General features: G+C 36.5%; 4 protein-coding genes across 5 annotated transcripts; 2 read left to right on the forward strand and 2 right to left on the reverse strand.

The window, feature by feature from the left end:
• Nucleotides 1-5,497: 5,497 nt before the first annotated feature.
• LOC132552307 (adhesion G protein-coupled receptor L4-like) lies at nucleotides 5,498-6,916 on the forward strand. The gene has a single exon (XM_060216469.1). The coding sequence runs from the start codon at nucleotides 5,498-5,500 to the stop codon at nucleotides 6,914-6,916; it is 1,419 nt and encodes a 472-aa protein (XP_060072452.1).
• A 5,416-nt stretch (nucleotides 6,917-12,332) lies between these two features.
• Nucleotides 12,333-18,129, reverse strand: LOC132552325 (neuronal acetylcholine receptor subunit alpha-10-like). The gene is made up of 4 exons (XM_060216486.1): nucleotides 17,925-18,129; nucleotides 15,541-15,677; nucleotides 14,437-14,585; nucleotides 12,333-14,026 (listed from the first exon to the last, which is right to left on the reverse strand). The coding sequence occupies exons 1-4, from the start codon at nucleotides 17,971-17,973 to the stop codon at nucleotides 13,303-13,305; spliced, it is 1,059 nt and encodes a 352-aa protein (XP_060072469.1). The 5' UTR covers nucleotides 17,974-18,129; the 3' UTR covers nucleotides 12,333-13,302.
• Nucleotides 18,130-28,447: 10,318 nt separating this feature from the next.
• On the reverse strand, nucleotides 28,448-47,105 carry LOC132552246 (CWF19-like protein 1). Its single transcript, XM_060216398.1, has 15 exons — nucleotides 47,021-47,105; nucleotides 44,908-44,992; nucleotides 44,358-44,433; nucleotides 43,756-43,857; nucleotides 43,098-43,312; nucleotides 42,203-42,321; nucleotides 40,399-40,483; nucleotides 39,954-40,079; nucleotides 39,634-39,742; nucleotides 37,326-37,405; nucleotides 35,876-35,991; nucleotides 34,990-35,083; nucleotides 33,700-33,813; nucleotides 32,979-33,076; nucleotides 28,448-29,386 (listed from the first exon to the last, which is right to left on the reverse strand). Exons 1-15 carry the CDS (start codon nucleotides 47,044-47,046, stop codon nucleotides 29,242-29,244), a joined length of 1,590 nt encoding a protein of 529 aa, XP_060072381.1. The 5' UTR covers nucleotides 47,047-47,105; the 3' UTR covers nucleotides 28,448-29,241.
• Nucleotides 47,106-47,384: 279 nt separating this feature from the next.
• LOC132552247 (dynein axonemal assembly factor 3-like) lies at nucleotides 47,385-56,445 on the forward strand. Of its 2 annotated transcripts, none has more exons than XM_060216401.1 (16): nucleotides 47,385-47,466; nucleotides 47,701-47,751; nucleotides 48,346-48,440; nucleotides 48,770-48,863; nucleotides 49,504-49,597; nucleotides 50,439-50,502; nucleotides 50,717-50,799; nucleotides 51,054-51,147; nucleotides 52,162-52,284; nucleotides 52,530-52,652; nucleotides 53,609-53,747; nucleotides 54,263-54,427; nucleotides 54,893-55,007; nucleotides 55,137-55,211; nucleotides 55,670-55,751; nucleotides 56,050-56,445. In XM_060216401.1, the coding sequence occupies exons 1-16, from the start codon at nucleotides 47,400-47,402 to the stop codon at nucleotides 56,116-56,118; spliced, it is 1,533 nt and encodes a 510-aa protein (XP_060072384.1). In that variant the 5' UTR covers nucleotides 47,385-47,399; the 3' UTR covers nucleotides 56,119-56,445. The 2 variants fall into 2 exon arrangements, with proteins under 2 accessions (XP_060072384.1, XP_060072383.1); XM_060216400.1 differs by having other exon boundaries at nucleotides 47,400-47,466; nucleotides 48,349-48,440.
• The last annotated feature ends 4,107 nt before the right edge of the window (nucleotides 56,446-60,552 follow it).

Genomic DNA, 60,552 nt, shown 5'->3' on the forward strand with positions numbered 1-60,552 from the left:
AGCACTCCACCGACTGTATAGGTTCATACAAGCTAGCGATCGATATTGAATCATCTGCCAATCCTTTTTTTTAATTATCAACCGACCATCCTGTAATCATGTTATTTGAATCAAGATAACCAACTAGCGACCACATTCGTTTCTTACTTTAAAAGTATCAAATGCCAGTTATATTTATTTCTCAATCATTGTATAGACTTTAAACAATTTTGATGACAACCGCGTTTTATTTCACAAATAAAAATGATAGTCTTGTGAGATATTTGAACAGTGCTGAAATAGGGCTAAATAGATCTTTTAGAGAAAAGTTCCATCCATCTTGACTTTAAAATGCTAATTAAATGACAGAAGCAAGATCGGTTGGTTTACTGTAAAATCATTCTTTTTCATAATGGATTTATTTTCTAGGATCTTTGGTCCTCTTAATCTTTGGATTGATATGTCTACGCATTTTGGTTCTCGTAATCTATGAATTGATATACAAATGTATCTACGAACTGTTGAAACGGATTTTTTTTCGCTATTTATATTCATGGCTCTTCCTAAAATAAATAAAGCAACGCCGAGAAAAGGGCTAAAAGAGATAAAAATATTAAAATCTACTTGTTCATAGGACAAAGCCAAAGCTAAAACGAAACAATCGCATCATACATGACCAAACCTGACTGGAGAATACATCATTTCTCCGGACATGTTCTAAGATACGCCAAATTCATAAGGGAGTTGAGTTAGTAGACAAATAGAGCTCGACAACCTTTTCGTTAAACCAAACCTTGAAATTAACAGTCAATGTAGCATGGTAAGCCGGGTATAAAACTTCGGTATGTAATGAACGCATCAACCAGTTTATTACTGGACTAAAGATCGTGTAGTTAATAGTCTATGCAATCAAGTCTAAGTAGAAACCATATATAAGTTCTAACAGCTAGGGGTTTTCAACAATTATATAATTATAAGGGTCAATACTGCCTAAACAATGGACGGTCGGCATTTAGAACAGTTCAATATGAGCTATAAAGAGATAATTCCGTCGCTAGTGCTATTTGTAACGCAACATATTATGTGCTCAAGGGACATAATATTCTAACATTAAAGCTTTACCAATGATATAAATTTGTAACACATATAAGTGGCATTAATGATATAAGCGAGATTCATGACTTTACGATTTGTCGATGGCTACTTATACACCCAAGAGTATAATTCATCTATTGGTTGTTAATTGTCCTGTCATTACTGCCCTTTCTACATTGCACTTGTTTAATTATAACGCATAATGGGGTAATTTTTAAAAATGAAAGAGATGATTTTTCTCGTTCAAAAATGGTAACGAGTTGCCAATTGGGGGTACATTTTAAAAACGAAAGAGATGATTTTTCTCGTTCAAAAATGGTAACGTGTCGCCAATTAGGGTAATCTTTAAAAATGAAAGAGATGATTTTTCTCGTTCAAAAATGGTAACGAGTTGCCAATTGGGGGGAAATTTTAAAAACGAAAGAGATGATTTTTCTCGTTCAAATGTCTTTTCAAGGAAGGTAAGATGCTCAATAATCGTAGAATTTACATTTTCAAATAGATACTATGTTGTCGATATCAGTAATATCACCATATCCGACCGACAGTGATACGGGAAACATTCATTGATGAAAGGGTTTCAGTAAATGTGATGATAATATCACAAAATCAAACTGGGGGATGTGAAGTATGTCAGTCTGTGATGGTAATATCACACAATCAAACTGGGCGATGTGAAGTATGTCAGTCTGTGATGGTAATATCACAAAATCAAACTGGGAGATGTGAAGTATGTCAGTCTGTGATGGTAATATCACAAAATCAAACTGGGAGATGTGAAGTGAAGTATGCCAGTCTGTGATGATAATATTACAAAATCAAACTGGGAGATGTGATGTGAAGTATGCCGGTCTGTGATGGTAATATCACAAAATCAAACTGGGAGATGTGATGTGAAGTATGCCGGTCTGTGATGGTAATATCACAAAATCAAACTGGGTGAATCGATGTGAAGTATGTCAGTCTGTGTTGGTAATATCACAAAATCAAACTGGGAGATTCGGTGTGAAGTATGTCAGTCTGTGATGGTAATATCACAAAATCAAACTGGGAGATTCGGTGTGAAGTATGTCAGTCTGTGATGGTAATATCACAAAATCAAACTGGAAGATCAAACTGCCAGTCTGTGATGGTAATATCATAAAATCAAACTGGGAGATGTGATGTGAAGTATGCCAGTCTGTGATGGTAATATCACAAAATCAAAGTGGGAGATTTGGTGTGAAGTATGTCAGTCTGTGATGGTAATATCACAAAATCAAACTGGGAGATTCGGTGTGAAGTATGCCAGTCTGTAATTGTTATATCACAAAATCAAACTGGGAGATGTGAAAAGTATGCCAGTCTGTGATGATAAAATCCCAAATTCAAACTGGGAGATGTGAAGTATGCCAGTCTGTGATGGTAATATCACAAAATCAAACTGGGAGATGTGATGTGAAGTACCATAATATCACAAAATCAAACTGGGAGATGTGAAGTATGCCAGTCTGTGATGGTAATATCACACAATCAAACTGGGAGATGTGAAGTATGCCAGTCTGTGATGGTAATATCACAAAATCAAACTGGGAGATGTGAAGTATGCCAGTCTGTGATGATAATATCACAAAATTAAACTAGGAGATATGATGTGAAGTATCATAATATCACAAAATCAAACTGGGAGATGTGAAGTATGCCAGTCTGTGATGGTAATATCCCAAACTCAAACTGGGAGATGTGATGTGAAGTATGCCAGTCTGTGATGATAATATCACAAAATCAAACTGGGAGATGTGATGAGAAGTATGTCAGTTTGTGATGGTAATATCACAAAATCAAACTGGGAGATTCGGTGTGAAGTATGCCAGTCTGTGATGGTAATATCACAAAATCAAACTGGGAGATTCGGTGTGAAGTATGCCAGTCTGTAATTGTTATATCACAAAATCAAACTGGGAGATGTGAAGTATGCCAGTCTGTGATGATAATATCACAAATTCAAACTGGGAGATGTGAAGTATGCCAGTCTGTGATGGTAATATCACAAAATCAAACTGGGAGATGTGATGTGAAGTACCATAATATCACAAAATCAAACTGGGAGATGTGAAGTATGCCAGTCTGTGATGATAATATCACAAAATCAAACTGGGAGATGTGAAGTATGCCAGTCTGTGATGGTAATATCACACAATCAAACTGGGAGATGTGAAGTATGCCAGTCTGTGATGGTAATATTACAAAATCAAACTGGGAGATGTGAAGTATGCCAGTCTGTGATGATAATATCACAAAATTAAACTAGGAGATATGATGTGAAGTATCATAATATCACAAAATCAAACTGGGAGATGTGAAGTATGCCAGTCTGTGATGGTAATATCACAAAATCAAACTGGGAGATGTGATGTGAAGTATGCCAGTCTGTGATGATAATATCACAAAATCAAACTGGGAGATGTGAAGTATGCCAGTCTGTGATGGTAATATCACACAATCAAACTGGGAGATTCGGTGTGAAGTATGCCAGTCTGTAATTGTTATATCACAAAATCAATCTGGGAGATGTGAAGTATGCCAGTCTGTGATGATAATATCACAAAATCAAACTGGAAGATGTGAAGTATGCCAGTCTGTGATGGTAATATCACACAATCAAACTGGGAGATGTGAAGTATGCCAGTCTGTGATGGTAATATTACAAAATCAAACTGGGAGATGTGAAGTATGCCAGTCTGTGATGATAATATCACAAAATTAAACTAGGAGATGTGATGTGCCAGTCTGTGATGGTAATATCACAAAATCAAACTGGAGATGTGATGTGAAGTATGCCAGTCTGTGATGATAATATCACAAAATCAAACTGGGAGATGTGATGAGAAGTATGTCAGTTTGTGATGGTAATATCACAAAATCAAACTGGGAGATTCGGTGTGAAGTATGCCAGTCTGTGATGGTAATATCACAAAATCAAACTGGGAGATTCGGTGTGAAGTATGCCAGTCTGTAATTGTTATATCACAAAATCAAAGTGGGAGATGTGAAGTATGCCAGTCTGTGATGATAATATCCCAAATGCAAACTGGGAGATGTGAAGTATGCCAGTCTGTGATGGTAATATCACAAAATCAAACTGGGAGATGTGATGTGAAGTACCATAATATCACAAAATCAAACTGGGAGATGTGAAGTATGCCAGTCTGTGATGATAATATCACAAAATCAAACTGGGAGATGTGAAGTATGCCAGTCTGTGATGGTAATATCACACAATCAAACTGGGAGATTCGGTGTGAAGTATGCCAGTTTGTAATTGTTATATCACAAAATCAAACTGGGAGATGTGAAGTATGCCAGTCTGTGATGGTAATATCACACAATCAAACTGGGAGATTCGGTGTGAAGTATGCCAGTCTGTAATTGTTATATCACAAAATCAATCTGGGAGATGTGAAGTATGCCAGTCTGTGATGATAATATCACAAAATCAAACTGGAAGATGTGAAGTATGCCAGTCTGTGATGGTAATATCACACAATCAAACTGGGAGATTCGGTGTGAAGTATACCAGTCTGTAATTGTTATATCACAAAATCAATCTGGGAGATGTGAAGTATGCCAGTCTGTGATGGTAATATCACACAATCAAACTGGGAGATTCGGTGTGAAGTATGCCAGTCTGTAATTGTTATATCACAAAATCAATCTGGGAGATGTGAAGTATGCCAGTCTGTGATGATAATATCACAAATTCAAACTGGGAGATGTGAAGTATGCCAGTCTGTGATGGTAATATCACAAAATCAAACTGGGAGATGTGATGTGAAGTATCATAATATCACAAAATCAAACTGGGAGATGTGAAGTATGCCAGTCTGTGATGATAATATCACAAAATCAAACTAGGAGATGTGATGTGAGGAATGTCAGTCTGTGATGGTAATATCACAAAATTAAACTGGGAGATGTGATGTGAAGTATGTCAGTCTGTGATGATAATATCACAAAATCAAACTGGGAGGTGTGATGTGATGTATATCAGTCTGTGATCGTAGTATTGTAGTTCTCCGTTACGGGTTAGAAGTTTTTGCTGTACGAAATATTTCTTAAAAATAATCTGACAGTCAATGTTATAGCAGAAGTGTTTAGACCAATAGCCATTTATCTATTTATTTATTTTGTTTTCCTGGTTTTGTTGTAGAACTCTTGCATTTTACAAGAATGCGCAGACGGGAAATTGTTGAGAGAAGAGAAGTGTGTACCGCTTCTGCAGTTCACAACATCTCTGGGATACACCTTGATGCTAAGGATCACGGGACACGTTACGACATTTGATGAAGTTGTAGTGGAAAACATGTTATCAGATATAGAAAGCCTGGTATATAACGTCATAGAAGCTGTGTTAACTACCCTGCCAGAAATAATAACATCGTACATGTCGACACCGCTCCAGTGTAGAAACCGGATAGAGGCAGGTGAAAGAATCAACATCACGATTACGCATTATACATCTTTCTATATAAAGAAGGTAGTCAACCGATTTGACCTTGAGAGTAAGCTGATTAAGTTAACCAACAGTACTATTACACGCCCTTCAAACACATCAGAAATTGAAATAGCCATCGAGACACACTCTTCAGCTTTAGAGCTTCCAGGGAAGATCGTTATGCTGGATTTCGAGTCCAATTGTTTTCGTGTTAAACAAAGAGAGTTTGAATATAATAGAAATGCTTACCGGTTGAAACTAGTATCGAAATTATTATTGTGTCCAAGAGTTAAACTTTCAAACGACCGGTTTGAAATTGACGAAAGTTCACGAAGAATGACGTTACTTCCGCACGGACCGGTGCTTCCCTTTGGTAATTACGAAATCTTAGCAAACAGCACAGTATCTGTTTGTGTTGAAGACTTTGTCGCAATGATGGACGGTAGAACTTTTGAGAAAGAGGACCAGAATTTATTGTCGACAATTCTTAGTATAGTCTCGTTTGTGTTCACATGTCTATCACTGCTCTGTCTCGTCATTACTTTCTTGACGTACTGTTTCTTTCCTGAACTTCGAACCTTACCTGGTAAAAACAACATGTGTCTTATATTTTCTCTCTTTGTCTCTCAATGTCTGACACAGTTTGGTATGATGCGCACTGAACATACCGTCCCGTGTATGATCATAGCCGTATTTCTTCATTTCTTCTGGTTGTCGGCTTTCTTCAGTATGAATATCTGCTCCTTCCACATGTTCAGGGTGTTTGTTTTTCCGTTGAAGGAGGCGAGGCGAAATCACAGATGGACTTGCTTTTGGTATATATGTTACGTGTTTGGAATGTCGGCTTTGATTGTGATCGTTTACATATCATTGTCTGTGGTTGTGTTTGAAAGTGATAACCTTGGGTACACAGGCAATGGTAAATGTTTCCTCTCGTCTTTTGAATCAGTAATTGTTACATTCATATCGCCTGTAGTGGTGGTTTGTGTTTCAAATGTTATCTTTTTTGCTGTTGTTGCTTTCAAAATTTCGACAGCACCAAAGGTTCCGTCGAACAAAAGCATTCGACAGGAGTTTCCCCTTTACGTAAAATTGTTTGTCCTTACTGGTGCGACGTGGATTTTGCAGATCTTGGACGCTTTTATGCCTTTATCAGTGTTCTCCATTATCTCCGGTATTTTGAATTCATCTCAAGGTATTTTTATCTTTTTATCCTACTCGACCAATGGACGTGTTCGCAAATTCTACAAAGAAAGATTATCTAGTACCAGATCAACTAGTATCTCAAATAAAAGAGAATTTTCTGCAATACCAAAAACTACTAGTTGTCAGAATGATGAAAAAACGGTCACGGACTCAAGTTTATGAACATTAAAATCCGGTGATTTTATGAACAGTGGTTACATGTGTGAAGGGCAGTATTTGTACAAGAATTGTCATAACAAGCATGCTCTGAATAGTTCACCAATGTCTGCATCACGCAACAACTTATTATTCAATCATTTTTAAGACAGTTTTGGTATTCTTGGATTTGAAATATTACAGCTGAAGCATCTGTTAATATATAAACGTTATTCACGTTCAACCGAATTTTGATTATATCCTTGAGCAGAAATAATACTTAAAAGACAAGCTATCCACCAGCTGACATTGTCATGTTTTAATTCATTCCAAAAGTGGCAGTGTTCAGAGTATATACATGTTCTTGACATTCTTTGGAAATCATGCAATACTGAAATTATGAGACTAATTCAATTTTGAAGTAACTGTCTTTTTTCTCATTTGGTTTAAACAAAATTTTAATTTTTCTCAGTCGCCTCTTTGGTTTCACGAGTTATGTCCTACTGTATCTCATTTTAAATTTGCTTCCAAAAGTTCTTATCACTTGTGTGTCTTTTATATAAAGATGGTGATGGTGATGGTGTGATCATAGTGTTGATGTACATGTAGATAAAAATGTGCTTGTTGTCAGTAGGATTAAAATTGGAGCAGAATGCATCATATCAGTCCGTCTGAATGAGATGGCGTGGTTTATCCGGGGCTCAGAATCAACAATGGTGTTTTTAAACATTAGATATCGGTATTGTTTGAGAACACCGCCACGTGCTCCTATTCTGATTTATCAGAAGACAGCTTTTACATTGTTAGAATAATAACATATTCATTTATATATATTGTATCATATAGTATATTTGTACTTGTGTGCTAATTACTTGGGTGACTTTGATACTGTAATTTCCCTATTTTTCCCAAACATTTGTTACCGTTGATGGAGCAACATTGAGGTAGATATTTAGAGATTTATTGCCATCGATTGTCTTGTTAATGGCGGATTTGTATATACTTCAGCTTATTGATGTAATATGCTCCTTTATATATCAAATGATATTTCTCTGTAACCTTTATCCTAGTTGTGACAAATTCCAAAATGTTCCCCACTGGATGAAATATTTGTAAATAACTTCTTTAGATTCGTTACAGCATTCGTCATTGTTTTGATAGTAATAAGATAGTGGTTGATATGTTTGAAATTTATGTATTTTATTTCACATAATATATAGAGATTACACAACGAGTGGTTGTTGGATACGGCGTATTCAACAAGCACTCGTTGTGTAATCTGTTTCTACCATTCTTATTTCGAGATCACAGGCGGTAGGCGAAGACCGATACATGTATACGTGTGTAAACAATTTGCTGACATATGCAAATATGGCGTAGAGATATCACTCCGAGTGAAAAGGCTTCAATTAATATTCAAAAATATATATGGTGATAAATAATTCATTTCTTTATTATTTTCACAATTTTAAAGTTTACACATAATCACACAATGACGATTAGTTGTCTTATAAACTTGAACTGTCTATATAATCGTAGAAAATCTCGGACTCTATTATGCGCGCTTTTATACAGACACATATAGTGGAGTCATCTGGTTCCCGCCGGAAACTTCAAACTCAATCACTGTCAGAATCAGAGTACAGCACCCTTGGTCTGGGATGTTTATAGACGTTTGTATTGTTAATGTTTATTGTGAATGAACCACCGTGAATAGGACCTGCGGGATTTGCAGACACAGTTGATTCAGGATTTGGAGGTCTGATGATGACTTCGCTTGCACTAGATGTGCTATTTGCTCTAGTGAAAGGTCTGCCACCAACATGATCCAAGCATGACGATATCGCTCTTGAAATCGTCCGGTGCTGGTTTGTGTTTAAAGTTGAGTAACTGTTGATACTCTGAATATTCTTGTGCCCGGAAATCTGGAGGATGCAGAGAATTACATAATTAGGCATCGTTTTATAGGACCAATGGAAGTAGAGATCTAGTTATCGTCTACTCTAAGCCGGACAGTGATGCATTACCCTGCATTATGAAAGCAGGAGATTTTTATAAATTTATATTAGCGTTAAACTGTTTGGGATTTAATTTCTTTAAACAAGGTAAGTGTTCATTTACGCGTAACGATTATAGGCCCTAATGATCAAGTTGAGATATTTCAATGTGAAAATAGTTTGTATCTGCATAATCTGATTTGGGGGTAATCCTTTGTCATCGAGTTTTTGTACAAGGTACTTTCTGGCACTATGGTTTGTCAGTCTTTTCCCGTCATTGTTACTCCCAGACTTGTTCATCAGACCTGGTTACATAAAAAAACAGGCATAAATCTAAACTCTGAATATGAACTGAATAAATAACAAGCAATTGCATCTAGGCCTATATAAGCACCATTCCGACATCCGAAATAATTAAAGAAATTTATTACTTTGGGCTGGAAATATGCTCAAAAGATCAATTTTGACTTCAGTCGACTAAAATTGTGAAAAGGCTACAATGTTAGGCCTAGGTGTAAGCAAGTGCAACATTACAAATACATTGTACTACAATGTATCAATGACGTAAGCTGACGTAAAAGGGGTGGAGTAAAAGCATTTGTAAACATACAGGCTACCACTGACAAGCCGGTATCACGTCGAAACGATACTTGGCTTCTGTGACAGTGTTTCCCGAATTAAGCTCTATTTGGAAACGATCAAACCCAACATTATTATCTGCTTTTGAAATTGCCCGGATTACACCCTTTTCCCCATCACATACCCTTACTTTATCACTTACATTCACCTCAAGCGTATCCAGTTCAGCCATGTTGACAGCAAACGATATTAAACAAATCGCACGTGGAACAAATCACGCGAGTGAAAAAAGTAGTTCGGGTCAAAGTTCACCAATCATGTATCCGGAAGGCCATATACCACTAGTGGAATATCACTTAAATTTATCCAACACCCGTCATATTTACACAATGGCCTGAGAGTGGAATAAATCAAAGTAGAATGGTAGAAACATATATACATAACATTTTCCCAAAGTTACATGTATATGATATATAAATATTACGAAATTTACTTAATTAAGGGGCTAGGCTAGCCCCTATCTAGATTTTGACATGTATTTGTGATCGCTTTGAATTTTTCTCGGTCACCTCCTAGGTAGAGCATTTAGGTCCTTAGCACCTCTGACGAGTCCTACATGGACGAAACAGATGTATGATGAAGTTTTGAATTCATTGTTTGACTCTACTGTATCTTATCTTATTTTGTATTAAACAGTGCTAATCACTTGTGTCTTTTGTCCAATATTCAATGACCGGAAAGTAGGCATAGCATCCATAATAGGTATTAGCAAAATATGTATTTACGTACTAAGAAAAACAAAATCATTATTTATTATTTGCTAGCTAATAGAGACTAGCTCATCAATGTTTATTTTCTTTCAAGTGTATACCGAAATCTGTATCAAAGCAGATTTACCATACTCTCACATGAAACAGACCAGTCCATTGTGGTTACATGGCAGAGAGTCATTCATAATATTTAGATATCTTTCTTCTTGTACAGATTTTTAAGATTCAGCCAAATGTTACATAATCCAACATATGAAACTTTAGAAGATCAATGAATTGTCCATTGAAAAAGCTGCAACATGTCTGATCCAACATCATATGCTAATTAAATGTTGTATTTATTGCTAGGCAGAAACTCATGAATATAACAATTTGATATGTTTGATAAATATTCACATTGGTATGGTTAAATATTAAAACACACAGGAACAAGTAAAAAAAGACAATTTTTCATTTTAATAATAAAAAGCTCGCTTAACATATCAAAAGCTTTTTCACGACGAGAGTTAATTCCACGTGTCGTTGACATGTAGGTAGCTATTCACCGGGAGCAGAAACAATTATTAAAGCTCAACATTCTACTAATAAAAACATTATTAATACAAATGCAGCGCACAGAACTAATCAATCATTTCACACCGGTGGACAAATAACATAAATGACTAGCTGAAAAGTTTTGTCTCCAGCCATCCTTTCAACGGGAAATGAAAGGAAAAATAACTTAATTATAGAATAGGATTAAAATTAATCACAGTAACAAAAGAAAGTGCACCACTTCACAATCAAGCAATCAGCTACTCGCTGAAGTCATTACTCATATATTAATACATAATTTTGCTGTGTATTGGTACAAACAATTATATGGTTTATTATTCATGCTTTCGGTTATATATTTGAAATAAAGTCGTATGTAATAAAGTGGAGTGTTGTGAATCAATCATTGATTAAGTATCATTTCATTCATATATTCGAACAGTCAAACTCGAACAATGATATGAATATACTAGAACGGTAATATCAAATAAGGTAATACTAATATAGTTATAACAGAGTGGTAATACTAGTAGGGTAATGTTAGAACAGTAATAATAGAACGGTAATACTAGTAGGGTAATAGTAGTACAGTGATACTAGAACCGTTATACAGGTACGGTGATACTAGAACCGTTATACAGGTACGGTGATACTAGAACCGTTATACAGGTACAGTGATACTAGAACCATAATACAGGTACAGTAATGCTAGAACCGTACTACAGGTACAGTGATACTAGAACCGTACTACAGGTACAGTGATACTAGAACCGTACTACAGGTACAGTGATACTAGAACCGTTATACAGGTACAGTGATACTAGAACCATAATACAGGTACAGTAATGCTAGAACCGTACTACAGGTACAGTGATACTAGAACCGTTATACAGGTACAGTGATACTAGAACCGTTATACAGGTACAGTGATACTAGAACCGTTATACAGGTACAGTGATACTAGAACCGTTATACAGGTACAGTGATACTAGAACCGTTATACAGGTACAGTGATACTAGAACCATAATACAGGTATAGTGATGCTAGAACTGTTATACAGGTACAGTGATACTAGAACCGTTATACAGGTACAGTAATGCTAGAACCGCACTACAGGTACGGTGATACTAGAACCGTTATACAGGTACAGTGATACTAGAACCGTTATACAGGTACAGTGATACTAGAACCGTTATACAGGTACAGTGATACTAGAACCGTTATACAGGTACAGTGATACTAGAACCGTTATACAGGTACAGTGATACTAGAACCATAATACAGAACCGTTATACAGGTACAGTGATACTAGAACCGTTATACAGGTACAGTGATACTAGAACCGTTATACAGGTACAGTGATACTAGAACCGTTATACAGGTACAGTGATACTAAAACCATTATACAGGTACAGTAATACTAGAACCGTTATAAAGGTACAGTGATACTAGAACCGTTATACAGGTACAGTGATACTAGAACCGTTATACAGGTACAGTGATACTAGAACCGTTATACAGGTACAGTAATACTAGAACCCGATACTAGAACCGTTATACAGGTACAGTGATACTAGAACCGTTATACAGGTACAGTGATACTAGAACCATAACACAGGTATAGTAATGCTAGAACTGTTATACAGGTACAGTGATACTAGAACCGTTATACAGGTACAGTGATGCTAGAACCGTTATACAGGTACAGTGATACTAGAACCGTTATACAGGTACAGTGATACTAAAACCATAATACAGGTACATTGATGCTAGAACCGTTATACATGTACAGTGATACTAGAACCGTTATACAGGTACAGTGATGCTAGAACCGTTATACAGGTACAGTGATACTAGAACCGTTATACAGGTACAGTGATACTAGAACCGTTATACAGGTACAGTGATACTAGAACCGTTATACATGTACAGTAATACTAGAACCGTTATACAGGTACAGTGATACTAGAACCGTTATACAGGTACAGTGATACTAGGACCATAATACATGAACAGTGATACATGCACAGTGATACTTGGTAAAGTAATTCTAAAAATGGTATCACTGGTAAAACATTTACAGTACAAAATATTAACAAAGTATCAACTCAATCAAGCTGTATATACAGCGGAATATACCATAAATATCACACCAACATACGTTTCAATATATACCAGATCCAGGGAATCAGATGTTACAATGACTTCATAGAAAGGAGCATTTCAGGACAAAATTTTTTTGATGTTCTGAAGTATTTAAAGCATATTTTCTCGTACATTCTCAGATACTGAAATATGAGGTTCGTTCAATATATCCTCGGCTCTAGTACACACAAAGAAAGTGACAAGTCGTTAGAGTTAATATTTCAATTGTAGTTACAGAGGGTAGGAAAATGCTTTATCAAACTGTTCATCTATTACACACTTATTCCAACTGAATAAAATGTACCGAAAAAGAAAGTAGTAATGATCAGAAAAATATCATGTGAACAAGAATTGTCTTTCTTGTGCCAAATTCATAAAAAAAAATACCTATGATTGCACAACAGGTTGGACTTTGTGTTCCACAGCGGTCCCATGAGCCATTTGACTTATAATGTCGGAATCGTTGTCGTCTCCATTTTGAGTGTCGTCATCAGTGTCCTCCTCATCGTCATCTCCTGTATCATCATGATCATCATTGTCTTCCGTGTCTGCGTTGTCATCGCCATCATTGATAGAATCGTCAGTGTTGCCATTGCCTTCCGTATCGTTACCATCGTTACTGCCAGCAGACGTATCTTTATTGGACTCATCTGTTTCAGCCTCACTTGGAGCACCATCCTCAGGAACAGTGTCGGACTGTGCATTACTGCCGTTTCCACAAACCTTTGTTGATGTCACGGTTTGATGACACTTTCGCCTTAGCCATATGGTGTATGTAATAGATATAAATGGTTCTTTTGGACAACAGGCATAATAAAGGTTCTCTCGTTTTACTTCCTGGTCGACGATCTGGTAATCAGGATTTTCGCTGTAGTCTGCCATCAGCAAACCATCCCCATCAATAGTCATGTTCAAATCCGCTTCGTGATATGTCCATGATCCAAACTTTAGTGGACATTTGAAATCCCCCGCCATTACGTTACTGCGGTCTGAACCTTTGACCTTTTCGCAGTAAGCAGTTACTCGTGTACCCGGAATCCATTGGGCGTTACCGTCTTTGTCGACGATCACTCGGATGCTGGCGTACGTCTTTCCAGATGTAGCGGCGGCACTGACAATAAAATCATTATATTATATATGTGATTAGTATCAGTTCATTAGGGTGTTGTTTTTTCCATCTAATGTAATATTGAAATTGTAGGCTAGTTTAAGTTGACGCTAACACACACCCCTCCCCCCTTCACCCCTAACAACCCCATTTGTTTATCATTTTACGGTTAGAATTCGATTATCAGCCATACATAAGGTATTCTTCTTTCAGGGTGTGGAATTTCATGTGACTATACACGTCGTTCAACATTCAGAATTTGAATGTAGCGAGACTTGACCGATGATATTTTCAACATTTAGAAATTAACGGTCACACAGATCAACAGATGAAAATCAGAACTACACACCATTATTCCCTAGTATTGAGTGAAAACAACATATTATACATCTACAATGCTAATACATTCTTACTTGTTATATAATATAATGTCGGGAATCCACACAAGATCGTCGGGAATGTTGATGTGATCCACCTGCGCGTAATCGTCTGGATTCCAGTTTAGCCGGCTATCCTGCCATTTCATCATTTGCCACGTGTCTGCTGTCAACACGCGCTGATCCTGTGTACGGAATAGGACGTCAATAATTTATACAGCGACGTTAAAACATAAAACAACGACCTTGTACAAATATTAATATCAATAATTTACACAGCGACGTTAAAACATAAAACAGCGACCTTGTACAAATATCAATATTAATAATTTATACAGCGACGTTAAAACATAAAACAGCGACCTTGTACAAATATTAATATTTATAATTTACACAGCGACGTTAAAACATAAAACAGCGACCTGGTACAAATATTAATATCTATAATTTACACAGCGACGTTAAAACATAAAACAGCGACCTTGTACAAATATTACACAGCGACGTTAAAACATAAAACAGCGACCTGGTACAAATAATATGAATAATTTACACAGCGACGTTAAAACATAAAACAGCGACCTTGTACAAATATTATTTTTATTATTATCATTGCATTCTTAACGGCCCGTCAACACATAAAAGGTCATTAGGGCCATCAACCGGTAAGGCCTTATACAAATATTAAACATCGAACAATAAACACTGTTATACAATGTAATTTCCTTTTTAATCAGCAGAAAAATAGATAAAAGGGTTATAATTGGTGTTTTCTATGGAGTGTAATGTCTGATACTGGTGTTTTCTATGGAGTGTAATGTCTGATACGATAGTGGAACAAGAAATGAAGATCATTAACTATGAAAAGAAAATTGAAACAGAAAATAATAAATGTACGGAGCCCGTTAACTGACATGCTCCATACTTATTTTATTTCGTTTTTTCGAAATAATAATGCGTTTTTTCGAAATAATATTCCGGTTTTTTTTAAATAAGTATGGAGCATGTCAGCTAACGGGCTCCGTATAAATGCATTCCGTTTCGGTTTTTTTTTCTTTATGAAAAACACATCGTTTTTGCTTCACATGATTTTTAAACAATCGCAAAACTTTGAACGATTTACTACATGTAGGAACCTACCATGGTAACAATGTTGGTGAGAGTGAGACTATGTGATACTTTCACAGTATGGTCAGGACCAGTAGACGGACGAGCATGTCTGTTGTAGCTATAGAACAGGTCCTCCATAATGTCTTCCTCTGGTATATCAGAGCGACCTACAAAAAATTAGCAAAGTCGAAATCCACAGAAGGTATCATCAATACAAATGAAATAGAATAAAATTTGAAAAAGAGAAAACGACTTCTCCATTCATTCGTTCTATCCTGTTGCCAATACGGATCAATAGGAACCTATATTATGATACATCCTGAGTTCTTCATTTCAACATCCAGTCCTATACCTACAGATAAAGATGATCGCATCCATAAGATAATGGATAATTCAGACATGACCTATAAATTTAAAACATTATAGCATCTAGAAATAACCCGTCTCAACAATTAATATCATGATACCGAAATTAAATAAAGAATTCAGAAAAAAATATAGCTACATCACTCATGTAGGTAAGTATACCATTTAGTAGGGAACTATCACTAATATAACTTTATTCATTAAAGAAAGCCCTTTTCTAACATACATTTTCATTTAAAAGAAGTCATATGGCCGACATCGTAGGTCGTGCTGCTCAGTGTAATGTCGCTATGTCATAGTAATTAAGTTTCGTTTGAGCTTTAGTCTACACCTTTTCTATCAGAGCCTGGTAAAAAAACTAACCTTAACCAGAACAACACGTGTCCTCAGCCTTAAAACAATTAAACACATCAGGCTTAAAAGTCTTATCAAGCTTGACAATTAATCTGGAATAGAACGCGAATTGACTAACATGCAAAGCTGCCTTGAGGACGCAACAAATGCGTGGCCTTTCAATAACGAACAGAGAACTACAGAGAGGACATTCTTGTCGAATACCATTTTAAAAAAAACTCTCAACGACAGATGAGTTTACGCTAAAAGGAGAAATTAAGTTAATTACATGACAGACAATAGAATATTGGAAAAGTACATAAACATTAACAAAATAAGCAACGTCAAACGCCGACTTTCATTAGTTTTGAAGTAGATTCGGTGGACATAATTAAAATCTCATCATGGATTTTTTGGTTTCGATCAGGAAATACCAGCGAAATCAAATCATGCTCCAGAGTCAGTGAAGCTCGGAAGAATAGGAGACAAGTCAGAGACACCTTTAGGTAAAGGTTACAACATCGTATCACACACATACACAGAGTATATGAATTAATAACATGCATATTTGTTACACCAGGGGATCTGCAGTCACTTTACCACGACTACACACGTACGGATTAAAAACAGGTTAAAACAATAAAAAATATTGCTTTACAAAACCCTGAAAACAAATGTTGGTAAATATGTATAAACTTGTGAGATAATGAGTCACCGCTACCCTAACAATTAAGACAAATACATTTCTAGCCCAATTTGTGGGGATAGTGTTCTACTTGCCTGGTTACTTCAACGATTCTTAATTTTGAACCAGCTTCAAGAAATTAAAGGAACTTTCAAATTGAAAAAAACAGACGCAGCACAACCATACTTTTTAAACTTGTCTAATCACACGCGATATGGTCTTATTAAGGCCCTTAACGTCACTGGCTAGTCCAAGAAGGACGAAACAACTGTATGATGTAGCATCATTGATTAGTCCAAGAAGGACGAAACAGCTGTATGATGTAGCATTATTGATGAGTCAAAGAAGGACGAAACAACTGTATGATGTAGCATCATTGATGAGTCAAAGAAGGACGAAACAACTGTATAATGTAGCATCATTGATGAGTCCAAGAAGGACGAAACAACTGTATGATGTAGCATCATTGATGAGTCAAAGAAGGACGAAACAGCTGTATGATGTAGCATCACTGACGAGTCCTAGAAGGACGAAACATCTGTAAGATATATAGTTTAATATGTTTTGGCTCTACTTATCCAACTCTAAATCATCAAAAGGTGCTATTCACTTGTGTGTCTTTTGTGCAATCTTATGGTTGCTTTTTGAACGGGAAAGACATTGCTTATCTTAGTGTTTTCTTCTCAAACATAACTACGTGACACAAAGTGTTATCGTTGTAAAAAGTAGTGTGGTGGCCTAGTTCTGCTATAGAAAGCATGCGCAGTTTCATACATGTCGTCGGTAAAAAATATAGACATTATATTTACTCATTGAATATCTTAAAGAAATGCTATATTGATGCTGAATATATTATATTATCTACTGCTAAAGTCCTGCTTTCTTCCCAATTTACCAAGTTTCCGTCAAAAATATTTAAATCATATCAACTGAACACTTTATAAATAACATAAATAATCTGAAAGTATATTAATAGATATAAAAATATGTAAAAGACTAATTAATATATAATTAAAATAACTTTACTTACAGTTGACAGAGACCATGAGAAGAATGGGAATATAGATTATCCTCAACATGCTTAGAGTTGTGGTTATGCTACCAGTGAGAGAGGAAGAGTCCCGCGCTTCTTTATATAAACCAAACTCATCGCCAAGCAGGTCAGCGCTTTGTTGGTTTAATGGTATACCGATCAATCCTGTGTATGACGTTATGCTTTTAAAACAAACCGTTCTTTAAGGTATCATACACGTGAAACTGGAAATATTAAATAATCTATATATGTGTTTGTTATGTATTTCACTTCTTCACTAACTATTCTGGAGTTAAGTTGACGACAACAAACCCTTCAGCTAACAATACTCACAAATCTGGTGGCTAACCTTTAGGTCAAAGACCTCGATGGTTCCCACGCAAAAGAATTGGAGCATGGTAGCACAATACATCTGGCGAAACCCACTCAATTAGACATATAAAGCTTAACACCAATAGTTTATATATACCATTATTCTCATAATTTCAAATCTTTAAAATAAATCATCGTTAAAGCATATTGGTGACCAAGTTTTATGCTAGAAATATATTTATTTCCCACAAATGATTAAAAACTTCTAATGTTTTATTTCATTTTTTCGGTATGTGTTGAAGAGCGGTATGATTATCATTCTGTGACTACCAGGAGCTGGGATGTAGAGCAGCATTATAGGAATGCTTACATACTCGTGCCATTTGTTGTTGTATCTAATATACATTGGATCCGATGAAAGCAATGACATTTAGGCATAACCAATATCAGCTTTATCGCATAAGACATTCCACTATATATTTTAATACCCGTTAGGATTTGTCTTTGTGGATTATACCAACTTCTTTCTAGTAAATAGAACTATATTCAAAGAAGAATGAATTCTAATCAGTGGCAGATATGCCTTTTCTCATCCATACTTTCCAGTGACGCACGGGTGTTTGACCGCTACGTCATTGACCGAATTGTTAAGTTAACCTTTCATCAGTACATCCAAGAGAAAATTGACATCACGGATTTTGAGAATGTATATCTCTACTGATTATGTTTCAATGTGTCTGTGTTCTTTTTTTTTAAATTTCATTTTTTAATTGAAAGACGTCAATATTATACCAAAATACGATCTTCAGTTTCTAAGATATAAAATATAGCTATCATGTATTAGTCATTGTCTGTTTTGTATGTTGCCAAATACTATTGCTACTTATGTGCAATAAAATATATTTAAATGCAAAAAATCATTCAAAATATGTATGTTGCACATGTATCTTTCGTGGCGAGTTCAGCAATAAAAATTGTTGGTTTGTTATCATTAAAAATGTTTAAAATCTTTTATTCAATCATTTATGTTCAAGTAATGATGTATGGAAGATTTATAACAAACGTCTTCTTAGTTAAATTATCTGAGCTGGGATTGACGGAAATAAGAAAAAAAAGACGATTTTTTTTTCTAAATGCAATGAATAGGAAGATAACTCCAAACTCTTTGTCAACGCTATCGACAAATCAATGAAGCTTTAATTGGCAGAACTTTTTTGACGCCAATTCTCCAAGTACGGACGGTCCTTTCTTTGTAGTTCTTCATACGAAGTACTGTAGGCAATATAGATATCAACTTATATTTGTAGAATTTATAACATAATCCACTTACAGTCTGAAAAATGATATTATCTATATGTATTCGTCAAACGTCTGACGCAATCCTGAGCGACACTTTTAATCAAATGGTAGAACATCTTCGGTGGAAATGTCTGATTTACGTCATGTATAACAATGAAATCAGCAGTATCATGCTTTATATTACTCATAACATATTATTACAAAAGGTTATCACTGTATACAATATCCCTACAGTGACAAAATATAACATCAATCAATGTAACTGAATTACAAAATATGGACGTGTATAGGACCTTGACTGATATCTCGTAAGTCACACACAACTGTGGACTGATATCTCGTACTTCACACACAACTGTGGACTGATATCTCGTACTTCACACACAATTGTAGACTGATATCTCGTAAGTCACACACAACTGTGGACTGATATCTCGTACTTCACACACAACTGTGGACTGATATCTCGTACTTCACACACAACTGTGGACTGATATCTCGTAAGTCACACACAATTGTAGACTGATATCTCGTACTTCACATACAACTGTGGACTGATATCTCGTAAGTCACACACAATTGTAGACTGATATCTCGTACTTCAAATACAACTGTGGACTGATATCTCGTACTTCACACACAACTGTGGACTGTGTGGGCTGATATCTCGTACTTCACACACAACTGTGGACTGATATCCCGTACTTCACACACAACTGTGGACTGTGTGGACTGATATCTCGTACTTCACACACAACTGTGGACTGATATCTCGTACTTCACATACAACTGTGGACTGATATCTCGTACTTCACACACAACTGTGGACTGATATCCCGTACATCACACACAATTGTGGACTGTGTGGGCTGATATCTCGTACTTCACACACAACTGTGGACTGATATCTCGTACTTCACACACAACTGTGGACTGATATCTCGTACGTCACATACAATTGTAGACTGATATCTCGTACTTCACATACAACTGTGGACTGATATCTCGTACTTCACACACAACTGTGGGCTGTGTTGGCTGATACCTCGTACTTCACACACAACTGTGCACTGATATCTCGTACTTCACACACAACTGTGGACTGATATCTCGTACTTCACACACAACTGTGGACTGATATTTCGTCCTTCACACACAACTGTGGACTGATATTTCGTATTTCACATACAACTGTGGACTGATATCCCGTACTTCACACATAACTGTGGACTGACATCCCGTACTTCACACAAAACTGTGGACTGTGTGGACTGATATCTCGTACTTCACACACAACTGTGAGCTGTGTGGACTGATATCTCGTACTTCACACACAACTGTGGGCTGTGTGGACTGATATCCCGTACTTCACACACAACTGTGGGCTGTGTGGACTGATATCTCGTACTTCACACACAACTGTGGACTGATATCTCGTACTTCACACACAACTGTGGGCTGTGTGGGCTGATATATCGTACTTCACACACAACTGTGGACTGATATCCCGTACTTCACACAAAACTGTTGACTGATATCCCGTACTTCACACACAACTGTGGGCTGTGTGGGCTGATATCTCGTACTTCACACACAACTGTGGACTGATATTTCGTACTTCACACACAACTGTGGACTGATATCTCGTACTTCACATACAACTGTGGACTGATATCCCGTACTTCACACACAACTGTGGACTGTGTGGACTGATATCTCGTACTTCACACACAACTGTGGACTGATATCTCGTACTTCACACACAACTGTGGACTGTGTGACTGGTATCTCGTACTTCACATACAACTTTGGACTGATATCTCGTACTTCACACATACCTGTGGACTGATATCTCGTACTTCACACACAACTGTGGACTGATATCTCGTACTTCACACACAACTGTGGACTGATATCTCGTATTTCACTCACAACTGTGGACTGATATCTCGTACTTCACACACACCTGTGGGCTATGTGGACTGATATGTCGTACTTCACACACAACTGTGGACTGTGTGGACTGATATCTCGTACTTCACACACAACTGTGGGCTATGTGGACTGATATCTCGTACTTCACACACAACTGTGAGCTGTGTGGACTGATATCTCGTACTTCACACACAACTGTGGGCTGTGTGGACTGATATCCCGTACTTCACACACAACTGTGGGCTGTGTGGACTGATATCTCGTACTTCACACACAACTGTGGACTGATATCTCGTACTTCACACACAACTGTGGACTGATATCCCGTACTTCACACACAACTGTGGGCTGTGTGGGCTGATATATCGTACTTCACACACAACTGTGGACTGATATCTCGTACTTCACACACAACTGTGGGCTGTGTGGACTGATATCTCGTACTTCACACACAACTGTGGACTGATATCCCGTACTTCACACACAACTGTGGGCTGTGTGGACTGATATCTCGTACTTCACACACAACTTTATTATGTGTGGGCTGATATCTCGTTCTTCACACACAACCGTAGGCTGTGTGGCTTTCTGTACGTGACAATTACAAACGGATGTCATAGAAACAAAAAACCACATATTCCCAAGTATTTCGTTTTTTTTCGCGCATTGATGTAACATGTATCGGTGTTGACCTCGTTCCAGAACCAAGATATAAGTAAACAATCTAGAACTGATACGTTTATCGTAGTAAACGTTTAACGTCATTCTTAGTAATACAATATTCAACAAAGCCAAAAGTCATCTCACATCCGCATTCCGAGCACTGAAACAATGATTCACTTGCTCTCAAGATGTTTCTCTGTGAATTAAAAAACCTTGCTTGATAAAATGAATTAGAGCACATACATGCACCTTACACATGTAAAAAGTGGAGGAAATGAAAGAATGAGGTTAACGCCAGATATTCACCGTTCAATTAAAAAAATACCAAGGGTGTATCTAAAGGATATGTAGGCATATGCAAATTCACACACAATGGACTGTGTAGAGATTTACTTTGGGGCAGCCCCCACACCGATCTAAGGAGGGGGGAGGGGGGTACTTCACACACAACTGTTACTTTACACACCCTGTCAAATTTGCCAAAAAAATTGAAAAAATGATAAACGAAGATTCAACTATTACACACATGCTGAAGGTCTTCACACACAACTGTTGATATATGGCACTCACACACATCTGTCTGATATCCTAATACTCACACACAACCAGATTCCCGTACTTCACACACCTGATGTTACTAGTATTTCACACACAACTTTGTTATGTGTAAATATCACACACAAAAACAATTACGGATGTCCGTAAATTCATATTTCGTTTTTTTTCGCGCATTGATGTAACATGACAATTTCGTTCCAGAACCAAAATATTCCTATACTACTTACCTGATACTTTTCTAGTAAACTTTTAACGTCATTCATTTAATACAATATTGACAAAGCCAAAATTTCCATAAATACGAAACAACGGACTTGCTCTCAAGAGGGGCCTTGCTTGATATGAATTTATATGCAGAACATTCAAAATATTTTGGAGGAAATGATAAATTTACCATGATATTATCCGTTCAATGTAAAAAATTATTCAATTATTTCTTTGTAGACATATGCAAATTAATCAATATATATCAGAGGCAATCAGCAGCTACCATACGTCGATCTGGGGGAGGGGGGAAGGGTTCTCTGTGTAGCTGATTGGAGGGTGGGAAGTGTTTAACATACACATATTACCATTACGATGGTTTCTTGTTCTTTATAGCTGATCTTTCAAAATAAGCCAAACAAGACCAATACATGTACATTTCGTGGTTTACGACGGTGGCACAGCTCGAGACTAAGTTTGGGGAGAACTGATGCGGCGTCCATTCCTCCGCCTCACAAATGGTAATCCCTGAAAAAATGATTATATCACAAAAGGGATGTTTCGAGACATTAACGAAATCAAATCTTCGGTAGCCTCTACTACAACTAATAAATCAAACAAATTTCTTAAACATGCCTCTAATAACTTTCAGTGTTTATTCTATTCCCCCTACTGGACACCCACATCTCTCTTTCTCCCTCTCTCTTCTCTTTCTCTCTCTCTCTCTCTTGATACGATGTGTGCGCAACCCCAACTATGTTTATTGATACGCCCAAAGCTGTAGTTCCTTACATTGCCTAAACATTTCTCTTTCCTGGCTACTAAGTGCTTTGTTCAATTTATACAGTCAAAATATCACAAATATATGTCATTCTTGGCAGCGCCACTACTGACTTTAGGAACTCAATATATCTCTAGTTTTCTTCATGTAACAGCATTTTTTCGCGCAGTGCTTCAAAAGCAACGTTAATAATTTAATATAAAAAAGACTTCACATTCTTTTTATTAGAGTGACAATAGTAATAGGCTTTAGTTTTCCTCGTCGCACAATAGGCAGCAAACGCTTTCTGTTTCATTCTCTCATCAAATGGCTTCTAAAAATTCTCATACTGAAAATATTTAGGGTTCTTGCTCAATGGTAAATTAAAGCGATTAAATATTGGATTTTTGTTTTTGATTGATAACCATCATCTCTGAAAGTCTCGTTTTTAGTGTCGAGTGCCACACAACAGGAAGCAGTAAACTTGAAAATGAAAAGGTAAAGCCTTTCTTTTCTTTTTTCTTTTTTTTTTGAATAAGACATTGACATTCTGGATCGTGTTTCATACATTTACGTCGTCAAACTTTGAGTTCACTTTTCACATTGTTTTAGTTCTTCCCAGCTCCAACAATGGAATTTAGCTCTAAGTTGCCTGGAATGGTTCTAAGATGATCACCAGTTTGTTATGCGTCGTTTCGAGTAGATACGAAATCCAATATGGCCACCATCTTGAAACACATTTCAAACTTCACTTCTCAAGTGTTAAAGATAAGATGCAAATATAAGTTATTTTGTCTTTTTATTTTCTGTCTTGTTTTAAAGTTTTGAAGCATGATTCATAGTGTTCAAACCCTCAAACGCGATTTAGTTTGATGGGTAGTGAGGTTTCCGCTACGAAGCCGTAAAGCGGACAGTCGCGAGGCAAATTCAGCATTTTGTCTTTCACAAGGTTCAACTTGTGTTTCAGCAACACCACAGGTTGTCTGAATATGTATAGAAGCTATTTAGCCACTTGCTGTGGTAGTGTGTGAGCGGATTAAAAGATTATCTGAGCATGATTCTGATTATTCCTCAGCAATCAAAATTCTTTGTCTCCTCATTACGGCTCCCTCTAATTCTGCATGTACACTGTGTATATGCTTTGTGATGTCAGGTACCACATCCAGACCTTTAATTTATATGAACCAAAAACCACTGCTTTATCTATTTTCACTTCAAATAGAATTGTGAGGCATAGGGTTGCTTTCGTGGTAGATCATGGAATGTTGCTCCTCATATAGACAAAGAGGAGTCGGTATATTCTTACAACCCCTACACATCGTAAAATCCAGAGTCGAACTTGGTGGAAAATGATAAAATCAGTATCAAACTGCCATTGTCTATCTTACCATTTCAAAATGGGGACCCCATTACCCACACAACAGAAATCCCAGTTAACGGGGTTGAACATGGTGAGACTGCTCAATCATGCCTTATCTGAATAACATACATGTCAAACATCTCACGATCAACCTGTCATATCTAGCTTGAACTTGCGAGGAATGAAAGTGGTCCTGATGATGATGGTAGTTGGAGAAAGTGAGCACATCGAAATTAATATGGAAGCTAAACAATGTAGGGGACATGACAACATCAACAGTGTAGACGCGGCCTTGGGTACAGTAGACAGACATCACTGTAGACACGGCCATGGCTACAGTAGACTGTCTTCAGTGTAGACACAGGTCATGGGTACAGTAGACAGACATCAGTGTAGACGTGGGTCATGGCTACAGTAGACAGCCATCAGTGTAGACACAGGTCATGGCTACAGTAGACAGCCATCAGTGTAGACACAGGTCATGGGTACAGTAGACAGCCATCAGTGTAGACACGGGTCATGGGTACAGCAGACAGCCATCAGTGTAGACACGGGTCATGGGTACAACAGACAGCCATCAGTGTAGACGTGGGTCATGGTTACAGTAGACTGCCTTCAGTGTAGACATGGGTCATGGGTACAGCAGACAGCCATCAGTGTAGACACGGGTCATGGGTACAGTAGACAGCCATCAGTGTAGACACGAGTCATGGGTACAACAGACAGTCATCAGTGTAGACGTGGATCATGGGTACAGTAGACAGCCATCAGTGTAGACACGGGTCATGGCTACAGTAGACAGCCATCAGTGTAGACACAGGTCATGGATACAGTAGACTGCCTTCAGTGTAGACACAGTCAAGGCTACAGTAGACAGCCATCAGTGTAGACACGGGTCATGGGTACAACAGACAGCCATCAGTGTAGACGTGGGTCATGGTTACAGTAGACTGCCTTCAGTGTAGACATGGGTCATGGGTACAGTAGACAGCCATCAGTGTAGACACGGGTCATGGGTACAGTAGACAGCCATCAGTGTAGACACGGGTCATGGGTACAGCAGACAACCATCAGTGTAGACACGGGTCATGGGTACAGTAGACTGCCTTCAGTGTAGACACGGTCAAGGCTACAGTAGACAGCCATCAGTGTAGACACGGCCATGGCTACAGTAGACTGCCTTCAGTGTAGACGTGGGTCATGGGTACAGTAGACAGCCATCAGTGTAGACACGGGTCATGGGTACAGCAGACAGCCATCAGTGTAGATACGGGTCATGGGTACAGCAGACAGCCATCAGTGTAGACACAGGTCATGGGTACAGTAGACAGCCATCAGTGTAGACACGGCCATGGGTACAGCAGACAGCCATCAGTGTAGACACAGCCATGGCTACAGTAGACAGCCATCAGTGTAGACGTGGGTCATGGGTACAGCAGACAGCCATCAGTGTAGACACGGGTCATGGGTACAGTAGACAGCCATCAGTGTACACATGGCCATGGGTACAGTAGACAGCCATCAGTGTTGACACAGCCATGGCTACAGTAGACAGCCATCAGCGTAGACGTGGGTCATGGGTACTGTAGATAGACATCAGTGTAGACACAGCCATGGCTACAGTAGACAGCCATCAGTGTAGATTTTTCTTTTAGGTATTTAGAGACGAGAGGACATTTCATTGAAATGTCTACCTTGTTATTTCTAGACAGGGAAATGTCTACCTTGTTATTTCTAGACAGGAAAATGTCTACCTTGTTTTTTCTAGACAGGGAAATGTCTACCTTGTTCCTTCTAGATAGGGAAATGTCTACCTTGTTATTTCTAGACAGGGAAATGTCTACCTTGTTCCTTCTAGACAGGGAAATGTCTACCTTGTTATTTCTAGACAGGGAAATGTCTACCTTGTTACTTCTAGACAGGGAAATGTCTACCTTGTTGTTTCTAGACAGGGAAATGTCTACCTTGTTGTTTCTAGACAGGGAAATGTCTACCTTGTTACTTCTAGACAGGGAAATGTCTACCTTGTTGTTTCTAGACAGGGAAATGTCTACCTTGTTCCTTCTAGACAGGAAAATGTCTACCTTGTTATTTCTAGACAGGGAAATGTCTACCTTGTTACTTCTAGACAGGAAACTGTCTACCTTGTTGTTTCTAGACAGGGAAATGTCTACCTTGTTACTTCTAGACAGGAATTTGTCTACCTTGTTACTTCTAGACAGGAAATGTCTACCTTGTTGTTTCTAGACAGGGAAATGTCTACCTTGTTCCTTCTAGACAGGAAAATGTCTACCTTGTTATTTCTAGACAGGGAAATGTCTACCTTGTTACTTTCAGACAGGGAACTGTCTACCTTGTTCCTTCTAGACAGGGAAATGTCTTACCTTGTTCCTTCTAGACAGGGAAATGTCTACCTTGTTCCTTCTAGACAGGGAAATGTCTACCTTGTTATTTCTAGACAGGGAAATGTCTACCTTGTTACTTCTAGACAGGGAAATGTCTACCTTGTTACTTCTAGACAGGGAAATGTCTACCTTGTTACTTCTAGACAGGGAACTGTCTACCTTGTTACTTCTACCTTGTTCCTTCTAGAAAGGGAAATGTCTACCTTGTTACTTCTAGACAGGGAAATGTCTACCTTGTTATATTCTAGACAGGGAAATGTCTACCTAGTTACTTCTAGACAGGAAACTGTCTACCTTGTTGTTTCTAGACAGGGAAATGTCTACCTTGTTACTTCTAGACAGGAATTTGTCTACCTTGTTGTTTCTAGACAGGGAAATGTCTACCTTGTTACTTCTAGACAGGGAAATGTCTACCTTGTTGTTTCTAGACAGGGAAATGTCTACCTTGTTACTTCTAGACAGGAAAATGTCTACCTTGTTTTTTCTAGACAGGGAAATGTCTACCTTGTTACTTTCAGACAGGGAACTGTCTACCTTGTTCCTTCTAGACAGGGAAATTCTACCTTGTTCCTTCTAGACAGGGAAATGTCTACCTTGTTACTTCTAGACAGGGAAATGTCTACCTTGTTACTTCTAGACAGGGAAATGTCTACCTTGTTACTTCTAGACAGGAAACTGTCTACCTTGTTACTTCTACCTTGTTCCTTCTAGACAGGGAAATGTCTACCTTGTTCCTTCTAGATAGGGAAATGTCTACCTTGTTAGTTCTAGGCAGGGAAATGTCTACCTTGTTACTTCTAGACAGGGAAATGTCTACCTTGTTGTTTCTAGACAGGGAAATGTCTACCTTGTTACTTCTAGACAGGAATTTGTCTACCTTGTTGTTTCTAGACAGGGAAATGTCTACCTTGTTATTTCTACATATATTTCCAAATTTGTCATGCCAATACTTGGTCTATGGTGAATCTCATTCACCAAGCACTCATTAGAAAAACTAAACATTTCTCTGAGAGGTAATGCTGGTATTATTTTGATCCATGTCCCTTAGAATATCAACAAAAGCCATAATTCTAATAAGTTATCAGCTTTCCCTCCTCAGGAGTTACACTCTTATCACTATAATACTTATATATGGACTAAGAGTCGAGAATTTGTGCCAAGTTCCTGTGTCTTTATATAATACACATATATGGACTATGTGTTGGGAATTCGTGCCAAGTTCCTGTGTCACTATATAATACATATATATGAACCAAGGGTCGGGAATTTGTGCCAAGTCCATGTGTCACTATAAAATACATATATAAGGTCCATGGGTTGGAACCCACGCCAAGTCCCTGTGTCATTATAATACATACATATGAACTGTGGGTCGAGAATTCGTTTGAAGAAGACTACAATTTGAAAAACTCAATGTTTTCTGTTTTACTTGTTAATGTCAATTTAATTCAATAAAATTGAATGTCTTCCTCAAATGGAATGAATTCCGGAAAGCAAAATTGTCTGTGGTAGACTCCACAAGTCTCCCTCTATAAACACTACCTCAGACCAGCATCTTTAAGCACACATCAGCCAGCCTAATGTTTATCATCTTAATTGGACTATTGGAGCAAGACTTAATGTATAATCAGCTGCCTATGGTTACGATGATAGTTTTACGTGTTTTGTGTACGCTTTAATCACTGGAATCTCAAGTGATTGATTCTGAAATCAGACAGCATGGCCTAGTTGAGGATGTCTGTGTTATGTCTGTACAATCACCCGGTCCACATTGTATATTCTGTTCCACAGCAGGTATCACATCAGCTATACACATTCTCAATCCAGCTCATTAAAGTCAAACTCTAAGAAGACTGATTTGAAGTCTGAGGCTTGGTCTGCTTCTCGCTCCTTGCTGACTTTACATGCTTTCCAATCCACACGCTCTGTCATGTTTAGTATTTGAGGACTTGCTAGCACATCCCTACAACACAAAGTACAGAAATTCCTTAATCAGCTTTTACTTCACAATCTATTTTCAATACCTTGTACATTGGTTTGTACCTCCAAACCTGATTTTTCTGAAGCATCAGAAGTATATGTTTACTAGTAATACAATAATGAAAATTGGTATTGAGGAAGAAGATCCCTACTAGCTTGCCCCTTGTCAGTATCATGTGACCTGGTGGGGAGTCCTTCTGGAGGCCTTCAGTAGTATACTTTAGTGTGATAGTGTAACCCTTGTCAGTATAATGTGACCTGGTGGGGAGTCCCTCTGGAGGCCTTCAGCAGTATACCCTAGTGTGATAGTGAGACCCTTGTCAGTATAATGTGACCTGGTGGGGAGTCCTGATGGAGGCCTTCAGTAGTATACCCTAGTGTGATAGTATAACCCTTGTCAGTATAATGTGACCCGGTGGGGAGTCCTGATGGAGACCTTCAGTAGTATACCCTAGTGTGATAGTGTAACCCTTGTCAGTATAATGTGACCTGGTGGGGAATCCCTCTGGAGGCCTTCAGTAGTATACCCTAGTGTGATAGTGAGACCCTTGTCAGTATAATTTGACCTGGTGGGGAGTCCTTGTGGAGGCCTTCAGTAGTATACTTTAGTGTGATAGTGTAACCCTTGTCAGTATAATGTGACCCGGTGGGGAGTCCCTCTGGAGGCCTTCAGTAGTATACCCTAGTGTGATAGTGTAACCCTTGTCAGTATAATGTGACCTGGTGGGGAATCCCTCTGGAGGCCTTCAGTAGTATACCCTAGTGTGATAGTGAGACCCTTGTCAGTATAATTTGACCTGGTGGGGAGTCCTGATGGAGGCCTTCAGTAGTATACTTTAGTGTGATAGTGTAACCCTTGTCAGTATAATGTGACCCGGTGGGGAGTCCCTCTGGAGGCCTTCAGTAGTATACCCTAGTGTGAGAGTGTAACCCTTGTCAGTATAATGTGACCTGGTGGGGAATCCCTCTGGAGGCCTTCAGTAGTATACCCTAGTGTGATAGTGAGACCCTTGTCAGTATAATTTGACCTGGTGGGGAGTCCTTGTGGAGGCCTTCAGTAGTATACTTTAGTGTGATAGTGTAACCCTTGTCAGTATCATGTGACCTGGTGGGGAGTCCTTCTGGAGGCCTTCAGTAGTATACCCTAGTGTGATAGTGTAACCCTTGTCAGTATCATGTGACCCGGTGGGGAGTCCTTCTGGAGGCCTTCAGTAGTATACTTTAGTGTGATAGTGAGACCCTTGTCAGTATAATGTGACCCGGTGGGGAGTCCTGATGGAGGCCTTCAGTAGTATACTTTAGTGTGATAGTGTAACCCTTGTCAGTATATTGTGACCTGGTGGGGAATCCCTCTGGAGGCCTTCAGTAGTATACCCTAGTGTGATAGTGTAACCCTTGTCAGTATAATGTGACCTGGTGGGGAGTCCTTCTGGAGGCCTTCAGTAGTATACCCTAGTGTGATAGTGTAACCCTTGTCAGTATAATTTGACCTGGTGGGGAGTCCTTGTGGAGGCCTTCAGTAGTATACTTCAGTGTGATAGTGTAACCCTTGTCAGTATAATGTGACTGGGTGGGTAGTCCTGCTGGAGGCCTTCAGTAGTATACCCCAGTGTGATAGTGTAACCCTTGTCAGTATAATTTGACCTGGTGGGGAGTCCTTCTGGAGGCCTTCAGTAGTATACCCTAGTGTGATAGTGTAACCCTTGTCAGTATAATTTGACCTGGTGGGGAGTCCTTCTGGAGGCCTTCAGTAGTATACTTCAGTGTGATAGTGTAACCCTTGTCAGTATAATGTGACTGGGTGGGGAGTCCTTCTGGAGGCCTTCAGTAGTATACTTCAGTGTGATAGTGTAACCCTTGTCAGTATAATGTGACTGGGTGGGGAGTCCTTGTGGAGGCCTTCAGTAGTATACTTCAGTGTGATAGTGTAACCCTTGTCAGTATAATGTGACCCGGTGGGGAGTCCTTGTGGAGGCCTTCAGTAGTATACTTCAGTGTGATAGTGTAACCCTTGTCAGTATAATGTGACTGGGTGGGTAGTCCTGCTGGAGGCCTTCAGTAGTATACCCTAGTGTGATAGTGTAACCCTTGTCAGTATAATTTGACCTGGTGGGGAGTCCTTCTGGAGGCCTTCAGTAGTATACCCTAGTGTGATAGTGTAACCCTTGTCAGTATAATTTGACCTGGTGGGGAGTCCTTCTGGAGGCCTTCAGTAGTATACTTCAGTGTGATAGTGTAACCCTTGTCAGTATAATGTGACTGGGTGGGGAGTCCTTCTGGAGGCCTTCAGTAGTATACTTCAGTGTGATAGTGTAACCCTTGTCAGTATAATGTGACTGGGTGGGGAGTCCTTGTGGAGGCCTTCAGTAGTATACTTCAGTGTGATAGTGTAACCCTTGTCAGTATAATGTGACCCGGTGGGGAGTCCTGATGGAGGCCTTCAGTAGTATACTTCAGTGTGATAGTGAGACCCTTGTCAGTATAATTTGACCTGGTGGGGAGTCCTTGTGGAGGCCTTCAGTAGTATACTTCAGTGTGATAGTGTAACCCTTGTCAGTATAATGTGACTGGGCGGGTAGTCCTGCTGGAGGCTTTCAGGCTTGGAGGAGTTAATTTGAATGCAAAACAACAACATATAAACAGACAAAATGTCAAACTAAACAATTTTGAGTTTCCACTTTGTCCCTGAACAAAGACTAGATGCAGAACAGCTCATCTTTGAAAGGTTTTATGGTAGTCATAGTGATCTCACTGAGAAATAATGTATTTCTCTATTCAATATGTGCTGGACATGTTGGTGCTCATTACATTACTTGTAGGTTCTGTTGTTGTGCACCATGTTCCCATCAGACAACATATCGTTGCTTACTTGGATTGACCAAGATTTAGTCTCCATGAAAATCTTTCTTTGTTCATATTTTTTCCTAGTTTTATTGAATTTGGGTTTGAATTATTATTATGTTCAAATATTTTTTGGTTTTTTTTGCAAATGTTTGTCAATAACAAATGAAAAAAATATGTATCAAATAGTTTGGCACTTGTTAATTGTCTAATGAAATTTTTTGATACCAAATATCAGTACCCTCGTACAATCACAATGTGATGCAGTGATGTCTTTCAAACTTCAAATCTTAACATTACATTATTAGTAACATTATACATGTAAGTCTCACACATGTAAAAAACAGATTTTAATCTCTCAAAAATCTCTCTGAAAAAGAAAAGTTAAACCCCACAATGACCCTGATACCAAGTATCAGTGCTCTAGTACAACCATGAAGTAATATCCTGATGTCTGTCAACACTTTCACCAAATCTTTCAACACTTTCACCAAATCTTTCAACACTTTCACCAAATCTTTCAACACTTGCACCAAATCTTTCAACACTTTCACCAAATCTTTCAACACTTTCACCAAACCTGTCAACACTTTCACCAAACCTGTCAACACTTGCACCAAATCTTTATATCAAAAGATTAGCTTTCCCTCCTCATCAAAAAGGTGAGTTCAAAAGAGTTACTGTTTCTGAGTTACCTTTTGATCATAAGTCAAAACAAATACTATATTTATTACCTGCCAAACTGGAGAGGAAAGTTTTTTGATATCCTATGTAAAAGTTTGTCTCCTGACGGCAATTCTGCATAAAAGTATGGAGCTCCGGGTGGTACAATCTGTTAGCAGAGAAATAATACAGTAAAGTATAACTAGAAACACTTATCTGTGACCATGAAATAAAGCAGTTTAAACAGATAAATGTATGGGAGGAAATGCATACATTTGATGATACAGGGGTGTGGTCAGATATACAGAAGATCATGAATTTTCAACCATATAAGATTACAGAAAAAAGTCTTATGATGAGTCTCCAGTGAGATAAAATCAAAAAGTCATGACAAGTTTCATAGACCTATGAAATAGAAACTAGTGTAAGATTTTGTTTATCTCATAACTTTTACCAATATTAATTAAAACAGCGTTCTATTAGACTGATATAAAATCTATATTGTTGATATCCTCATTCTATATTTCTTTTTAGTTGACACCGCAAGGCATGTGACAACATGAGGTTATGACATCACTGCGGATACCATGGAAACATTCAACCAATCAAAGTTCCATTAGGTCATATTACAAATGTAGAATAAAAAAAGTATGTAATGGGTGTTATCACATTGATAACAGATGGAGTTCACTGATGAAATATATTACTAAACAGTAACAGACCTCATTATATTATTAACAACACCATATAACTTATGTTAAGTTCTCCAACACTTTTATTCTTGTTGTATACCTGTTTTAAATCAGAATGTTTGGGGATCTCGTGCAGTTCAAATCCCTCTGACTGGGAACAATCCATGAAGGCCTCTTTAATTTCACAGACACAATCCATTGGTACAGGTACAACCTGAAACAATATGAGAGCAATGACAATGTCACTAATGGTCTGATTAGTGTGGAGGTTAAAGTGATGGCTGTGATCTCTGACAATGTCACTTATGGCCTGATTTGTGTGGAAGTGTAGACTGTGATCTCCGACAATGTCGTTTTTGGTCTGATCTATGTTTAGTGAAAACTGCTATATCCCTGCTGTGTGTCTGATGGTATAGTGAAAACTGCTATATCCCTGCTGTGTGTCTGATGGTATAGTGAAAACTACTATATCCCTGCTGTGTGTCTGATGGTATAGTGAAAACTGCTATATCCCTGCTGTGTGTCTGATGGTATAGTGAAAACTGCTATATCCCTGCTGTGTGTCTGATGGTATAGTGAAAACTGCTATATCCCTGCTGTGTGTCTGATGGAATAGTGAAAACTACTGTATCCCTGTTGTGTGTCTGATGGTATAGTGAAAACTGCTATATCCCTGTTGTGTGTCTGATGGTATAGTGAAAACTGCTATATCCCTGTTGTGTGTCTGATGGTATAGTGAAAACTGCTATATCCCTGCTGTGTGTCTGATGGTATAGTGAAAACTGCTATATCCCTGCTGTGTGTCTGATGGTATAGTGAAAACTGCTATATACCTGCTGTGTGTCTGATGGAATAGTGAAAACTGCTATATCCCTGCTGTGTGTCTGATGGTATAGTGAAAACTGCTATATCCCTGCTGTGTGTCTGATGGAATAGTGAAAACTGCTATATCCCTGCTGTGTGTCTGATGGTATAGTGAAAACTGCTATATCCCTGCTGTGTGTCTGATGGAATAGTGAAAACTGCTATATCCCTGCTGTGTGTCTGATGGTATAGTGAAAACTGCTATATCCCTGCTGTGTGTCTGATGGTATAGTGAAAACTGCTATATCCCTGCTGTGTGTCTGATGGTATAGTGAAAACTGCTATATACCTGCTGTGTGTCTGATGGAATAGTGAAAACTGATATATCGCTGCTGTGTGTCTGATGGAATAGTGAAAACTGCTATATCCCTGCTGTGTGTCTGATGGAATAGTGAAAACTGCTATATCCCTGCTGTGTACCTGATTGTATAGTGAAAACTGCTATATCCCTGATATCCAGATATTATAATTCTGACATTACCATCAGTGGTTATCTTATCATTACATTTTGGTTTTCAACACAAACCTGGATCTGGAGGTGCTGCGTCCTGTAATTTCTCTCAAAGAAAACTACGGCTTTTCCCATAGATTTGTAACATTTCTTTAGAGCGGTCTTGTACCTGGAAAAAGTATACATAACTTATGATGGTGTGTTTCATCTTGGATGGACAGTAAAACAATATGACAGATTAATATGTTGTCTTGTTTCTTATCATATAACTTGTTAATTATAATAATCTTTTAAAAAGAGAAAAGAGGGCAACTCTGTGAATCTTGTAGATGAAGTAATAAAAACATTTCTGTTTATAACTTCTTTGGGAATTTTCTCTCCTTCGAGATTTTTCTCTGCTGAAAATTATACTCAGTTTCATAATGCTTTTGTAACTGTTACTAAGGAAGTAGAATTCAGACATCACATTGAATTTGTAAAGTTTGTTTTCTCTGCTTTTCTATATTTACATATCATAAATCCAACCAAACAAATTAATAACATCATAATTAAATGATGAAAGATATAAGAAATAAGATAGTTTTTGAATTTTCAAAATAAGTTTTCCCAAAATCAGGACTTATCAGTATTACAACTGAGAAAATGTCTAAAAGACATGAGTGCCTACACTCCAATCCATATAACATGCACCAGTAAATATCATTGCTTGGTGAACTTGCATAATTTGCCAAATGTGACTTTTGACCCTATAACCTTGACAAATGACAATTACAACATGATTTGGTGGAGAACATGATATATAATAGGGATAATATGGGGTAAATATGATGAGGGGATGTGAGATGTGATGATGATTTAATCTGAGATGTGATAGCATGGACAGGTATGGGTAAACCTACCTACCCTGCCAAAATATAGCGGGGACATGAAAGGAAGCACCTGTAAGACTCTAATTACTTACCGATCTATCTCATCTACAACCTCTGACGGAGCTAGCACAGTGGACTGGTGATGACCAATGGGCAGTATCAATATGTGGTCATCTACCAATCCTCCTTTAGCCAGTGCGAGGTAATTCTGTAACAGTGAAATAGAGGTAAGGACCTGTTCCTTAAAATCCAATCTCATCTGATAGATCAATTTAATTGGTGACAGATTGATTGATATTGACTAACAAAGTTGGTTTTTGTGTACATCTGACAATGTTGGTATGTGTGTACATCTGACAATGTTGGTATGTGTGTACATCTGACAATGTTGGTATGTGTGTACATCTGACAATGTTGGTATGTGTGTACATCTGACAATGTTGGTTTTTGTGTACATCTGACAATGTTGGTATGTGTGTACATCTGACAATGTTGGTATGTGTGTACATCTGACAATGTTGGTATGTGTGTACATCTGACAATGTTGGTATGTGTGTACATCTGACAATGTTGGTATGTGTGTACATCTGACAATGTTGGTATGTGTGTACATCTGACAATGTTGGTATGTGTGTACATCTGACAATGTTGGTATGTGTGTACATCTGACAATGTTGGTATGTGTGTACATCTGACAATGTGTTGGTATTGTGTGTACATCTGACAATGTTGGTATGTGTGTACATCTGACAATGTTGGTATGTGTGTACATCTGACAATGTTGGTATGTGTGTACATCTGACAATGTTGGTATGTGTGTACATCTGACAATGTTGGTATGTGTGTACATCTGACAATGTTGGTATGTGTGTACATCTGACAATGTTGGTATGTGTGTACATCTGACAATGTTGGTATTTGTGTACATCTGACAATGTTGGTATTTGTGTACATCTGACAATGTTGGTATTTGTGTACATCTGACAATGTTGGTATTTGTGTACATCTGACAATGTTGGTATGTGTGTACATCTGACAATGTTGGTATTTGTGTACATCTGACAATGTTGGTATGTGTGTACATCTGACAATGTTGGTATGTGTGTACATCTGACAATGTTGGTATGTGTGTACATCTGACAATGTTGGTATGTGTGTACATCTGACAATGTTGGTATGTGTGTACATTTGACAATATTGGTATGTGTGTACAACTGTTGCCATGACATCATTCAATTATTAGGACAGAGGAATCACTCCATCACAGCCCTAGAGTTGAGACAGAGTGGTCAGTCACCAGTAAAGTATAGATTCATTTGTTTAGAGAATTACAGTATCACACAGTTAAACACATAGGGTTGCCCAACAATTTAGGACAGGTGACTGCCAGACTGGTTGCTTTAAAGAGAGAGAAATAATGTTCACCTTAAATAACCCACATTACTGGCATGATATATTGATCAAGTGGTTTACTATGATACACACTGACAACATCTATCTGACCACCAAATGGTGTAATGATATACCATGATCATTACTTACATGATCTCCAACACTGACCACAAGGTGTTTTTCCACCTCCGGACTGCCCAGACAGAACCAACACGGACCAGTGGGCTGAGCTGTAACACAAGAACATTTCTCCACCTATTTTTACTGGTTCTTATAAAAAAAAAGGGTACAATCATTCAACATATGATTGTAATATTCTCACATTACAGTCCACATCACAATTAACAGTACAGTTTCCATTTCACAAAATTTAGAAGTCTTAACTAGATGACAACATTTGGTATCTTTCTCAAGTCTGTTTCTTTCTTTTTTTATTCTCTATTGTCACATTGATCTTACCACACTGCCTTATCATTACTTCACTAGTTACAGTGTCAGATAAAAAGTCACACAATCTGTGTGTACCCCACCAGTTACAGTGTCAGATAAAAGGCCAGACAATCTGTGTGTACTCCACTAGTTACAGTGTCAGATAAAAAGCAACACAATCTGTGTGTACTCCACTAGTTACAGTGTTAGATAAAAAGCCACAAAATCTGTGTGTACTCCACTAGTTACAGTGTCAGATAAAAGGCCACACAATCTGTGTGTACTCCACTAGTTACAGTGTTAGATAAAAAGCCACACAATCTGTGTGTACTCCACTAGTTACAGTGTCAGATAAAAAGCCACACAATCTGTGTGTACCCCACCAGTTACAGTGTTAGATAAAAAGCCACACAATCTGTGTGTACTCCACTAGTTACAGTGTCAGATAAAAGGCCACACAATCTGTACTCCACTAGTTACAGTGTTAGATAAAAAGCCACACAATCTGTGTGTACTCCACTAGTTACAGTGTCAGATAAAAAGCCACACAATCTGTGTGTACTCCACTAGTTACAGTGTCAGATAAAAAGCCACACAATCCGTACTCCACTAGTTACAGTGTCAGATAAAAAGCAACACAATCTGTGTGTACTCCACTAGTTACAGTGTTAGATAAAAAGCCACACAATCTGTGTGTACTCCACTAGTTACAGTGTCAGATAAAAAGCCACACAATCTGTACTCCACTAGTTACAGTGTCAGATAAAAAGCCACACAATCTGTGTGTACTCCACTAGTTACAGTGTTAGATAAAAAGCCACACAATCTGTGTGTACTCCACTAGTTACAGTGTCAGATAAAAGGCCACACAATCTGTACTCCACTAGTTACAGTGTCAGATAAAAAGCCACACAATCCGTACTCCACTAGTTACAGTGTCAGATAAAAAGCAACACAATCTGTGTGTACTCCACTAGTTACAGTGTTAGATAAAAAGCCACACAATCTGTGTGTACTCCACTAGTTACAGTGTCAGATAAAAGGCCACACAATCTGTACTCCACTAGTTACAGTGTCAGATAAAAAGCCACACAATCTGTGTGTACTCCACTAGTTACAGTGTTAGATAAAAAGCCACACAATCTGTGTGTACTCCACTAGTTACAGTGTCAGATAAAAGGCCACACAATCTGTACTCCACTAGTTACAGTGTCAGATAAAAAGCCACACAATCTGTGTGTACTCCACTAGTTACAGTGTTAGATAAAAAGCCACACAATCTGTGTGTACTCCACTAGTTACAGTGTCAGATAAAAGGCCACACAATCTGTACTCCACTAGTTACAGTGTCAGATAAAAAGCCACACAATCTGTGTGTACTCCACTAGTTACAGTGTTAGATAAAAAGCCACACAATCTGTGTGTACTCCACTAGTTACAGTGTCAGATAAAAGGCCACACAATCTGTACTCCACTAGTTACTGTGTCAGATAAAAAGCCACAAAATCTGTGTGTACTCCACTAGTTACAGTGTCAGATAAAAGGCCACACAATCTGTACTCCACTAGTTACAGTGTCAGATAAAAAGCCACACAATCTGTGTGTACTCCACTAGTTACAGTGTCAGATAAAAGGCCACACAATCTGTGTGTACTCCATTAGTTACAGTGTCAGATAAAAGGCCACGCAATCTGTACTCCACTAGTTACTGTGTCAGATAAAAAGCCACACAATCTGTGTGTACTCCACTAGTTACAGTGTCAGATAAAAGGCCACACAATCTGTACTCCACTAGTTACTGTGTCAGATAAAAGGCCACACAATCTGTACTCCACTAGTTACTGTGTCAGATAAAAAGCCACACAATCCGTTGATTATTTCTCCATTAACAATTTAATTGTTTAATCAGTATGTGTATAGGAAATTCAATGAAAGAAAGGGTACATAGATTCCACACTAACTGTAGAGCAATATTTCATTTTCTCTGATTTTTCTATCAACAGATGGGAACAATCTGTCAAACACTTACGATGTTTTTTCTGGTGCTTCCTCTCGGGACCACCACCATCATGATGTCTCTTTCTAGAGTTCTTTTTCTCTGTCATATCGTAGAAAAACTGAGCAGACTTTTCTTCAGTCTGTAATCAGAACATCACATAAATAATTTATTTTTGCAGCCTGTAATTTGTTACAGGATAAGAAACCTTTATGATATAATACAGATTTTATCCATTTGTACCCGTGGACATCAATTTAGTGAAAATCAAGCAGTATGTTTCAGTTTTTATAAAGGTCTTTCGATGACAAGTAACACAGATATTAAATTATAGACAAAAGTGTGACAAGTACCTGATTCTGTAGAGCTTGCTTGGACATAGTCAGTTTATACGGACATTCTGTGACATCAGGTGGCTGTTTGGTCAGTTCTGACATTTCCATGACACTAAGAGGTGTGATGTTGAAGGCATAGATAAACTGTTCCAAAACATTTAAAATTATCAGTGCAATCTAATTTTATTTCACAATTTTTAATTTCCGTGTGAGTTTTCTCCATTGAAAAAATCATTTTCAGTTATATTATAGTGGTCTGAATTTATCGCACTGAACATATCAATGACATGTGAAGGAACAAAAAACCAGCTGTTTGGTAAGTTATATTGGTATTCCTGTTATTGCCATACTGCTATCTACCAAACAAAATAAACTGCACCACCAAAGTTAATAAAGGAACAGAAGTCAAGCTGTTTCACTTGGGATTATCATTTTAACAATACTTCTGAAAAAAAAAACTTACCTTTTTCTTTTCCTTGTTACTTGTGTTTGCCAACCCTATGAATCTTGTGACATGTTTTTCCTTATCTGCCAAAACTTTATGATTTCTAAATTATAGATCATAAAATATTAATTTTCAGCATTATATACTGTTACAGTATAGCATAATACATTTCAATAGTAAAATATCTAGTTTCTGTGTGAATATCGCTGAATTATCTAACACAGTAAGTTTCTGAGAAATATATACAGCATCTCACATGAGTTCCTATCTAATATTTAAATTCTGGAACAAGTCTTGGGAATGTTTCATTAAGCAATCCATTTGTGAGCCAAAAAAATTTAAAATCCTTTATCAAATGGAAAGAAATTAAGATTCCTTTTTATCACATCATCAATTATTCAGGCAAATACGATAAAAAAAATGACATTTCTGTGTCAAACTTAATATCATGTGTAGTCTATATCTATGATGTCTTCACTGTTATGTCATAATGCCATCCATAAAATGTGTGACATTTTTTCATTATCTAAAGTGATGACACAATAAGCTAAATTATCATCTGTAAATGTGTGACATTATTTCATTATCTAAAGTGATGTCACAATAAGCTGTATTACAAATGCATAATATTACAAAACCATGATAAGGGTGATATTCTCTGGATAACAAGGCAATCATATGATAAATAATTAACACACATGAATAGTTTGAACTGATCACATACAGTGCAACTTCCCCTAACCGAACCTTCTCAAAACCAATCACCTCTTGAAACCAAACAAAATGGCAACGTACAGAATGACATCCTCATTTTTATAGTTATAAAATACTTCCCAATACTGACCCTTTTCAATTCCAAATACCAAACCAATGTTGTGTTCGAAATGACTTAAATCTACCGAAAATCACTTCTGAAAACCAGCCTTAACTGAACCATCAAGACCCAATATTCAACCAGGCTGTGAAATCAACACCTGTGAAATTTGTAAGCTTTACATCCCTGGCACATATGCCTGTCGTGAGTAGGCTTTGCACATAATACCTAGTCTGATAGGGAGGATTACAAAAAACATAATGTATAGTTATTTCCAATATCAATTTGAGACCACATCAAACGAGTCCATTGTTTCAATGAAGTGAGAAACAGATAAATTGAAAATACATGTAAGTACTGATGCCGAGTTAGAGAGCCGCAGTGTCACATCTAAATTGTGAGTAATTGAATGTTATCTTAACACATACAGCATGGAAATATTAATGGAGTCTAGAAGATAAGCTTTTAAAGTATCAATAATAACCTATATTTATTAAATATATTGGTTGGTAACACTATTGGAAAAGCTGACCATCTGACCCAGGCTACGTCAGGCTGTATGTAACGTTACATTACCAGGCAATGCATAGATTTATTGGTTTCTTTTCAACTAAAGCCACATACAGAATACAAGTATCACTGATTTTACACTTTACCACAATATTTTAACTCTATAAAACTTTTTTCTCCGTATTCCGTTTGACATGTGCAGTGTAAATGTCGAAAGCAAACGGAATGGTTAATGTAAGATACACAACAGAATCGGTTCAATTATATCCAAGTCTAGACCAATCAACTTCATGTCCCATGCATAGTTGGTTTGGAGAATTTCCACTGTACCATTTTCAACGAAAGTCTGCTATAAGCCCAAGAGGCCTAAACATTACCTGTGACTCATTTAGGTAGGGGTGGGCTTATTACAGAACAAAGATATAGCACCGTGTACCTTATTAAATTGACTTTCAGGCCCTATAAATGGTTTATCTATATTATGCTTTTTTAACAAACCTGTATGGTTGTCGTTCATAAAATTCTCCTTCCAGTCCAGCAAAATGATAGCGTGGTTTGAGATGGATAGCTAATTGTGATACAGATTCAGACCCACACGATGATGTGTCCAATGAATCCTGAAAATCATTGAATGCAAGTTGCAGGTCACTTGTGCTTTGCCCAAAAACTTTTTACAGGTATTATTTTCTGTTTTTAGCAGAAATCCCCATTGTTTGTTCAATAAACATCTCTAATTTTTTCTTTTATTTAACATTAAACTTTGTTTGATGCAAATTCAAGTCTCTTTTAATTGTCATATTATTTATCAGGGAAAAACAACATTGATTTGATTCTGTGACTAAAGTTTAAATGAGACATCAAACAAAGGGTATTTAGACCTTTCATGAAATTTATAATTCTTACTACAAGTGAAAATTATCAGAGTTACAAATAAAACACCTAGAACAAAGGCTTTTTCAAATGCTTCTCTAAATATATTTGACAAATAAATCTTGCTTCATGATCTTATCTCAACACCTTTTAAAACTCAATCTCCCAACACTTTACAAAAGAAAATCCTATGATATAAATGCTACATTTTAAAACTTTACTTTCTGACAGCTTGTTATTAAGGTATATTGATATCATGTTATTTTTGTGTGTAAATAGAAGTGACCCACAACAAAAAATATAAACATGTGCATATCAATTCTTCAAGCTAATCAAATGGATTGAGCTGACATTATACTTAGAAGAAAATTTGGGACTAATACTGCACATCTGTTCTTATCAGTTTTGTTGACTAGATTTCAACAGGCTCAGGCCTGACATAAAAACATCAAAAGAAAGCAGAGCAGTAGGTGAATCCATTCCTAACAAAGGTAAATATTTCTGAGAATTTAAATCATTTTACCATTTTTATGCCATATTTGTCAACAGCTCTGGGCCACTGTGATGTCATCAAGATGTCCACTCCTTTAAATTTGGAGTCTGATATGACTGGTAGGGTAAGAGATGAGATATCTTTGTTACAAAAATGTGTATCATCTCCCTTGTCACTGGAACTCTCTAGACCACTAAGGTAAGCAAGTTGTAACCCTGATGATCCTGTAAACATTCCTTTCTTGCCTGTGAAATGGAAAAGAACCATAATACACATTGTATATGTCATATATTGAAATAATCTTATAGTTTTAAGATTTCAAAAATAATTCATAAATTATTCTGTGATAATCATGGTTGTTATCTGTTATTAGTGAGGAAGAGGAGGAGGAAATACTGATAGTGGAAATGATGATGTACTACGATGATGATGACAACCACAACAATATCTTCAAGAATATTGCAATGTTTGGCTGACTCCATATTTTATCTAATTAAAGTATTTACCTGGCACACTTAATAATTACACCTTGCTCTCTAATATTGCTTGTTTTAACAATACAAGTATGCATATTTCCCAACTACAATAGCAACATCAATATGACCAGTATTTTCAATTTAAAATGTAGACTTTGTTATTTCATTGCTTCTTCAGAATAAAAAACTGGACTGGATTCTGGCTGACATACCAAGGTAAGTAACATTGTCACACAGCTCAGCACCATCCTTCCCACGGTAGAACCTGACATGTTCCTGTTGGTTAGGGCCCAATATCAGGGTACTTATAGGTACTGAAACAAAAATACCACCGTTCCTAAAGTATTCTAACAGAAAAATCAAATTTTATCTGTTCATCTCAGTGAAATACTGATTTTATCAAATATAGTGTTGGCAGTGTTCTAAATTATCTTTATTGATTAATTGACTGAAAGGGTCTACTGAATCAATGAATCACATTTTTTAATACAAATACGCTTTTCTTATGGCAAGTCGTGGTGTATAATGTTTTAATGGACACAGGCCCTAAAATGAATATTCATATCCAGCCTTCCCCCCTCTCCCTCTGACAACCTTCTATCAGGAATTGTCTGTCTATCATCTAAAGCTACTTTATTGTAGTAATGTAGGGTCACGAGGTTAATAAAATAAATTCAGTAACACAAACACAATTATTTAAGGATGGAGACTTAGTGAGCACAAGGACTTTAAGAAATAAACTGTTTAAAACACAGGTAAAAACAACAAAGCATTCCTTCCATGATTATTTGTCAGATTATGACTGGAACATCACCTTTTTTCTCTCCAGCTAGATATGGCTTCCAGTTGCTCTCATCTTTGCCAAAGAAATTCCCTACACATAACAGAAGCTGTAAAGATAAGATCAATGCTTACAATATACCACTGAACTGATTTAATTTAGAAAGTTTTACGATCCTAAAAATAAAAACCCTTGGGGGGAAAAATGAAGTATTAACAGACACTATGATGGATTGATGTGATAGGTACATAAAGCTGTCAGTACAGTACTACAGCAATCGACAAGCCCTGTCTAGAGAAGACAAGGACAAGCCCAGCCACAGGGGAATATCTCATTGCAAAGAAGGTTGCAATGTGCAGCTGAAATGCGTATGGCAAACAATTGAATACATTTTCTCAATACACACATTACAGACAATCACTTATAAAGACTAATAAATAAAATAACATTGTTATTTGATCCACCTAAAAATTTACAACACATCAAAAATTCTGTATTTCATTTAAATACTTCAAAATTCAGAAATGAGAACAAAGGGCCATAGCTCTCCTAGTTTTATAATTAAGTTTGGATTTTCACCTACATCAAAACTTCCACTTTTTTTTTGGATGCTTCTTATCCTGGAGAAAAGCTGATCAAAGTTTCCATCCACATCTCCACTAACAAGTCTGCAAAATGAAACACAAAGACTTAATATGCAAATAAACTTAATTATCATCAAATTGTAGACAACTTTCATATTGCTTTCAACTGATAAAGTACAAAGAGAGATTTGACAGAAACCTGGTGAAAATAGTAAACTGTAGAAATAACAAAGAAAAACAAAATCATTCTTTAAAACTTGATAAAGCAACAATATTAGTATAATTAGTATTATGGTAACAACCTCATGCATTGGAGATTTCTCTTATATATCAGAATGAGTATGTGATCATTTAATTGTTATATATTGATTTAATAGTAATTCACAGCAACTCAAACTCACCAAAAACAATATAACAACATCAGATCATGCTGCAATTAATTGTTTCAAAAAAGTTTGGAAATTGTCTATTTGGATTACTCAATTACTTCCTATCAAAACAGATTGCATTATGGTTAGATGCTGTTTGTTATAACTATGAATAGCTATATTGTATTATTGTGATATATAGCTATGATACAAGAAATTGACACAAGTCTGACCTGCTTACCAGATTGGGAAACATCCAATGCATCATCTTGTTACAATGGATTTTTATTTGTGTACAGGTAGGATGTAAAAAGTTTTTTTAAAAATAATCACACAAAATGGCAAATTCACAATAGATTGACCAAAACATGAAATACATTTCTAAATGGACAGACACATTAGAATCAAACACAGGTATAAACTTCTTTATGTTTTATGTCAAATATTAAATGCAAATGCTGAATGTAAAATGATTGATATGGAATGCTTGATTTTTAATTCGTTAAAAGATATCTTTAATTTGAAGATGATTTAAAGTCATTATAAATATCTCTCATGTCATGCATTTTTGAGAATTTTATAAATAAGAATGTCTTATGTGGTCATATCAACTACATAAATGCTAAGAGTTGTTGCCATTTGGTTTGGTTTTTGATGTAAAAAAGTAGACAACATGAAAGCCTTTGATAAGGTTCCACATAGAAGACTTATAAAGAAGTTGTCAGCATATGGTATTGGTCACAAGACAATTGTATGAATAGAAAATTTCCTCGGCGACAGAACACAAAAAGTCAATGCCATTGGATCAGAGTCCAAAAAACACTGTTTTACAAGAGGAATTCCTCAGGGGAGCGTACTTGGTCTGATCCTTTTTGTCTTATACATCAATGACATTCAAGATCGTGTAAATGCACCAACATATTTATCTGCTGATGATACAAAGATATTCAAGGATTGCAAATTTGGAAGATGCTGGGAAGTTGCAGGAGGATTTAGATATGCTGCAGAAATGGTCAGATACTTGACTGCCGAAGTTTCACCGAAAAAAGTGCAAAATGATGACAATTGGCACACGGAAATATCCCAAAGAAGAGTATAAGTAACATTTATACTATCAAAATTGTGAAGAAGTAGATTTGGAAAAATTGGAGGGTGAAAAAGACATTGGTGTGTTTAGTTCATAACCATCTCAACTTTGGAAACCATGTTTTGAAAGAGGTTAGTATTAGATATTTATTCCAGGCACTAACTAGTAAGACCTAATTTAGAGTAAGCTCAGGCAGTGTGGTCACCATACAAAAAGCAGGACATGGAATCTACAAAGACATGAATTATAGCGATAGATTGAAGAAACTAAAGATGCCAAAATTGAAATATAGACTTTTAAGAGGTGACATGACAGAAATGTTTAAGACCACGAATGGTATATACGACAAAAAAAAGTAACTGATGAATTCTACCCCTAAACAAAAAGTACATCCACAAGGGGACACAATCTTAAAGTACAAAAACTGTGCTACAACACAAATGTGAGGAAATTCAGCTTCACCCACAGTGGATAATGACGAAACTGATTAATTTGATGCGGATATAGTGGTCGAATAGACCAGCGTCCATAGAACATCCTAAGGTAACATAGTTTCACAATTTTTTGTTTGCCAGTGTAGCATATCGGTCCATGAATGGATTTTTTCTCAAAACAACAAAGATTTTTATTGTTCAAAGTACTTCAAACACTTCTTACACTTTTAGTGCCGCTGCATTTGCCATTTTTACCACATGTCTCTGGTACGATACCCTCGGTGCAATTTAGCGCGTATAGTTCAAATGGTCGCAGACATATTGCAGCTACGCAGTGAATTACATCAAAAACATATTTGTATTCAATAGAAACATTTTATAAAGGATGAGATTTAAATTAATTTAAACTTTTAATTTTAAGTACTATATCTCTTATCGCGTCGTAAATATCCATACAAACTTAAATAAAATACCATTCAGTGCGGCGTTACTTTGTTTACAAATGGTGATTGGCGTTACTCGGCCAGAAATTCACGTGTACTAGCAAGCAAAAACTTGTTTTGATTCGTGATATCTACGTTCTCGAAGAAAGTGATTTAAAGATGACGGACGGCTTTGGTACAATCACTTGGTGGGGTTTTAGTCCAGCACTTGATCTTCAGGACACCGGTATGCTTTCTCTGAGGATATTTGCACATTTCATTCCCTAATATTGCATTGAAAGCATATAAGCAGTTTACATTATAATTTCTAAACAATGTAAACGCATAGCATTTTACCCAGATTTCCACTATAAAACAATGTAAACACATAGCATTTTACCCAGATTTCCACTATAAAACAATGTAAACACATAGCATTTTACCCAGATTTCCACTCTAAGTTATGGTGTTATTTTTGTAGACTTCCTATCAGCTCTAAAGGGACTGAGACTGGACAAAGATGATGGACCAGGTAATTTTTTTCTCTTAGAAAATGCACAGATCTTTTGCAACGAATATGGATGTTAGTAAATGAACTCTTAAACATGTCCTTATTTTACCACAATGTTTGATTTGAAGTTGATTTTGGTAGCAGATAAAAGTCATTTTTCGAGGTTCTGGACCTGAATCTGTCCCTCATAGTGAGTAACTTGTGAGTAAATCTTAATAACTAATAGTTCATCTGTATCCTGACCATATTTGTTTGACAATAAGCCCACTCATATATATTACTCATCGTTTGAATTACCAATAAATGTAGTTCATTTCCTTTCCCCATGAATTTGAGTCAATGGGTTGCCTGTAGGGCCTATGACGTTGAGTCAATGTGTTGTCTCTGTTAGTCTTAAATGGTCAATGATTTTGAGTCAATGAGTTGCCTTCCTCGGCCAATGATTTTGAAGTAATGAGTTGCCCCTGTGGGCCTGTTACTTTGAGTTAATGTATTGCCCCTGTGGGCCTGTTTCTTTGAGTTAATGTGTTACACCTGTGGGCCTGTTATTTTGAGTAAATATGATGTCCCCCTTGGCTGTTATAGTTTAGATACAGGTAGTATTGAATTTTGTAGAAGAGTTGCGGATCCTTCTGGTGGGGGCTGGAGACATGAGACATCTGCTTACTACCATGGCAAGATCTTACCGTCACAGAAAGAGGAAACTCCATGTAAGGAACAGATGGATTCTTTAACAGAATAGGGTTTGAAGGAGTTTCTTGCAAATTTTGGGAAAAAAGAATGAAAAAAGATTATTTGATGATTGCAGCCAAACTGACCCTTCTGAAATATGTTGTTAAATGTGACCAAATGAATTAGTTTCCATGCATGATTGATCTGTGCACTGCCATAGTCAAAGTTAGTTGAACAAAATTTATATTTGGTCAAAATGGTTTCATAATGTAAAATGCACCATTTAATCAAAGAATTTATTTTTCTGTCTCTGAAGATAATGAGAAGGCATTTCTAAATCAAATGATTATGTATGTCTACTTTACAGTTCTACATAATTGAAAATAACCTGGAACTGTATGCCAGAGATATACTGTTTATGACCATTGCATTAGAAACTCAAAAAAGGATGGGTTTACAAGGTGAGTGAAATACCGAGATGACTTAATCCAGCCCAAAACTTAACTGTATCTGTGAAGGTTGACATAATACCTACATGGCTTGTTCAGTGTCATTTGTGCACCATATTTTTTAACTCACCTGATTAATGAACTGGAGTTCACAAGCTCCTAGCTTGCTGCATCTCTCACCCATTTTTCCTCCAGCAGCTACTGGAGTGTTTTATTCATAAGAATAATCATAATCATTATGACAAGCACCATTAATTGATTTTGTTTTTAAATAAAAAAATAAATAAATACACATGACAATCTTATTGTCAGTCAAAAGATTTTGATATTTTGAAATAAGTTTAATCATTAATACTTTTTTATGTTAAAACTTCAAATTTGTTCTTAAGGTCATCATATCATAAGTGGAGTTAAGAAATATACAAATGCTTTTAAGCTAATCCAACAACAAATAGACATGAAATGTTTTATGGCAGGTCAAAGTGAGCCACCTTGACAGACTGTCATCGTGTAAAAGCAACTTTTCCCACCCATTGTTTCAGAAACTATCAAAGTTGACAACATTGTTCTTGAAAGATAATTTTCGATGTCTTTAGCAAAAGACAAAATTTATTTATGATTGATAATAATGTAACATTCCTTTATTTTGTAGAAAAGACAGAGCTGTTTCTTGAGTTATTTGGAAACCTTCTTGTGCGGAAACAGTCCTGTGAATATGTGGAGAAAATGGCAACAGAGTTTATAAAGTATGTACACCATGACCATGAATCAGTGTTTTTCTTAACCTAGTTTACAGTTCACAATTGATCTTAAATTCCTTTTCAGATACACGAATTTCAACTTATTATTATTCAATGAATAATAAAGAATTGCTATTTTGGTAAAAAAATTTTAAAATACAATCAATTGTATTGTAAGTAAATACAGAATTCATACTACATGCAATATAATGTACTACATTTTTCTTTTTTGTTGTCTTATTTTTTGTCTTTGGTTTGATGAATTATGAGTTTTAATGTTTGAAAGAACATTCTTAAATGAACAGAAATTTCTTGAGTTGAGGTTCTCAGTAAGATAACATTAGAACTATGGAGGCATTATTGGAATATGTCTAGAGGTAAAGGAACATTACTGGAGTGATGAGAGTTGTCTGGAGTGAAGGAGTTAAGAGAACTATCGGGAATGTGTCTGGAAATTGGGGAACATGTCTGTAGTAAAAGAGATCATTAAAAAAACATTACTGAAATCTAGGAAACTGGATTTAAGTATTTGAATTAGGGATTTGGAGATTTTAAAAAACATATATTAGATTGGAGAAATTTTTGGAAAATGTTAATGAAGTTATAAAGAAATTTTGCAACTATTAAGATTTTTCTTCTTATTAATAATGATTACTTTCCTATTTTAGCTTTAGGGTAAATAACATATGAGAAACTGAAATCTCTTTAATATTGATTTCTTTTATCTACAAATTAACATTGTGTTATTACTTCATGTCCACATTGTTTGGGGACCAAGTATCTGTCTTATTGTATAGCATGAGCTTGAAGAACACCAGCTTTTATCAATTTTTGCTTTTTGTTTCAGAATGGTTACTGACTTTGATTACTTAGAAAAAAAACTTCCCATCTTTGATTTATCACAGCTAAAGGTGAGGCTTTTTATTAATGGAAGTTAATTCCAACCTTTTCATATTGCTGGTTCAAATAGATATAAGATTAGAAATCATTTTCTAAAGAGTGTTTGGATGTAAATATTTTCTAGTAATGATTAAACCTGTTGCGTTTTTTATGTAGTCAGCATAATACTAGAATAGCTTAGCAGTAGTTGTACAATTGAGTCTTATAATTTGGTGTCTGTTTCAGTACAAAGAGCGTGATTTCCTAGAGAGTATTTTCAAAGTGTGGAGACTTTCTGATACTAAATTCTTTGATGCAGAGAAAGTTTGGTAAGATACACAGATGATCAAATATTGATTGAATTTAATTGTCATTAAAAAGACAGATTTAGATCCAAATAACAAAGTAAATTGCGAAATCTACCTTTTTTTTTTCTTTTTGCAAATTTGTTTTTGTTTTGTTTGTTTATTTCTTTTCTTTTTGATTTTTTGTTTGTTTTGTCTTCTCCAACTATTTAAAAGATGACATACCACAACAAAAAGATAACAAAGAAAACATTTGATCATTAATTGCTTAAATTCAGGGACTTGAGACTTCGTCAGTTAATGGGAACCCGATATGACAACAGACTCAATATTTTTGACTGGGATCTCAACATGAAGTTAGTCTACAGAGATGTAAGTACAAGGATTCAGAATATATATCTTTGTGTGGTTTTGAATGATGAGTGAGTCTAAGGTGTATTTTTATGTGGTTTTGAATGTTGACTGAGGTTATGGTGTATTTTTATGTGGTTTTGAATGTTGACTGAGTTTATGGTGTATTTTTATGTGGTTTTGAATGTTGACTGAGTTTATGGTGTATTTTTATGTGGTTTTGAATGTTGACTGAGGTTATGGTGTATTTTTATGTGGTTTTGAATGTTGACTGAGGTTATGGTGTATTTTATGTGGTTTTGAATGTTGACTGAGGTTATGGTGTATTTTTATGTGGTTTTGAATGTTGACTGAGGTTATGGTGTATTTTTATGTGGTTTTGAATGTTGACTGAGGTTATGGTGTATTTTTGTGTTGTTTTGAATGTTGACTGAGGTTATGGTGTATTTTTATGTGGTTTTGAATGTTGACTGAGGTTATGGTGTATTTTTATGTGGTTTTGAATGTTGACTGAGGTTATGGTGTATTTTTATGTGGTTTTGAATGTTGACTGAGGTTATGGTGTATTTTTATGTGGTTTTGAATGTTGACTGAGGTTATGGTATATTTTTATGTGGTTTTGAATGTTGACTGAGGTTCCTAAGGCTCTTGTCACTGTTAACATATATCATTATAATGTATTTATGTACTGCTGGTCTGTCACAGCTCTTGTCACTGTTAACAGATATCATTATAATGTATTTATGCACTGCTGGTCTGTCACAGCTCTTGTCACTGTAAACAGATATCATTATAATGTATTTATGCACTGCTGGTCTGTCACAGCTCTTGTCACTGTTAACAGATGTCATTATAATGTATTTATGCACTGCTGGTCTGTCACAGCTCTTGTCACTGTTAACATATATCATTATAATGTATTTATGTACTGCTGGTCTGTCACAGCTCTTGTCACTGTAAACAGATATCATTATTGGGTATTTATATGTTTTTTCTAACTATAATTCAAATTTAATACTTAATATATCTAACTAGGCTGACATCATCAACTCTCATGAGTACAGGAAATGGAGAAACCAGGGAATAGCATTTGAGGTACGAGAAGGAAGCTACGACACCCCGAACCGAACACTGGCATCAGGAATGGTATTTAAGCATGTATGTTTACATTCTTTACATACGCTTCATAACCATCGCAAAAGTTTAGTGGGAGTCAAAATCTTATTGATATTCTACAGTCAAATATCAGTATTTCAATAATAGGTTGAACTGTTTCATCAAATAGACAATATGAAAGCTAGTTATTAGCATTTCAACACTTCCATATCTAACATTGTAGAAACACTCACTGGTGATGTGGTTGTATGAGAGGAGACTGAGTATTACTATTTATTTCTACACAGGAAGGAGAACGGCACCACAGACGGGGCTACTGGGGAGACATACTTGTCAGTCCCTATGTTGCACTTGGCATCGAGTGTGAGGACAAATCTGTCTTCAAAAAAAGCAACAATGTCTATCAGAAGGTGAAGGAATTCATTTTATTTAAATTTTTGATTTTTATTGAATAAAATTGAACATAAACATGAGTGTTAGTGTCAAACCAAAATACATATGAAATAATACTCAGTGATACTTATTTTTGTCTGATTTGTCCAATATCTCAGGGGCTGTGTAATTGAATAGAATTTATTTAGAGTTAATAAGAGAAACAGAATTTCAATTTCACGTCAGATTAATCAGTTGTAACAGGAAAACTCACAAAAGAGAAATCAGTGAATGTGATAGTGAGCCTCTATTTCACTTTGTTGTAAGCTATTCAGGTTTGTATAGGCTTTGATGTTAGATACCATGATAAAAAAATATTGACATGTTAAGTACCTGCTTAATATGGTGCTATATCCACTTTTTGGAATTTATACAGCTAAATTTTCATGTTGATATCTGAATCATCATTAGATAAATGTAAACACGGTAAAAAACACAGCTTGTGAAGTTATACTAACCTGTGAAAAAAAACAACCCTGAACATTTTCAGTGAACTGAACTTGGTAGTGGTCATCTATAGCTCACCAGTTTCATGTAACTGTAAACTGTTGTTTTATCCCAATTTTGGTGTCAGCATTCTGCCCTAAAAATTCAAACTCCGTAATAAAAACATGTCTACATCATACACCATTTTAGTTTAGTATAAAAAAATTATTAAGACAGATGTCACTGCTATCTAATTCTGTTTTGGGTTTTTCAAAAAAAATTTTCTCTTATGTTTTGAAATCAATTTTTTTGCGATGTGAAAGACTTCTCAATTTATATGTTTACATCCCTCACCCATCCTATGTTTTGCTTCAATATGTAATTAAGTGCTGCTAGTGATGTGCTTGGCAATAATTGATTGTTCTGGTAAGATTCAAATATCATTGGTAGGAGTTTGTTGATATTCCAGGTACAAATACATCATGGCTGGTTTTTTGTTGATTTGTAGACTTCTCAACACCTTGCTGAATACAACGTACTGTCAATGTTTCACGAGATTGCAACACAGACAAAGTATGTGAAACCACAACCACAGGATGACATATCTGACAGTAAAGATTCCAAGTCAGATGGTCCCACGATCACAGGTATTAATTTACAACTTTGTTTTGTAGATATGTAAATACATTACCATATTCGATCGGATAAGCACCCAGGGCGCTTAAAAAATTGCAATTAAGGGGGGCGCTTATTAGAAACCATCTTAGATTTAAAAGAAACACATTCAGTACTAAAAAATCTACTGTATGGTTCATGTATTTATAAAATCACTAGTTTTTTTACATGCAATAAAACCATCTTAGACCATCTTAGATTTAAAGAGTTTTTTATGTTTTTCTGGAGTACATCTCCTTATAAACCAACTTAAAACAATTCTTGATCGTGACTAAAAGGTAAGTAAATCTAGACTTTTAGGTATCTGAAAGGGGAGGTGGCGCTTATAGGGACATGGCCGTTTATTGGGTCGAATACGGTAAGTCAAGAATAAATAGTATAGAGATTGTGAAGCTCCAGATACAGTTATACTGACATCTGTAAGTTTAAGGAATGGCACCATTTACGATAAACGGAGAGAAAAATTATGATTTTATATCATTGTTAGACATCACAGAGGAAACAGAGGAAGATGTGAAAAAGGAAGAAGAGACAGAGAGGACAGCAGCGGAAACACTAAAAAAGTTAGAGGAGGAAGCTGATGCTGATGCTGAGGAGCAAGCAAGAAAGCAGCAGGGATGTCCTGAGACGTCAACACTGGACCAGGAATATGGTAAATTCAGTTCAGTCATGGACGCTGATGGAAAGCTTATAGGTTCCTGAGGTGCATTTAGTTGGACAGAAACATCATTAGATCCAAAATATTATAAATGTTGTGTTGTCTGTAAATTCCGAGGATGCCTCTGGCTGATACTGTTTTAGTGATAGTTTTTTAATCCAAGCATAAATGGAAAAAAATAAGAATTTTGAAATCCTTTTTTGTACAATATTCATATTAAAATGTGTTATTCACATGTGTGTCTTTTGTACAATATTCATATCAAAATGTGTTATTCACATGTGTGTCTTTTGTAAAATATTCATATCAAAATGTGTTATTCATATGTGTGTCCTTTGTACTGTATTCATATTAAAATGTGTTATTCACTTGTGTGTTTATTGTACAATTTTCATATTGAAAGATGCTATCCAACTGTGTGTCTTTTGTACATTTTTTTTCTTTTGTATTTATTTCTAGAGTCGATGCCAGTGGATGGTTTTAAAGTGACTTTCCTGCCAGTCAGCAGTCTTACTGAGCTCTCGAAGAAGAGCAAGTATCAGAAACTTTTCCATGTGATATACTTTGCCAATAGGTAGGTCTGAATTTCATGATGTGAATAGCGGTCATGTTATGTTTACTTTAGCATGTTATTCATTCACATGAACTCCTGTCACTATCAATGTTATCAAACAAAGACTTGTATTTCCTTTGTCTTTTACAGTCTAGTACACCTACTAAAGGAGGATGTGTCCTCAATTTTTGCCGACCGTGCCACATTGATATTGGAATCAGCAAAGTAAGCTACAAGTAACCAGGACAATTGTTTGTTTCATTTGAGGAACTTAAAACTATTCCAAAAATTGTTTGATATTTTGTAAAACCAAAATAAGTCATTCTCCAAAATAATGACAAATGAGTAAAATTTCAGATCTATTTCATATTAATAGAATTGTAACTAAATACATGTGTTCTGATATTTTTATTGTCACATTATGACCCCAGAAATATTAGAAATATTCCACAGTATGATATCTAGGATGATAAAGAAGAAATATCATACCAAATTGAATACTTTTATTCATAATTCAAAATTATTTTATTGAAGTCGTATTTGAAAAATAAAATACTCCATGATCAGAATTAGATAAATATAAAAGAGGGGGGTCTTGTTTCCATATTACTTGATATCTGTACAATGAAATATTCTGAAATAAAATGAAATAATAACCTTCTGTTTTACCTTGTGATTGGTAGGTACATGTTAGAACTGAAGCTGGAACAAGTGGGTGAGTTTGGGAAGACGGTGACATCCATAGCTACTGATGCAGGATGTGAGGTAAATACTTGCGCTATTTTAAGTGAACTAAGAAATGTGAATTAGAGTAATCTGTCCCTTCTCTTGTCTGTCAATGATTGTACAGATATTATAAACTTAAATATCCCTGATTTAATTCTCTATCTAAATAACATGACAAATCTCTATATTCTTTGCTCAACAAAGTATGTCTGTTTTCTACTTGCTTTTGAATGACAAGGTCTTAATACTTTTGTAAATTTACAATTTCTCGTGTTGCTGAACATTAAACATTATGAAATGAGTCACATTTTTATGCTTGATTTATGTTTGGTTTTAGGCTGTGGATAATGGAGATTTTGAGAAAGCAACATTCTTTAAATTTTCTTACAACCGAAAATCCAGCTGAGAAGATGAAGAATAATTAGATTTATGTAACTCACTACAAAGGTTTCAGACTTTGTGCAATAATTGTCACCAAAGTGGTAAAGACTCACAGAATGCTTTATTATGCTTGCCACAAATACCAATGGAGCTGTGGAGAATATCCCAACGTCAAGTTTGGTTTTTAACAGAACCAAATTAGGATATCATGAATATGACAGGGCTGAAGCTCATCACTCTGTCAATAATCAGTGACATTACCGTACTTAAATACTATAGGCTTACAGCTGAGAAATGTCTGTGTGTGAAATCAATGTGAATGACAGCTATTTATTCTAATAATGATTCAGTCCTTGGGTGCAGAGATGTGTGATTCAGAAGAAGGAGATAATTTTACTTTAAATGACATTAAACACACTGTGTTGTGCTCATCTTGTCTTGTCTTGTCAGTTCATCAATAGTCTCTTCTAACAATTTTAATTGAATCATTACATAGAATTTTTTTCAGTAGAAATATTTATTTTTTTTAAACAATTATTTTATTCGCAGAAAAAGATACACTGATATTACATACACTGTCTTTGCACCGAAAGGCTCTCTTATTTCATTCATTTTACTTACCCCAGAATTACACACACTTTCTTATAATATTCATGTTACATATTATTGTTCAATATTTTTTGGCTGTAGGTGTTTCAGTAGTGTTTATGTTTAACAGATTACTTGGGGATGGCTCTCATCTTTATACATTATACTGTTGATTGAGATAAAGAGACAAATACAGATAGTGTACCAGCATTGTCCTCCTTAAATGAATGGAAATACGATACATATATATCAGTTTCCCCCTGGGGATTTAGACAATGGGTCAAAGATCACAAGGAAAGTATTTTGTCTATGGGTCATAGATAAGTATGTGCCCCAGGGGATTTAATCCATGGGTCACAAGGGAAGTATTTTCTCCCAGGGATTTGCTGCACAGGTCATGAGGGAAGTATTTTCTCCCATGGATTTAATCCATGGGTCATGAGGGAAGTATTTTCTCCCAAGGATTTAATCCATGGGTCATGAGGGAAGTATTTTCTCCCAGGGATTTAATCCATGGGTCATGAGGGAAGTATTTTCTCCCAGGGATTTAATCCATGGGTCACGAGGGAAGTATCTTCTCCCAGGGATTTAATCCATGGGTCATGAGGGAAGTATTTTCTCCCAGGGATTTAATCCATGGGTCATGAGGGAAGTGTTTTCTCCCAGGAATTTAATCCATGGGTCATGAGGGAAGTATTTTCTCCCAAGGATTTAATCCATGGGTCACGAGGGAAGTATTTTCTCCCAGGGATTTAATCCATGGGTCACGAGGGAAGTATCTTCTCCCAGGGATTTAATCCATGGGTCACGAGGGAAGTATTTGCCCCTGGAGATTTAGTCAGTGGGCGACAAGGAACAAAGGGGTAATATTTTCCTGTGGGGATTTAGTCCAAGGGTCACAAGGGAAGTACCTGCCCCTTGGGATTTAACACACAGGTCATGAGGGAAATAATTTCCCCTGTGGATTTGATCCACAAATCACAAGGGAATTATTTGCCCCTGGGCATTTAGTGCACATGTCACCATGGATGTATTTTCTCCTGGCGATTTAGTCGACGGATCAGGAGGGACATGTAATTTCTCCTGGCGATTTAGTCCACGGATCAGGAGGGAAATGTAATTTCTGCTGTGCATTTTTCCAGTAATGAAAGTGCATTACTATGGATCAAGTGTACCTACATATGAAATTTGAAAAACATACACCTTCTCAAGAAATAGTGATACTAAACTTTCTCTGTCAAATTCCTCGACAGCCATTTTGTTTTTCTGACAAGTTGCAAGATCAAAGTGGCACTAGAGACCAAGAAGAAACTGACATGGAATTAAAGAAAGATCCATTTAGTACAAATATGTCGCAAAATCAAAAGGGCACAACTAGGGACCAAAAGGAATCTATGAAATGTGACAGAGATTCGTCGAGTAATTCTCAAGAAATACCTATAACAATCTTTCATTGTCAAAGCCAAGATGGCCACCTGTCAACCATTTTGATTTTCTGATCAATCTGGGACCTAGAGTAATCTACAGAAGATATTTCTGAAAGATTCTTTCATTACCCTTGAAAAGAATAAGATGGACAAAATCAACGGGCACAGCTACGGACAAGAAGGAACCTACGTATGGAATTTGAGAGAGATTCATCGTGAATTTGTCAAGAAATAGCCATAACAAAATTTGATAGTCAAAATACAAGAGAGCCGCCTGTCGGACATTTTGTTTTTCTGATCAGTCCCAAAATCAAATGGATACAGCTAGGTGCAAAGAAGAACCCACATACAGAATTTTTCAGAAAAATCCATCCAGTACTTCTCAAGATAAAGCGATAGAATTGTAAACATCCTAGATGGCCATCTTTCTAAACAGTCTCAAAATCAACGGACACAATTAGGGACTAAGGGAAACCAACGGACGCAGGATAATATGTGTAGCCCACTCCTTGATGATGACAGGCTAAAAAGATATACTGCGAATATTGAATTGTGTCATACAGCTGTTTGGTATTTCAATATAATGGAGAGTTGATATTCTATCAACAAAAGTTTGCTGTGCTGGGGAATAAATTATTACAAATAACCTGTATATTTGCGGACACCAAATCAATTACATCACGGCAGATTTTTAAAATTCAGCCCGAATCATCAACTGTTGCAATCAAAGAAACAAATGTATCACGCTAGATTAATAATACAAGACCCATATGAGGTGCCTTTAGAGCTTCACAAATAATATTGGGCTTGTTCGTATTCTTATGCAAGCTATTTGTGCTACTGGCAAGTCCTAGAAGGACGAAACAGCTGTATGATGTAGCATCGCTGACGAGTCCTAGAAGGACGAAGCAGCTGTATGATGTAGCATCACTGACGAGTCCTAGAAGGACGAAACAGCTGTATGATGTAGCATCGCTGACGAGTCCTAGAAGTACGAAACAGTTGTATGATGTTGCATCACTGACGAGTCCCAGAAGGACGAAACAGCTGTAACAGGTTAAAACAATAAAAAATATTGCTTTACAAAACCCTGAAAACAAATGTTGGTAAATATGTATAAACTTGTGAGATAATGAGTCACTGCTACCCTAACAATTAAGACAAATACATTTCTAGCCCAATTTGTGGGGATAGTGTTCTACTTGTCTTGTTACTTAACGATTCTTAATTTTGAACCAGCTTCAAGAAATTAAAGGAACTTTCAAATTGAAAAAAACAGACACAGCACAACCATACTTTTTAAACTTGTCTAATCACACGCGATATGGTCTTATTAAGGCCCTTAACGTCACTGACGAGTCCAAGAAGGACGAAACAACTGTATGATGTAGCATCATTGATTAGTCCAAGAAGGACGAAACAGCTGTATGATGTAGCATTATTGATGAGTCAAAGAAGGACGAAACAACTGTAAGATGTAGCATCACTGACGAGTCCTAGAAGGACGAAGCAGCTGTATGATGTAGCATCACTGACGAGTCCTAGAAAGACTAAACAGCTGTATGATATAACATCACTGACGATAAAAGGACGAAACAGCTGTATAATGTAACATCACTGACGTGTCCCAGAAAGACTAAACAGCTGTATATCGAGCATCGTTGAAATAGCCGTATGATGCAGTTCAACTTTCTGCTTTACTGTATCAAAGATTGTATTGAAATGTGCTGTTCACTTACAGGTTCTTTGTACATCCTTTACGACAGCAGATTCTACTGACGGACCTTAGATTTGCCGTGTTCTTCATACCACGTCTCTATTTATTTGAACAATGACATGGTTCAAAATTTAAACTTGTAGTTGTTATTTTATATGTTTTTTACACTAAAAATCATGGAATTTGTCCTATTTTTGCAGAAAGTGCAACTTAAGGTGTTTGATATTTCGCCATTCGCCTGTAAGGTTTCAATAATTTAGACCTTTCGGGAGGACGGAATAGCGAAATGACAGAGTTTCATTCATTATGTGGCGATGTATCTAATAATTCTGTGTTGAAAGATGGTATTTACACATGTGTTTGTCTGTAGACTTATAAATTGACTTGAACAATTATACCCGGAGTGGGTTGTTGCACTCTATTTCTATAATAAAAGATAACTTGCCGTGTTAATGGCTTTAGGAATGATAATATTTTGTGATGTGTTCAAATGGATAAGTTGTGTTAAGTAACCACGTAAAAACATTAAAAACGCAGTATTAACCATACGTCCTGTTTGCGTTACAAACAGACAGAAAAATAAAACAATTTTGATTTAATTCTGATGTCATGTAAATCACGTGTAACATGGAATTTCCAGCCCAATTTTCCAATTAAATATCTAAACAAATGGGTTTCCCTACCAGGATATGGTTTTCCTTGTTTTTTGGCTGTGTAACTGCGTCTG

Source organism: Ylistrum balloti, unplaced genomic scaffold (assembly GCF_031769215.1).
Source record: "Ylistrum balloti isolate Yb309-2 unplaced genomic scaffold, AGI_CSIRO_Ybal_v1 Utg370242, whole genome shotgun sequence".
Taxonomy (NCBI): Eukaryota; Metazoa; Mollusca; class Bivalvia; order Pectinida; family Pectinidae; genus Ylistrum; species Ylistrum balloti.

Coding starts and splice junctions, on each gene's coding strand:
- LOC132552247 (XM_060216401.1), top strand. CDS start 47,400: ATGACGGACGGCTTTGGTACAATCACTTGGTGGGGTTTTAGTCCAGCA. Junction 50,503..50,716: donor TTGATTTATCACAGCTAAAG/GTGAGGCTTTTT, acceptor TGTCTGTTTCAG/TACAAAGAGCGTGATTTCCT. Junction 52,653..53,608: donor GCAACAATGTCTATCAGAAG/GTGAAGGAATTC, acceptor GTTGATTTGTAG/ACTTCTCAACACCTTGCTGA.
- LOC132552246 (XM_060216398.1), bottom strand. CDS start 47,046: ATGGCAAATGCAGCGGCACTAAAAGT. Junction 39,743..39,953: donor AGCAAGCTCTACAGAATCAG/GTACTTGTCACA, acceptor TTCTGATTACAG/ACTGAAGAAAAGTCTGCTCA. Junction 37,406..39,633: donor GAAGCACCAGAAAAAACATC/GTAAGTGTTTGA, acceptor CTTGTGTTACAG/CTCAGCCCACTGGTCCGTGT.
- LOC132552307 (XM_060216469.1), top strand. CDS start 5,498: ATGTCGACACCGCTCCAGTGTAGAAACCGGATAGAGGCAGGTGAAAGA.
- LOC132552325 (XM_060216486.1), bottom strand. CDS start 17,973: ATGTTGAGGATAATCTATATTCCCATTCTTCTCATGGTCTCTGTCAAC. Junction 15,678..17,924: donor TCTCATGGTCTCTGTCAACT/GTAAGTAAAGTT, acceptor AATTTTTTGTAG/GTCGCTCTGATATACCAGAG. Junction 14,586..15,540: donor TCACCAACATTGTTACCATG/GTAGGTTCCTAC, acceptor TTCCGTACACAG/GATCAGCGCGTGTTGACAGC.